Below are 72,089 nucleotides of genomic sequence, written 5' to 3' on the forward strand. Positions count from 1 at the left end.
TATTTAATTGAATGTCAAAATTTAACAACGGCTTTATTGCGTGCAAAACCGTTGTTATATTCATCTGTTGACAACGGTATGTAACCGTTATCTATTTATATTGGTGAAATTTTGTCAACGGTTCTGCTTAAATAAACCGTTGTAAAAGTTTTGAACTCGACAACGGTTATCGTTCGTTATCTTATATTTTTGGCGATTTGAATGGGAGGGAAAATATGTCAACGGTTATTTATCTAAATAAAACCGTTGTCAAATAATTTTTTGCAACGGGTTGTTTTTAACTGTTATCGTTTTTAATTTTTTTTTTAAAATGATTTTAGCTTTGTTCTAGCAAAATGTAATTTGAAATGCTATTTTTTAGCAGCGTTTGTAAGCGACTCTTTGAAATGCTATTTTTTCAAATTTCTTGGTGAAAAATAGCATTTCAATGGTTGTGCAAAGTGCAAAAATTCAATCCTGTATCAAAATATTACACCCCGCAATCAATTAAACCCAGTTTAAAAACAGTACAAACAGGATGACCAACAGCCAAAACACAACTGCTATTGAGAAAACAAAAGAAACCAATACACAATGGATCTATATATACACACTCGTACATAAAGCATGAGAAAACTATTGAGACCTCGCTAATGAAACAACATAACTGGGCCACATATTTCTCATATGGTTGATGTCCTCTGGCGAATATTCCGGGGCTTTGTTGAGTATTAGTGGAAACTACAATTCAAAATATACATAATCAAAATAGATATAATACATGGAAGTATACAGAATTGAACTCAATTTACGTCTGAAATAGTTTTTAAATCACACTAACCCATATCGGAATTGTATATAGTTTTCTGTTGATAACCTCCCACATGGACTAGCAAACGTAAAAGGCGCATTGTTTGTCGTCTGGTGCTTTAGGAGACTATTATATAAATCACACACAAATCAGCTGAATTAGATAATCAACCTCTCGCATAAACATTAATTAAATGATACGAGTAATTATTAAGAATACACTTACTAATGGCGTGACAAAATTGGGAACAGCGTCGCTTTCATATTTCCCAAGTGTAGATACCTCATTTCTGCACCTCCCGCAAACCACCCGGTGATGATTGGGCCGCATGTTTGCTACGCGGAACGATTTGTGACAGTTCGTAAGTTTATCGTCAAGTGATTGCTCAAACATTAATGTCTACCTCTTAGTTGTCATCTACATCCCGATACGGTCGTTTTGACAGTAATTAGAGAACATTTGGAGTCCGGGTCAAAAAACCGTCTCCATTTTCTGATAACCGTTAAATCCCGAGTCGGAATGTTCTGGAATGTTCCAGATATTCCTTTTCCATATTTCATAAATTTTATCTTTTAGTAAGTAATATCCCGTAATATTCATATAAGATATTAAGGATATTCGAATTATTTCCGTCCTACCATAACTCAAACGCGGAAATCTTTCTTCAGCAGGAGGAAACCTCCTGGGAATAGACGCAAGCAGCGCCTGCGCCTCTTCCAAGAGACGCAGCGTGGTCGCCGCGCCTCTTCCAGTGCCCTTTCTCGCATGATTCACGTATCTTTTTCATATCTTTCCGAGATTCACTTCCAAAGAGTCTCCGAAACCCTAATTCCTTCCGTGATTAGTATAAATAGGAGCCTTCGCTCCTCATATTTCTCACGCGAGTGTCCGCCCTTCTCTTCTCCCTTTGCATTCTAGACTTTGTTCTTACTTATTGGCGCCTACGTGCTTGAACTTTCGACCACGTAAGCTCGGATCTTTCCGGGTACCAGCCTTTCCGTTGCATGACCGACCAATTTGACCAACTACACAATAATCAATCTAAATAATCAACTTAATTAATCAATCGTTTTCCTCTTACGAGGGCACTCTCTTTGCATTCGCGTCGAGCATCACTAATCGATATCTTAGTCCTTCTCGTTCCGTCAACATGTAAGTCTGAGGGTGTATAATCCTTATTTATTTATTGTATTTATTTATCGTATCATTATTGTAAGGTTTACGTCGAAAATACCTCATTAAAACCGATTTCTAAAACCGTCTTTAAAACCTCTTTTTACGGATTTTCAGAAGACTGACAGTCGAGAAAAGACGCAGCAACTGCTGCACCTCTTCGAAGGAGCGCAGTTCCTGCTGCGCCTCTTCGCGAGGCTGCCGCAGTTCCTACTTCTTTTCTTCTTCCTTCGTCCTCTGTAATTCGTCTTTGCTTATTTGTTTTCACTTGTTTCCTTTAATTCTTTGGTACAATAGTTTAATAATCATATGTATATAATTTATCATCATTAACATGTTTAGTTCATCATAAATCCGACTTAAATCCCTAATAATCCATATTTGCGGGTTTTCGTCATTGAATTCAATTCCGGGTTGTGGAAGTTCAATTTGTTCATATTGAGTTTCTGAAATTCGTCTTTGATATAGTTTTCATCTGCTTATTCACATGTCCATTGTATATTCGTCATATATCATCATATCTAACCTAGTTAATTGATTTCAATAGAGGACTCATTAATATTATTCATTTTTGTCGTGTAATAATCCGTTTGCATCCGTCTCGTCCATGTTTTACTGTTTTTATGACCCATTCATATGTTAAATAATATATTAATCACTTTCATCCGAGTAATTATTTTAATCGATCTTTAAATTTACCAATTGACATTAACGGCTTGCAATTATGGCTTCACACGGCCCAGAATCGAAGCCAAGGAACAGACGCGTCTGCCGCGCTATTCAAGGGACGCGGCTCTTTGCGCTTTGTTCTGGCCGACTTAAATCCCCGAACTCCGTTTCTGCTTTGGCTTAGTTTAATTAGCTTACGTAATTAATTGACTAATATCCGTAATATCGCTAATTCCTGTTCGTTTATGTAATTTTCTTTTATTCTTTTATTCCTTTTTCTCAAATTATCCGTTTTAAAGGTATTTTCGACATAAATTGCCTATTCCAATGTAATTATTGTAATTTTCATTATTGTAATTTATATTCATTGTATTTCATATTCCTTGTATGTTTTCACATGAAATTGAACATTAAATCCCCACTTTGAACCAATTGTGTGCTAACTAATTGTTAACCGACTTAGTTAATTCTCCACATGTTAGGATTAATCTATGGATGTTGCATTGCATGCATATAGCCGACAATATATCGAGTATAAATAACTTCCCTAATCATTAGTAGAGGCCGCTATCGAGGCGGGCGGGATTAGGTGTTCGATCAAAAGAGCTTCCTAATACGTACCCTCACCCCTTACTCCAGATCTCCGTGAGCACCCGTGTTCATTGGCATCCACGAGAGTCATTCTAGACATAGAATGCTAAGGGTAACGATTGCTTAGTGTTCATGTCACTACTTTGTGTCTTGACATGACATAAGGTATTCGAACGGTTCCAATTTCCCATAAAAATTGGTGGCGACTCCATACAAAATGCAAACGCTTGTTTCGACCTTCACCAAGCGCCCCCGTGGGCGGCCCGCTGTCCACAGTTTGGCGACTCCGCTGGGGATAATACACTTACGTGTAGCAAGGGTGAAACTTGAACAAGGTTAGGGAATAATTTGTGCAAGACAATTGTCGGTTTTCATAACTCGGTCTTCCTAGATCGTTTTATTCGGCCTTCCTAGGCTCAACCCAACCCATTCGACCAATCGTCCCGTCTAAATGGTCCTAATTCTTATTTGGGCCTAAGGATGGATAGCGATTGACGTCATCCATACCATGATGCTTACTCTTGTTTGTATCAAGGGCCTTCACTACTTGAGGAAATGGACTAGGAATCGGCCTTACTCTTGTTTGGTACGAGCCTCTCCACAGACTTCGGGTTTGATGGTTCGGTATGGCAACCCACCCTTTAAACCAAAACCCTTTTAAATGCACTCAGCATCCCGTTATAATGCTTGTATAATGTTTGTACCTTTCGTGATCACCATTTCTAAACGAAACCATGACGATTTTGCAAAAATCAAAACCCTTTTTTTAAATCAAAATTTCGAAAAGGCCTAGATTAACGGAAAGCCCAGTCAAAACTTTGTCCGTTTGTCGAGTCAAACTTCGAGCCTAAAACCCATTTCAAAACCTGTAAAAAAAAAAACAACAAAAAAAACAAGAAAAAAAAAGAAAACGAAAAAACAAAAAAAAGCAAAAAAAAAAAAAAGAAAAAGTCCAAAAAAAGAAAAAAGAAAAAACCAAAAATGTTTTAAACCAAAATATTTTTCAAATCATGTAAATGTAAATATGTAAATTTAATCGGGCTAAGTTAGAGTCAAAGTTCAAACCGACTATGTCCTAGTCGAAACTCCGTCAAGTCATGAACCCGTCTTTCCTTTACATTTTGGGTCTTTTCAAATTCAAGTCAAGTCCAAAGGCGTCACGCCGTCATTTTGGACCCCCTACCCCAATTCAGTTAGGATCTAAACACTCGAGTCACACGTTCCGAGGCTCAAACACACGAGTCTTAATGGGCCTCACATTTGAGTCTAAACTACAAACAGTCTTCTTAACACCAATAAGCAAACCTCGAGTCTAGAATCAACATGTGTCATCAATCCCGTCAATCAGGTCAATCATATGAATGTCACTCTGTCAAAGTCAACACTCGAGTCTAAAGGTCAAGGTCAAACACCGTGAATTCTGTAACACCTCGGTTTATGAAGGAGCCTTTGGCAAGACATTCCCTAATAACCCGATCTGTTACCATCTCGGTTCCCCGAGGTAGTGAATAACAAATTAAACTCCAAGGCAACTTATATAAATACTTTAACTTATTTATTACAAACTTCTTTTACAACAATTATAAGGAACTACATAAATGGAAGTGGAAGTCTTCTAAATAATGATCTAACTACTATGTCTTCTGATCCAGTGTCTCACGCCCATCAAGCTCCCGTCCTATCTCTTAAACCTGTCAAGTCTGCTTGCCAATATTTGGGTCATCACAGGTGTTCACGAATACACAGGGTCAACCACGAGGTTGAGTAGGGAATACAACGAAACAACAAAATATGATATGCATGTTCCTCCGTCACCTCCATCTCCATCTCAACTCATATCTCATAACCCGGACAACCCAGCCATACCGATCCCCGGTAGACTATATATATATCGACCATGATCATCGATCTGCCACTCCTTGTTGAGGACACCAGGGCAAGTCCTGCAGAACCAGCCTGGGCCTTATCACAACATCACATCGTATCTCATCATCGTTACCACCACGCCATCCTCCAACTCCAATGCATATGCCATGCTCAACAGTAATCAATGCAACATAATATGTAAACTAATGAATGAAATCATGCCAGCTATCAAAATAATAAAATAACATAATCAACACGAACAGTTCAGTCAACCATTCTCCAGTATATGAAACATAACATAAATCACAACCACGAACAAGTCCACGATCACAGCTTGGTCACATGAAACACAACAAATCAACACAATCTCACAACACCGGTAAGTCAAGTGTATTTCCCTACCTCAGAGCTGCAGTCAAATAGTCGGAAGCTCAGTGATAATCCACAATAATTCGCCCTCTGAAAGATAATGAAATGATAACCAGTTACTTAACTATTCCCGTTCCCAAAATGGAAGTTACTAAAAATGGAGTTTCTTAAAATGGAAACTTTCCCGATATAGTAACTTTTCTCTTTTAACAAACCCGACTCAAAAACCCGTCTCTAATTATTTTAAACAACTCGGGAATTAAATTAAATAAATTATTTAAAAGACTCGGGAATAAAATTAAATACGAATATGATACATAAAAGACTAAACGAATTAAACGATTTAAGAAAACCCGAATCAACCATAAAACAACTCGAAAAACCCGACTCCACCACCCGTGACATCTCACTCGCCCAAACCCCTCACGCGCGCCCGAACCACCGCAACAACCGTCGGGCTTGCGCCCCCACTTCGACCCACCACCAACAACCAAGCCCCACCGGGTCGATCGCGCCGGCGAGTCAAACCAGGGCGACATTGGGCCTGGTTCACCACCGTGCCTCACCACACAATGACCCCCTACACCACCCCTCGGCCACCACCACCGTCAACAAAACACTAATCTATCACCACCATTCTGCTCGCCGCCAACCCACGCACACAGACACCATAGCGCCACCGTCTCGACCTCCCCCTAGTCCACGGTGGCACCACCCCAAAACTACCCACCTGAACCCGTCTGAAAACCGTAACCAAAACCCGTTTTGGCTACCCCTGTCGCTGTCGCCTTTCACAGCCACCATCACCACCCAAAACCTCCCTAACCACCACCACTACACTCGTCCCTTACCACCCTACTCCCTTACTCTACCAACCACCACCAGAAATGCCTCGACAAGACACGAACAACCACCTAAGACTCGACAGAAAGATGAAAACAGAGGAAAAGGGTTGACTCTTACCTTTTTCCGCCACCAGGGCCACCCACGGCCGTCGACAATAGTCCCTAGCTCTTCCTTGCTTTGCTGTCAACACTCACGGCCACTCCCTCTCCCTCTCTAGGCGTGAAATCTGGTGTTTTGGTGTTGGTGAAGGAGGGAGGCGTTTGAGATGAGGGGTGTGTATGGTTAGGGTAAAATTAGGTTAAAAATTTAGGTTAAAGATCAAGTTAGATGGTAAATGGGTCATGGGTATAGGTAACGTGATATGGGTCATGGGTATGGGTAACGTGATTGGTAACTGGGTAAGCTATCGTTCAGTTAAACCCGTCTCAACAAGTTTACGAGTAACTTGGTCTTACGATATCAACACGACTACACAATTACTCGACTCGATAGGCAATATAAAATACGGGGTATTACAGTCTTCCCCCCTTAAAATGAACTTCGTCCCGAAGTTCGCTCAACTACCAAACAAATTTTCTAGTACAAGAATTCGTGAACTCAAGCGGGTGAAACGGAATGTTACATTCTACCCACCTAAAAAAAAGTTACGTCCCGGAACTTACTTCATGCAAACCTATCACCACTCATGAACTCATGCAAACTATCAGAGCACCATAACAGCAGCAGTTTAATTACACAACATAGAGAACTCATGATAAGAGATTGCGCAGTAACATTTAAGTCGAAAACAAGGTTTTATTATGAAATTAACTGATTGTTATCAAGTAACACTTATTACTTAGCCCATGCTTGACTTAAAATACAACATCAAACTAAAGAACAACAAGAAAGGAGCCAAAGGTTTACACGGCTCCACAATAGACCGATCATGGTGTCACTAACCGTAACCTAACGGTTCTTAGGTCGCGCCTCCACTGATTCTGGTGACTTCTATGTCATTCCCTTCCTGGTTCACCTCTTCCCCGAAGTCTGGCTTGGGTGGTTCAGTCGTACTTTCGGCATCAGATACATTAGCGTAAAATTCATATCTCAGGTCACCGGCTATAAAGTCAAAGGTATGCTCGGGCGGGTATCCGCCCCGCCGCAGTGGGGTCACGGCATAGCCTCATGCAAGTGGGTGGTCAACTCTCTCATATAGAAGCGTTTTGCTGTCCTTTAGTATGCCAGTCGGGATAGAATCGATAAGGGTATACTCTCTTAATCGAGTATTAGTTAAGTACTCAGGGGTGCCCATTATGGCCATACTTGTCCATGACAAAGACAAAGTTTCTCATAATGCTCATTAAAGTCGGCGCCAAGTGACATGTAATGTCTTCTTGCGGGTGTACATTGTAGGGATCCATCCTACAAAATGGAAAGTTAACAAATTAAGACACAAGGGTGTTAAGACAAAGGATTCATCCTCGAGGTTTAAGTGTGCGAAAGCTATATAACAAGTTTTCAGGGTAACTGTTGTAATACCAGGGTTTTGGTCAACCCAAGATCATCACAGTTCGCATTATCTACCAGGGAACAACCACTTTAGGAATATCAACCGCAAGAATACACGTAAACCAGCATACAATCTAACATTGACTCCACCAAATTCATCTCCCAAGTCAAAACCATTACCAATTTCGAACAATTGACCCGCCCTACCACTAATAAATCACCAGGAGTATTAAAACATGCGGTACATAAGCACTACTTAACACCTTGAAACCATAGAAAACATAACACGTAATCAAAACCTTTTGACTCATCAGACATACAACACGAATTAGCCAATTTGTTTGATATAAATTCTGAAACATACGCGCTAATAAAAGTAACAACATATGATCCCTGACAACAACAACATTAATTCCATATCACACATGTGTTTGACATTTTAGCAACCATATCGTTCAATTGTGTCCAGCAACTTAGTACAACTCATTTTCAGCAAAACAAACGATATCGCATAAAGAGTTTAAACATACATTTGCCATCATATACTTTGTAGAATTCTAGCTATGGTAAAAGATTAGCAACTTGGACAACTTCTCTGATTTGCACGACTTAAATAATTAGGCAACTCGTAGGCTCAATTAAATGCAACTATAACGACTATCATTAAAACCAATGCATATCATGTGAATCATCAAAGGGTTATCCTATTATAATTGTCAACATAGTTATCATAACAATCTTTATTTTAATATAATTGATAGTAACGACTCGAGAATATAAATATGCCAATTGTCGTGTTATATCAAACAGTTTCCTTTATATCACACCCATACAATTGCAAGAATCACTTTAGCATATTCGACATTGTAATAACGAACATATTCAATAAGAAATAACAACACTGTTTATTATCATGTTATAGGTTTAGGTTCAACTGAAATACTTTATTGCAATGAAAGTACTAAGTATAACTAGAGGCACACAAATTCGCATAGAAGACATTGGAACTCAGATGACACCCTACACGTGTGAACATTTAGACACAATTATTATAATTATTCATGCGTGTATATTAGAACGATCAATTAACTTTTAACACCATCAACTTACCAAGATATGACAATATAGTTTTATATTTATATATATACCCGACCACTATGCAAATAAGATGCACACCCAGAGACATTACACCATGACAAATGTATACAAAGTATGCAAACAACTGGACTCGTATAAACATTTCACCCTCGATTAAGAATCAAATTAAGCTATCCAATTTTATTCATGCTATCGTGCCAACAATGTTATCAACTAAGTTTTAAATTTTATCACTTGTTAAGGTATATAACTACTGAACATGCGTGCTACTATCATCATATAAAACATTATAATTTCACATTACTAAGGCTCATGAATTAATCAATCAACTGTATGAAAACTTAATATAGAACGCACATTTTACAGGCCATGGTTCACGTTGTAACTTTCAAAAATCACGAATAAACAGCCGTTCAACGAAAACTTGAGTTACATTACTTTTCATAACATACAGAGAGTTAATAGTTCGTGATAAAAGAAGGAGGTCGAAAGTTCAAGAATTCAATTTTTAAAGAATTTTACAACTCAGTTGGCCCAACAAGTATGTGACAGCAATTGGTCCGAAACTTGGGTCAGTTTGCAAAGCTTACCATTTAATATAGAGACATCAAGAATTTTCGTGGCTTATCAATTTGAAAACGTATGCGAAACCTCTAGTCGATGGAGTTGGAATTATGCAAAAATCATTTACACAAATTAAATGAGGATTTTTACAATATCGTTGGTCAAAACATCACTGCACAGGAACTTCCCGACCACAGCCCATTAAAACATTTATTACTCCTAATCCGTATATCCTATAAGCATGAAACCAACGCCAAATGAACACTAACTCACGAGGCTATCTCTCATAAAATTTTCATCCATAGAAAATTAACAGAAAAGCAATGACAGCAAGATCAATTACAGAGTAAAATCAAACAAAGCGGATTTCAACACTAAATCATTCATTTTCCATGTTCCAAGCTCTTACAACCATACTATCGATACTAACTCATCCTAACTTAAATCTCACACTTTTGTATTTACGTAAACATCTATCCCATAGAAGTCCCTTCGCATGCCGACCTACCCCTTACATCTAATCACGATTGCTACGACTAGAAACAAGCAATTCAATGGTGTCTCTCATTACTATCACGATACTATACTAGCATGGCTTCGGGGTCACATAACCGCATATCACTAAACGTAATAGTACTATCAGCACATCATTCAACATCTATCCAGATAATTATCATCACTTCGCAATTATTTTCACGCTCACGATTACCACAATCCAACACTTCATTGATTATTAAACCGAACACGAAAATTTATTCTCATCTCCATGACATCATATGGTCACGTCATCATTTATACAAAACACTTACTGTAACGTTGTCCGGCAGAATGGTTAGAATATATGGGTCTTAAGGTATACATCAACTCGCTTATATCCAAGGTTTTCCTTCTAACTACCCCATTCACTCGTTTTCTCTTGGGTTGCCTGGTTCAAAACTGGGAGGGCAAAAGAGCACGAATTAAGGGCGCCTTCTTAACCGCAATGTGAGCTCCTAGCAGTTTATTCCCAGGGTTCATTTTATTTAGACGCATCCTACGTTCTTTTGGTTCATTGGTTTAGGCCTGAGGATCGTTCTCTCTGATACCACTTTGTAACACCCCGGTTTATGAAGGAGCCTTTGGCAAGACATTCCCTAATAAACCGATCTGTTACCATCTCGGTTCCCCGAGGTAGTTAATAACAAATTAAACTCCAAGGCAACTTATATAAATACTTTAACTTATTTATTACAAACTTCTTTTACAACAATTATAAGGAACTACATAAATGGAAGTGGAAGTCTTCTAAATAATGATCTAACTACTATGTCTTCTGATCCAGTGTCTCACGCCCATCAAGCTCCCGTCCTATCTCTTAAACCTGTCAAGTCTGCTCGCCAATATTTGGGTCATCACAGGTGTTCACGAATACACAGGGTCAACCACGAGGTTGAGTAGGGAATACAACGAAACAACAAAATATGATATGCATGTTCCTCCGTCACCTCCATCTCCATCTCAACTCATATCTCATAACCCGGACAACCAGCCCATACCGATCCCCTGTAGACTATATATATCGACCGCGATCGATCTGCGCATTTCCTTGTTGAGGACACCAGGGCAAGTCCGAGAACCAGACTGGGCCTTATCACAACATCACATCGTATCTCATCATCGTCACCACCACGCCATCCTCCAACTCCAATGCATATGCCATGCTCAACAGTAATCAATGCAACATAATATGTAAACTAATGAATGAAATCATGCCAGCTATCAAAATAATAAAATAACATAATCAACACGAACAGTTCAGTCAACCATTCTCCAGTATATGAAATATAACATAAATCACAACCACGAACAAGTCCACGATCACAGCTTGGTCACATGAAACACAACAAATCAACACAATCTCACAACACCGGTAAGTCAAGTGTATTTCCCTACCTCGTAAGCTGCGAGTCAAATAGCGGAAGCTCGGTGATAATCCACAATAATTCGCCCTCTGAAAGATAATGAAATGATAACCAGTTACTTAACTATTCCCGTTCCCAAAATGGAAGTTACTAAAAATAGAGTTTCTTAAAATGGAAACTTTCCCGATATAGTAACTTTTCTCTTTTAACAAACCCGACTCAAAAACCCGTCTCTAATTATTTTAAACAACTCGGGAATTAAATTAAATAAATTATTTAAAAGACTCGGGAATAAAATTAAATACGAATATGATACATAAAAGACTAAACGAATTAAACGATTTAAGAAAACCCGAATCAACCATAAAACAACTCGAAAAACCCGACTCCACCACCCGTGACATCTCACTCGCCCAAACCCCTCACGCGCCGCCTGAACCACCGCGACAACCGCCAGGCTTGCTGCCCACTTCGACCCAGCCACCAACAACCAAGCCACACCTGGTCGACTGCCGCCGGCGAGTCGAACTAGGGCTGACATTGGGCCTGGTTCACCACCGTGCCTCACCACAGCAGCCCCTACACCACCCCTCGGCCACCACCACTGTCAACAAAACACTAATCTATCACCACCATTCTGCTCGCCGCCAACCCACGCACACAGACACCATAGCGCCACCGTCTCGACCTCCCCCTAGTCCACGGTGGCACCACCCCAAAACTACCCACCTGAACCCGTCTGAAAACCGTAACCAAAACCCGTTTTGGCTACCCCTGTCGCTGCCGCCTTTCACAGCCACCATCACCACCCAAAACCTCCCTAACCACCACCACTACACTCGTCCCTTACCACCCTACTCCCTTACTCTACCAACCACCACTAGAAATGCCTCGACAAGACACGAACAACCACCAAAGACTCGACAGAAAGATGAAAACAGAGGAAAAGGGTTGACTCTTACCTTTTTCCGCCACCACAACCGCCACCAGGGCCACCCACGGCCGTCGACAATAGTCCCTAGCTCTTCCTTGCTTTGCTGTCAACACTCACGGCCACACCCTCTCCCTCTCTAGGCGTGAAATCTGGTGTTTTGGTGTTGGTGAAGGAGGGAGGCGTGTGAGATGAGGGGTGTGTATGGTTAGGGTAAAATTAGGTTAAAAATTTAGGTTAAAGATCAAGTTAGATGGTAAATGGGTCATGGGTATGGGTAACGTCATATGGGTCATGGGTATGGGTAACGTGATTGGTAACTAGGTAAGCTATCGTTCAGTTAAACCCGTCTCAACAAGTTTACGAGTAACTTGGTCTTACGATATCAACACGACTACACAATTACTCGACTCGATAGGCAATATAAAATACGGGGTATTACAAATTCGAACGCGAGAGGTCGCTCACGACATTTCACGAGTTCACAAGGCAAGTCTAGATGTGTCATCTTATCCCTTCCTTTGTTTGTTGCTCTAGTATGCGTGATCCCATGTCAAATCAAGTTGTAATGCGTATCATTTTCTTCTCGGTAGGAATTCCGCAATTTCCAATGAAAGTGTTCAAGAACGTTTATCTGTCGTCGTCGAGGGACTAAGTACTGCAGTCATTAAGCTCCAGGCCACCGTCGAAGACTTGAGCGCTCGTGTCATCAATATGGAAAAGAAGATAGACATGATGAAACCTTTACCATCTTCTCATACCCCAAGGCCAAGTTTTAGCTTCAACACGACTCACCCATCTAAGAAGGCCAATGAAGGAAAGGGAGTTAACCTCTTGGAAACTCCACTCAGAAGGCCAGGACGAGCCCATAGGGAATTCGTTGACCTCAGAACCACATATGAAGTAGCTCTACGAAGACTGGTTTCCCAGGGAAAACTTCATACAATCGGTCCAACCCCAGACCCTGAAAAGATATTCCCTAGATGGAAGGGCGATTCATATTGTCAGTACCACCAAGGTAGGGGACACGATACGGAGGAATGCTTTTGTCTAAAGCATATTATTCAGGATATGATCGAGGATCGCAAACTTCCTGTGCCACCTTCCGCAAAGAAATCCAAGAAGACCGACCCTCTTGAGTCCAATATCATTAAACATGATGAAGAATCGTTCCTGGATTGTTCTCATCTCCTCAATCATCATGATGATAAAGAAATCAATGTCCTCGAAGGCGAAGATATCCAAGATGGATTGCTCATGCTTTCCATGGCCTTTAACAATAAATTTTCCAAAATAGAAGGAGCCATTGATAATCTAAACTTCCGGCTTTTCAACATGGAGAACCAGTTTGCTGAAATGGGTAAGAAGCTTGAGGCCCAACCTTTACAGATGAAGAATGTCCAGACAAACCCTCAACCTCATGGTCTCGAGGAGAAAGCAAAAAGTGAGCGATCCATTCCTAGTTCTCCTCATCCGGGAGCCAAAATCAACAAAGGCAACCTCATGGAGCCTTCGTCAAAGAAACCTAACAACTCTTCAAGATCACTCACAAAGGCTTTCGACAAGAAGGATACACCCCCTAGGAATTTTACCAACATTGGTATTACATACACGGATGCCCTTCATAGACTCATGGAGCGACGAATGCTGAAGCCTATCGGTCCTACACCAGATCCAGAAAGCAAATCCAAATTCTGGGATGAGAATGCCTATTGCCAATATCACAAGGGCAAAGGACATGATACAGAGAAATGTTTCAAACTGAGACATGTGATCCAAGACATGATCGAAAACGGGAAGTTGTCCCTCTCAACCTTTAACCCACAAGGTAGCTTAGGCAATCCTCATGGATATGCAACTTATCAAAAAAACTCTCCTTGACTGTTATCCTTCCAATGTTCCCAATGATGAGGATGAGGTGCTCAAATGGGTGAATGCTCAAAGCCAGATGCCGAAGCCAGTTGCTGGAAGGGAAAATGTTCAAGCATGGGCCGATGATTACGAGTCTAGATCTAAGATCGAGTCAAAGTCCGGGTCCGAGTCCGAGTCTTAGGCTTTCTATCTCATATTTGTTCTAGTATCTCTCTTCGTGTCCATTTCCATTTCTAGTGACAACCTGGGGGCTGTCCCACGAGTCACCCGTCTTCTCGAGTCTATGTTAAATACATTTATTATCCATTTCAATAAAAGTACACTCTTCAATTCATATATTCTATCCTATCTCTTCCTTTACCCTTTTCCTGTGACAACAAGAATCGATTTGAGATATTTTAAAATGAACAACAATGCATGTCAGTCAATGTGAGTGCACTTATATGATGTTCCGTTCAAAGTTGTAGAGGACCCGAAACTCCGTGTTCTTTCTTTAACTATTCCATGTCTGGCAATAGAAACCACAATATAACCCTAGTCTAGGACGAGCCTATCTCAAGAGATTCTAGGACGAATCCAGGCCATCTCCTTGTTAGCGATCCATGACGGAAGGCAAGCCCATTCCCCACAATAAACAACCTGTGTTACTAAAGACCAACCCGTTTCATACCCAAAGATGCTAGTCTGACCCAAATCCATGGTAGCAAATCCAAAGCAAGTCCAAGATGATACGAGCCACGATCAAAGACAAGGCTCAATCAAGAGAAATGACCAAGATCAATATCCAATGCCGTAGTTATGCCCGTAATCCAAGACAAAAGAGTCAAAAGAACAAGGCTCAATCAAGCAAGTCAATATCCAAAATTAAAGTCATCCTCAAAAACCGGAATCAAGAATCTGAACAAAAAGCCGAGATATACTCTAAACCAAGAATCCGAGTCTGAATCAACAACAAGCCAGAACTCAAAAACGGAATAATGCTGAAGTCTAAAAAGAATCAAGACACCTATCAAGATGGTCGGCTAGCACCCTCATTTAGCCTTCCACACATCACACCCTAAGTCCTTCTCGAGACCGTTACAGGGAGATAGTTAGGAATTTTGAGAATCCTCTCAAGCTTGTCAAATATACCCATCCTTTAGGGCCAAGACATGGAAACTTGAACCCACGTCATTTTAACCTACCTTTATGTGCTCAGGCTACATCAAGCCAGAGACTCTACTTCCAAGCCACATTGCAAGCCATAATCCCATCAAGCCTTAACTCCACAAAATCAAAGCTCCAGAGATTTATTTCATCAAAGCCTCTTATTTCCGAGCTCCACATTCCAAATATCCAATCCAGTTTCACCTTGACCCATACACGGAGTCTTCAAATACTTTGCTACCCAGAATGGGACATACCCATATCATCCTTAGGGTCCACTAAGTGTGCTCACATGACAAGGAAATTTTTACAAACTTAATTATACCTCTTTGGTCTATGATCAGAGGGAGTTATCTCAAATCGATTCTTCGAGTCACCAAAGGAATATTACCCTCGTGACCCCTGCACTTTAAGGCCCTAACAGCATAGCTTAGGCACACACCTGAACTACGATCTGGTTTGATTTCACCTCTTCTGGTGGATACGTAGGCGATCTTTTCTTACACAAGAAGGATACAACCACAACACCCAAATAAAATTAACCAAACCTCAGAACTACGATCTGGTTTGATTTCACTTCACGTGAATACGTAGGCAGTCCTCAAGGACACAACCATCCCAACTTCCAACTTTCAATCTCAATTAACATCCCCTTCCACAACCAACACCTTTATACTGGGGGCTCTTTATTGTCGCCCAACCTCCTTTTTACCAAATTCCAGAGCCATCTTCTCATCCTGGGGGCTTCTCTTCCAAGATGCCACCCTTCCTTTTTTCCTCTCTTATTTTAAGCCAAGCTAGTACTCGGTCCAGACAATGACAAAGATCTTAGATCAATTCTCCAAGTCATCGTGCCTCAAGAGGGGTCTCTTTTACAGCAAACGGTGGTGAAAGAAGTCCTAGTAGACAGCTGATCCATGGCTCATGCCTTGCCTTTATATGCCTTCATCATTCTTGCAATTATTCTACCTTTGGAACTGATACGCATTGTCACCCACACTTGGCTAGGAGTTGCGCATGCTTAGGCAAAGTCTGTCAAAGTCATCCATGTGTCGCGTCGAATCTAAATTAGTGTCGCGTCAGTCAAACCTAAGTCTACATTTCGCGTCACGTCCATATAAGGGTCTACGTCGCGTCAGTCATATGTGTAAAGCCCATTGAATATGCATAACGCATTACAAACGACAAACTTCTTTGAACAAGTTTTAAACAACTTTTATAAAGGAACAACTTTTGAAAGCCTATGTGCTTCCTCATTCGAGGTCCATGTGATAATTGTTTACGTGCATATATTATATTGCATTCTTGCGGCTACTAACCATGCAGGTAAGTATCAGAAGCAGTACTTTATCAAGACCTCGCTTGCCACAACGAGCGAGTATTCCCTTACAGGTGTTTCGACACGCCTTCTATTATGTTTCCCAAGCGAGAGTAAGCGGATAAACTTTCCCTCTCGAGACATGGAGATCAACATCAACCCGAAGACTACACGAACACATTTCTCCCAGCAGTTCCCGCCTGTGTCCTGCTACTCACAATATTTCTTGTTTCCCCACGGAGTTCGGCAAAGGTGTCGTTCTCCAGAAGTTCCCAAACCAGAGCCTCCTTCCTTAGGTTCGTAAACCCAAAGTTAGGATTCTTACCCCTATATTCTTAGATCCCAAAATCGCTTCCTTTAGGTTCATAAGCCTTTAAGCTCCCATGCCAACATCCTTAGGTTCATAAACCCATAAATCCTTTAGGAGTTCTTGTATCCCTCAGAAAGCTTAAGTGCATGCATTCAAAACAAGAATTAGTAACCCAGTAAGTTCCTAAACTTAACCCTAGGATCCCAAATCCTCTTAGGTTCACAAGCCTTTAAGTTCTCGTACAAGCCTTTCTTTTCCTTTTAGGTTCATACACCCATATCTTTAGGTAACCCTTTTCAGGATAAACCCTTCATCCTTCAGATAACCCTTTTTCAGGATAAACCCTTCATATCTTTCAGAAATTTGCCTTAATTTTTCAGATAACCCTTAGATGACTCTTTCAGGGTAATCCTTCCTTCAGCCTTATCCCTTTCAAGATAATCCTTTCTTCAGCCTTATCCCTTCAAGATAATCCTTCACATATTGTTCCTTTCAGTAACCTTCAGAAAACCCCTTTTCAGTTTAAGTCCCCTTTCAGTCCTTCGGAGAATTATCCTTCAGCCTTCCCTTTAGAGAGAGTTGTCCTTCAGCCTTTCCTTCAGTGAGAGATAGCCTTCAGAGTTAGCCTTCAGAAGCATTAAGAAGTTTCTTCAGTATCCCTGTGACCCCTAATGCCTTCAGACACCAAGTTATCTTCAGACCAAAGAGTTTTGCCGAAGCGTCTTCAGTCCCGTTTCACCCAGGGGTATCTCAGGTATGGTCTCTTCTTATGGCTGGCGAGCCTCCTCACGTAGTCTAATGGACTTTAAACGACCCTCCCTGATAGTCGACAGACTCTAAAAAGTTCCCGACGACAGGTCCTTGGTTCAGACCCCTTGAGCCGCCTCGCGTCGCCATAGTCGTCAGGTTGTAATCTTCGATTGACCTGATGGCTATACTTTGACTTTCACCTTGTCCAAGCCTCAGTCAAAGTGGGGGCTCTATAGATACCTCATTTCTGCACCTCCCGCAAACCACCCGGTGATGATTGGGCCGTATGTTTGCTACGCGGAACGATTTGTGACAGTTCGTAAGTTTATCGGCAAGTGATTGCTCAAACATTAATGTCTACCTCTTAGTTGTCATCTACATCCCGATACGGTCGTTTTGACAGTAATTAGAGTACATTTGGAGTCCGGGTCAAAAAACCGTCTCCATTTTCTGATAACAGTTAAATCCCGAGTCGGAATGTTCTGGAATGTTCCAGATATTCCTTTTCCATATTTCATAAATTTTATCTTTTAGTAAGTAATATCCCGTAATATTCATATAAGATATTAAGGATATTCGAATTATTTTCGTCCTACCATAACTCAAACGCGGAAATCTTTCTTCAGCAGGAGGAAACCTCCTGGGAATAGACGCAGCAGGCGCTGCGCCTCTTCCAAGAGATGCAGTGGCTGCTGCGCCTCTTCCCAGGCCCTTTTCTGCATGATTCACGTATCTTTTTCATATCTTTCCGAGATTCACTTCCAAAGAGTCTCCGAAACCCTAATTCCTTCCGTGATTAGTATAAATAGCAGCCTTCGCTCCTCATATTTCTCACGCGAGTGTCCGCCCTTCTCTTCTCCCTTTGCATTCTAGACTTTGTTCTTACTTATTGGCGCCTACGTGCTTGAACTTTCGACCACGTAAGCTCGGATCTTTCCGGGTACCAGCCTCTCCGTTGCATGACCGACCAATTTGACCAACTACACAATAATCAATCTAAATAATCAACTTAATTAATCAATCGTTTTCCTCTTACGAGGGCACTCTCTTTGCATTCGCGTCGAGCATCACTAATCGATATCTTAGTCCTTCTCGTTCCGTCAACATGTAAGTCTGAGGGTGTATAATCCTTATTTATTTATTGTATTTATTTATCGTATCATTATTGTAAGGTTTACGTCGAAAATACCTCATTAAAACCGATTTCTAAAACCGTCTTTAAAACCTCTTTTTACGGATTTTCAGAAGACTGACAGTCGAGAAAAGACGCAGCAACTGCTGCGCCTCTTCGAAGGAGCGCAGTTCCTGCTGCGCCTCTTCGCGAGGCTGCCGCAGTTCCTGCTTCTTTTCTTCTTCCTTCGTCCTCTGTAATTCGTCTTTGCTTATTTGTTTTCACTTGTTTCCTTTAATTCTTTGGTACAATAGTTTAATAATCATATGTATATAATTTATCATCATTAACATATTTAGTTCATCATAAATCCGAATTAAATCCCTAATAATCCATATTTGCGGGTTTTCATCATTGAATTCAATTCCGGGTTGTGGAAGTTCAATTTGTTCATATTGAGTTTCTGAAATTCGTCTTTGATATAGTTTTCATCTCCTTATTCACATGTCCATTGTATATTCGTCATATATCATCATATCTAACCTAGTTAATTGATTTCAATAGAGGACTCATTAATATTATTCATTTTTGTCGTGTAATAATCCGTTTGCATCCGTCTCGTCCATGTTTTACTGTTTTTATGACCCATTCATATGTTAAATAATATATTAATCACTTTCATCCGAGTAATTATTTTAATCGATCTTTAAATTTACCAATTGACATTAACGGCTTGCAATTATGGCTTCACAGCCAGAACTGAGCCAAGGAACAGACGCGGCGTCTGCTGCGCCTATTCCAAGGGACGCAGCTCTGCTGCGCCTGTTCCTGGCTGACTTCTGTCCCTGAACTCCGTTTCTGCTTTGGCTTAGTTTAATTAGCTTACGTAATTAATTGACTAATATCCGTAATATCGCTAATTCCTGTTCGTTTATGTAATTTTCTTTTATTCTTTTATTCCTTTTTCTCAAATTATCCGTTTTAAAGGTATTTTCGACATAAATCGCCTATTCCAATGTAATTATTGTAATTTTCATTATTGTAATTTATATTCATTGTATTTCATATTCCTTGTATGTTTTCACATGAAACTGAACATTAAATCCCCACTTTGAACCAATTGTGTGCTAACTAATTGTTAACCGACTTAGTTAATTCTCCACATGTTAGGATTAATCTATGGATGTTGCATTGCATGCATATAGCCGACAATATATCGAGTATAAATAACTTCCCTAATCATTAGTAGAGGCCGCTATCGAGGCGGGCGGGATTAGGTGTTCGATCAAAAGAGCTTCCTAATACGTACCCTCACCCCTTACTCCAGATCTCCGTGAGCACCCGTGTTCATTGGCATCCACGAGAGTCATTCTAGACATAGAATGCTAAGGGTAACGATTGCTTAGTGTTCATGTCACTACTTTGTGTCTTGACATGACATAAGGTATTCGAACGGTTCCAATTTCCCATAAAAATTGGTGGCGACTCCATACAAAATGCAAACGCTTGTTTCGACCTTCACCAAGCGCCCCCGTGGGCGGCCCGCTGTCCTCTCCAAGTGGACATAATCTTTTTTTTTGCTTTAAAAACACTAAATCATAAATATACACACATGCCATTATTATTTGCATATATATGTCTTAAGTCATACAATAACAAATGACATTATTGAAGGTTGTAAACTTACTCAGTTATCATCCTTACACAACTGTCAGAGGGTTTGCCTTCGCGAGAGTCAATCCAATACACTGTTTTTGTTTCCACTTGGATTGCCAGTAGCACCCAATGCTTCCTATTCAATTTAGGACATTGAACTGTTAGTTCATTTACACGCATTTAAGCATGTTAATAATAAATTTATAGAACCGTGATTCATTACAATAATCACGTACTATACATACATATTCTCATTGTAGGGGGCAAGCCATAGTTTTTTGGACGGCATCAACCGACGAGCGATACTATTGATTTGTTCTTTGTATGAAATTCTGTGCACAGAGAACGCCTTACGACTCAAGAATCCATAGGCGTGAAATGGGAACTTCCACTCAGCGATCTGATTATTCAGGTACCTATTACGCCACATGCAATGAAAAATGTTATTGTAATTGATAATTTTAACAAACATCATTATTCGTAAATGAAAATGACTAAATAGATTTATTAATAAAACTTACTTCATCCAAATCAAAATGTGAACAGCATCTAATTTATCAAGGTCGACAAATTCCATCAGTTGCTTCGGGTCCAGTACGGCTATATCAGCTGCGCCCATAATTTCCTCTTCAATGTTAATCATGACTACATCCCCTCTAGGTGACTTCTTTACAGCCAGGTTGTGCAAAGCCATCAGCGAAGCAGTTTTCATTTTTTTCTTATATTCACACGATTCATAATAAGAATCATAAGCAGGCTTGACTGCAACAACTTCCGTTGACGTAGTAGTAATTTCTTGAGCTGCCATGGCTTTGCTTAACTTCTACAAATGTAAAGATTAAAGTACTTACGATGTGTTAATATTCGTACCCTAATATATTTAAAGAACAAGTAATAATTAACGTCTGCGTATAGGTACCTCGGGGATGACAACATTGATGAGGTTGTTAGGCCATTGCACATAAGAGCTCAGGGCTTCTTTCAAATAAGTGATCTCCTCATTAGGAAATGGTACTTTTACTTCCTCATACTCGTCTTTATATAATTGGGACACTTCCACTTTACTGCAATTGTGACGAAGGGGTATACCATGAACCTTAACTTGTTGAAGCCGGTCGTAAGCGAACACGTATCCCCTGGCATCATCAACTTTCTATTTCCCATGTAAATAGAATAGACAAGCCACCTTGCAATCGCCCTTCACGACAGATTTAATCAATTAGCACACATACATTCACTACCTTTAATAAATTTCATAAGTAAAAAATGTGTACTGAGATGAATAATTATAAATTAGCAGCTATTACCTTTTTCGGTGTAGAGAAGAACGTCTGATCATCAACTACCTCAATCTCTTCTTGTGTCACGGCCTTCCTGGCTTCTCTTCTTCTTCAACTGCCTGATATCGATCCTCGGCTCTCACCCGAGTCTCCTTTGCCATTTCCTTCTCCTTTGCCATGTCCTCCTCGGCTTCCTTCTATACATTAACACTTGTCCATATAACACGTACTGATTTTCCAAATCATATAACACATTATATATATATATATAAGACATAAATATTATTACTTCTTTTTCCTCCTCCTCATCCTCCTCCCCCTCCTCCTCCACCTCCTCCTCCTCCTCCTCCTCCTCCTCCTCCTCCTCCTCCTCCTCATCCTCCTCATCCTCCTCCTCCTCCTCCTCCTCCTCCTCTGCTTCCTTTATGACTTTTTGAACCATATCCAACTCTTTTTCTGATGGCCTTTCCCTAGTTTCCAACACTCTCATCATCAACCTGGCTATTTTATGTAGCTGTGTAGTAGAAATTAATGCCAGCATATATAGTTATAAATTACGTTGGTTCAAATACAGTATTTATAGATTACCTTCTTGGAATCATCACCACTTCGAGTAGTTTTCCCAAAATACTTGGTGATACCAACATGCGCCGATACCCCTCTCACACGACCTGGATGCTTGCTTTGCCGATTGCCCTAGCAAGAATGTCATCACGTCCTTCAGGCTTCCATTTTCCTTCCTGCACCTCCTTCTCACAGTTCCTCTACATACACATAAAACCCTTAAGCAACTCATAATTATATAACTCCGACTACCAGTGGTAGGAGTGACATATTTATTCAAACTTACAATTTTTTCTTTGATGTCCTTATCATATTCAGTTTCCGTCTTTCCATTCTTAGGAGTGTGACCTTCCACCCAAGCGTCGTGACGATTGAATTTTCCAAGCTTTGCCTACAATTCATTCATCACACTGATATCCTCTCAAAATATGTATGATTACTATGAACATATATAACATCCGACTAAAACACCTAATAGTCTAATACTATAAGAATTATGTACTTACAAGTTTCTTCTTAATCAATCTATAACCACCTCGGGAGCCATAAAAGACGGTCTCTTTCTTTGAAATGTTCGCCTTGTTCCTCTCACTCATAGCCTTCATCAAATAAATTGTATCAAGAAACGTAATCATGACCAAACACTAAACTAAGTATACTTCTTTACTTATTATTATTAAGTTACCTTAAACTTGTCAGACTGCCTATAAGCGATATAGCTATCCCAATGGTCTTGACTGACATACGGATACTTCTTTGTTGGTGGGTTCTTGTTCATCTCCCCGGTTTCTTTGTTGAACAAGTGCTTCTTAGCAATCTTTAACTTCCAAGAACTGAAGGCTTTCTCTGTCTTTGTTTTTAGGTACTTATCATACTTTTCGGGGACAACGTAAGCTAACTGCATATATGATGAGCATAGTTGGTACAAGTGTTTCGGCTAATACACATATCAAGTAGTAACTTAATTTCAGCAAAAACATTTATTATTGTATATACATACCTTTATTCTGTTTATTAGCATGGTGTTCCGTATTTTACTCAGTTCACTGATATGCGGCGTACCGAGAGGCACATACTGTCTTACACAAAAACCAATCCAACTCGCAAAATACCCGGCATACTCACCATAAGGCAGCCCCGTATCTTTATCCCATTGTAAAGGATTAGGTATATTTGAATTTATTGCTTCTAGGGAAACCCTGTGGCGCATTCGACCCGCAGTGTGTTGTAAATTATTCTCATCACCTGGGTCGTCGCCTGACGCATTTCCATCGTTTCTTTTCCGCTTTTGGACCATATCTAAAGCAGAATAACAATGCATACTTATAAAAACAAACAAATCTGCCGAGTGGAGGGTTTATTACTTCTTTAAAGAGAAGAATCCAGATTGATCTGGCGGCGGCAATGACGATGATGACGATGATTGCGACGACGATGGGGTAGGCTGGTGGTTGAGGGGAAGCTCAGTGTTTGAGAATATTATGTGGGGGAGGGGAAGCTCAGAGTATATGAGTGAATAATACAGCACTTGCAAGACCTTGTTTATTGGAAAGTAATAAACACGGTATAAGAAAAACCGTTATATTTTGTTTCCAAACAGACTACGCTTTTGTTTGAAACCATAATTGATTCGTACTATCTACAACGGGTTAGAAATAACCGTTGTCTGTAATATTTTCATGTTGTTTGATTTTCCCGCCAAGAAATAAAGCATCATTTTTATATACATAACAACGGCCTGAACCGTTATAACTGTATACGTCCTTAACAACGGTTTGGGTATAACCGTTTTATTTTATATTTCATTGTGTTATACTTTACCGCCAAGAAATAAAGCATCATTTGGTATATGCCAGCTAATTACAATATGTTTCTTAGAAAATCTTGCTTATTTCCATTAATTTAAAGGATTACAAGTTTACACATAAAGACTACAAACTACCACCATACATAATAAACTAGGTAAATAACAATTAGAAGAAGAAATTTGACGATTAACTTAAGCCATGCCTCATTATTTTTGAGTTCTACGATATCCATGGTTAACTTCTTGCATTCTTCTTTTGCCTTCAATATTTCACTGTCATTTCCCCGCTTCGATTCTTCAAATTGATATAGTATACTTCTCACTTGAGTAATCTCGATATCCATGCTCTTTTTCTCATTCACTAACCTGTTTATAACCTTCCTCTGCCACTCAGTCATTGGTTCATCAACTCACTTGAAGTAATTGCATCCACACATTTTAGTCTCGGGATTATAGAATTTGCAAGTAAGAAACTTTCTTCCCGGATTTTGCAAAGTCCAAGAAGTCCGCAATGCTGCCGGAACTGAGCAATTATATGTCCCTGTTGAAATAGAGGAAGAAGAAGAGCTACCACTTGACATAATTTGAGTAATAAGAGAGAGAGAGAGAGAGAGAGAGAGAGAGAGAGAGAGAGAGAGAGAGAGAGAGAGAGAGAGAGAGAGAGAGAGAGAGATGAAGAAATAAAGAAAGAAAGAAGGTTATTTAAAATAATGTTATTAAGCAATTGCATAATTAACACGGTTCTTATAAGAACCGTTGTAATTATTTTATTAATATCTTCCAATTTTCATTTATTTTTAGAGGTGTTTGTGATCTAACACGGTTTTTATACACTACCATAGTCACTATATTATATGTTATTATTTCATTCATTTGTCTGTTCGCAAGTTATTTAAAATCTATGTTAATAATCATTTGGATGTAATAAAGAGTAGAACAATATATTAAAACGAGCATATTATACAATGGCATAAAAAAAACAGTACAACAAGGGGAAAAAAAGGAAACACAATAAAAAAATAAAAAACCACAAAAACAAACAACTAACTAATTAGTACATTAATCAAACACCCTAACAGGAGTTTGATTAGGAGGTGGGTACTGAGGATAAACATGATTATAAATCATGCGTACTACATCGGCATCAAGACGGGGATCAAAATGAGGCACTTCTTCATCTTCCCATGATTTCGGTATATTAATAAAATTGTACGGAATGAACCTTCTCATCAGATGAGCGTCCTCAGCGGTGGCAACCCATAAGCGAGGCCCAGCGTGAACATAACGATCCTTAGGGTCGTCGCTATAATAGTCACTTTTGCCCCTTTGATGGTCACGTGATGCATACCTTGCAGCGAGTTGTTTTGCTTGGCAAAAATCGTCAAGATCATCCCCTCGAAACACGATCAGATAATATCCAAGAAACCCATGACCAGAAATCCAAGCCGGGTATATTGCCCTAACATTTGAAAACCCATTCTCAATGAGGATATCCCTCAATAGGTTAAGAGACTTAGAAGTTGGATTCCCAGCAGCATCGCGTATGACTAATGCAAGTCATACGCGATAGCTGGTGATGCGTGTCTTTTATATAAGGTTTTCACCTCATTTTTACACGCATTTCTGTGCTTTTTATGTAGCATCTGGCTACAAATACCCCCGAATATTCTACTTTGGTCCGTTTATTGTGATTTGCAGGAATTGACCGAGGAGGAGCTAAATCGAGCCTTAATTGTCCCAATTGTATGCATTCATGGGAAATAAGGAGCCGGAGTTTAGGAATCTTACACTTGGAGGACGCATGAGCTGAGTTAAGGAAGAAATTCAAGTCCTGATGCGCCTATATAGCTCGATCGAGTGCTTTGGTACTCGATCGAATGCTTTACACTCTCAAGGCTGGTCGATCGACCAGCTTAAGAAGTCAATCGAGGAGGTTCAGCAAGCAGTGCTCGATCGAGTGACTTGGAGCTCGATCGAGTAATCGTTTTACTCGATCGAGGGGATTTTGTGTGTTTTTGGTTTATTTCCGCCTAATCTTTTATGGGCTTTTGTAATCAGTCCATAGATTAGGTTTAAGACAATTTTGCAGTATAAGACTGAGGAGAACATTACGTTACTCCCATCTCCTTCACTACGTACATTTTCCATTGTTACTTCTGTCACTATTCTTTGGATTTCTATTCTCTACTTTGCTACTCGGATTCGGTATTATCAATCTATTTATTTCTTAATCGTATTTATTGTTTTTAATTCCTTTCCCCTCTTTACTTTGCAATTGTTCAATCAATTAATTGTTCATCATGCTTAGTTTTAATTATTTAGTTATTGTAATTGTTAATTCGGCGATTATGAGTAGCTAATTCCCTACGCTAAGACTATAGGGGACCCATGATTTGAAGGTAGAGTAATCGATTTACTAGGTTAATGCCGCATCACTGCGTCTTTGTTGTTTAAGTGCTACATATAATTGTAATTATCGATTGAGTCGACGCAATTGGACCCTTATTCTTGGTGGACCTTGACCTGGACCGAAAGGTTGGAAGGAGCAGACTAGTAGCGAACAATAGAGTATTGCAGCGAGGGCGAAAGTTAAACTGTTTACACTTTAGGGTGAATTAAGGACCGAAAGGTGACGTTCGCTACCCCTTAGACTGTACCGCATTGACCTGGGACCTAGATTACTCGACCAGATGATTATGGTGAACCGTTTGTCTTAGCTATTCTCCTTTATCTGTTAAACTCCTTCCTTTTATTTCTCTTTCCTTATTCTCTTAGTTAGAAATCACATTTTATAACCCCAAAATTGGTTACTTAGACGAGCCTAGTTTTAGCAGACAAATTCCTACCTCTCTGTGGATTCGACCCGACTTCCCTAGCTATATTAGTTAGAGCCAGTTGGTTATTTTTGACAGGTACGCGACAGACGTGTCAAATTTTGGCGCCGTTGCCGGGGAGGTGGCGCAATTTTGTTGCTTTAATTAAGTTTGTCTTTCGTCTCAAGGAATTTATTCCTTGAGGCTGATCTTATTTTCTGCAAAGTTTTGATCAGTTTTGCAGATTAGCTGTTGCTTCGAAAGTTGGTTGACAATATGCCTACGATTACAGAGCATACAGAGCCATGCGGTAGATGTGGCGAGGAGGGACATGACCTCTACGAATGTGTAGCGAGTATAGAGCGTGCTCTTGCTTACAAGAAGTACAAGCAAGGGGTTCCTTTTTCTCAGCTTTATGAAGAGATAAAGAGCGTCTCTGCCCCTTCTATGCCAGTATCACGACCGACCTCTCCCTCTGCAAGAGAAGAGATCGCCGAGTTGAAATCCATTATGATGAGTATGTCACAGAAATCTGATACGGTTATATCGGAATTAAAGGAGCAAGTCGCGCAGTTGACACACGCGACGGATCAAGCCAAGTCTCTTCCAATTTGCGATCCAGTCAGTGCAATGAACTTTCAAAGTGACCCCCCTCATGAAGAAGACGAGGTTTTGGCAGCTAATGATGACTCAGATGATGATCTAGACGAGTTCCTGCAGGAAATACTTGCTGCGTGTGCAGTAACCACTCGATCGAGCAACTCATCCACTCGATCGAGCGGTTCTAATCATCCAGTCACTCGATCGAGTGACAATGGCGGTCGATCGAGAAGTACTGAACTCCAAGGTGGTCGATCGAGTAACTATGCTGAAGAAAACACTCGATCGAGTGTCAAGACAGGTCGATCGAGTGAAATTGAAGAAGAAACTGGTCGATCGACCAGTAAAAGTACTCGATCCAGTGCATTAAGTGGCGGAATTTCTAATTCAGTATCTAATACCGCCACCGTGTCATCTTCCCCTGCTGTGGAGACGTCACGCATCGATAAGGGTAAAGAAAAGGTTGCGGGACCGCTCATCGCTACCAGAGTGCCCTTCCCAAGTCGTCTGAAGGACGCAAGGATCGAGCAACAGTACGGTAAGTTCGTGGACATAGTGAAGAACCTCCAGGTAACTGTCCCGTTTTCTGAACTTGTCACTCAGGTACCCACTTACGCTAAGTTTATGAAAGATATTGTGACGCGTAAGAGAAATTTGAGTGAATTTGAGACGATTTCATTTATGGAAAAGTCTAGTAACCTGTTGCTAAATAAGGCCCCTCCAAAAATGAAAGACCCGGGCAGCTTTTCTATTACCAGTGTCATAGGTAATATGGTTATTGACAAGGCCCTCTGTGATTTAGGTGCCAGTGTCAGTGTCATGCCCCTTCCTGTCTGCAAGAAATTGAAGATGAGTCACTTCAAGGTGACTAACATTACCCTACAGATGGCTGATAGATCTGTTAGGAGACCCTTAGGTGTCTTGGAGGATGTGCCTGTGAAAATAGGCAAGCTCTACATCCCAGTAGATTTCATCGTTTTGGATATAGCTGAGGACACCCGGACCCAAATTATTTTAGGAAGACCGTTCCTTTGTACAGCTGGGGCCGTTATTGATGTCGACGGGGGCGTCGACTCTTGCGAGGGGATGACGCTATCACATTTAGTTTGCCCAGTACTTTAGCCCACCCAATGATAGAGGACACATGCTATTCGGTCGATATCATTGATGAGTCTATTTATGACTTCTGGTCGGGTTCTTTTATGAAGGACCCACTGGAAGCTCTCATGCTTTTTGATGAGTGTGCAGATAGCCTAGAGGACGATGACGCTGCGTTGGATTTGCTTGTTGATGATTTAGATGAGCATGAGGGAGAGCAGGTGGAACAAATGATCAGCACTCTTTGCTCCATTGAGGAAAAGGTACCAGAACGTAAGCCTCTCCCATCTCATCTTAAATATGCCTTTCTAGACGATACAGAGCAGTATCCGGTCATTGTTAGTGCCAAGCTTAGTGATGATCAGCTGACTTCTTTGTTAGCTGTACTTAAGAAAAACAGGAAAGCAATGGGCTATTCACTGGATGATATTACGGGGATTAGTCCCGATATTTGTATGCACAGGATAGAGCTGGAGGAGGATCACAAACCTTGCAGACAAGGTCAGCGCAGGCTGAACCAGAAGATGCAGGATGTTGTGATGGCTGAGGTAATGGAGTCTTTGGATGCGGGTATTATCTATTCGGTAGGTAATTCTAGATGGGTAAGCCCAAAGGGTAGTCCCGAAGAAAGGAGGGACAACTGTAGTTAAGAATGAGAAAAATGAATTAATACCTACCCGAGTAGTGACTGGTTGGCGGATGTGCATAGACTACAGACAGCTGAATGCCGCCACTAAGAAAGATCACTTTCCCCTTCCTTTTATTGATCAAATGGTAGAAAGGTTAGCCTCTCATAAATTTTTTCGCTATTTAGATGGGTATTCGTGGTTCTTTCAGATCCCTATCCACCTGCACGATCAGCCAAGACTACATTTACCTGTCCTAAGGGCGTTTTTGCGTATCGCAGAATGCCTTTTGGTTTGTGCAATGCCCCTGCCACCTTTCAAAGGTGTATGATGGGGATATTTTCAGAGTATATTGAGTCTATCATGGAAGTTTTTATGGATGACTTTAGTGTATATGGAAGTGATTTTTCGATCGTCTGTCTAACCTTGAAAAAGTGTTGCGGTATTTGTATTGAGGTTAATCTTGTCTTTGAATCGGGAGAAGTGCCACTTTATGGTCAACGAGGGAGTTGTCTTAGGGCACTTGGTTTCTGATAGGGGAATAGAAGTTGACAAAGCAAAGGTGGAAGTGATTCAAACAATTACCACATCCCGTTAATGTTAAGGGGTGAGGAGCTTCCTTGGTCACGCTGGCTTTATCGCGGCGGTTTATCAAGGATTTCTCCAAAATTGCTAAACCACTTACACAACTGTTGCTTAAAGATGCCCCTTTTGTGTTTCTCGACGCTTGTCTTTCGCTTTTAACAGGTTAAAGCAGGCCTTAGTCTCTGCGCCGATCATACAGCCTCCCAACTGGGACTTGCCGTTCGAGATCATGTGCGACGCGAGTGACTATGCACTAGGAGCGGTGCTAGGCCAGAGGAAAGACAAAGCCTTGAATGCTATTTACTATGCGAGCCGAACTCTGGATGAGGCTCAAGTGAAGTACACTACCACTGAGAAGGAGCTGTTAGCTGTAGTTTATGCCTTAGAGAAGTTTCGTACTTATTTAGTTGGGTCAGAAGTCACTGTTTTTACTGACCACGCAACTTTGAGGCACCTCCTTGCTAAGAAGGAGGCGAAACCGCGGCTACTGAGATGGATACTCCTCCTTCAGGAGTTTGATTTGCAGATGAAGGACAAGAAAGGAGCTGAGAACGTTGTAGCTGAACCCTTGTCGCGACTGATGCGACAAGAAGGGGAAGATTCTCTACCTATTGATGATTCTTTTCCTGACGATACTTTAATTGCTGTTATATCGTCTATTGTTGACCAGGAACCTTGGTATGCAGATATAGCTAACTTCGTTGTCAGTGGCAAGCTGCCGCCTGACCTTTCTCATCAGCAAAAGAAGCGTTTTCTGTATAACGCTAAGCAGTATTTCTGGGATGACCCTTACTTGTTTAAGGAATGTGCAGACGGTCTCTACAGACGGTGTATTCCGCAGTGGGAGACCAAAATAGTCCTGGAAGGCTGTCACTCCTCTTCATATGGTGGTCACCACGGTCCATCGCGCACCGTGGCTAAGGTACTTGATCCTGGTTTTTCTTGGCCTTCTTTGTTTTTGGCCGACGCCAAGTCTTTTGTTTCAGCTTGTGATGCATGCCAACGATCAGGGAATATTTCGAAGAGACATGAGATGCCACAAAACGGCATCCTAGAGGTTGAGGTTTTCGATGTCTGGGGCATTGATTTCCAAGGACCGTTCCCATCCAGTAAAGGTAACAGGTACATTTTGGTAGCTGTAGACTATGTGTCAAAATGGGTTGAGGCAATTGCTTCACCACATTGTGATGGTAAGACCGTGATAAAGATGTTCAAAAAGATCATATTCCCCCATTTTGGTGTCCCTAGGGTCGTCATTAGTGATGGGGGGATGCATTTTAAGGAAAAGAAACTCACTTCCATACTGTCTAGAGTTGGTGTCCAACACCGGCGTGGTTTGGGGTATCATCCCCAAACTAGTGGTCAGGTAGAGGTCTCTAATCGTGAGCTGAAAGAGATCTTGTCTAAAGTAGTTTCTAAATCACGGAAAGACTGGAGTCTTAAGCTAGATGACACATTATGGGCTTATAGAACTGCCTTTAAGACACCAATTGGTGCATCACCTTATAGGTTAGTTTATGGGAAATCGTGTCACTTACCTGTTGAGCTGGAATGTAAGGCCTGGTGGGCAATCCGTGAGCTTAATTATGATCCTAAACTATGTGGTCAGAATCGTCTTTTGCAGCTAGATGAATTAGAGGAGTTTAGGCTTAATGCCTATGACAGCTCGCGCATTTACAAGGAAAAGACGAAGAGATGGCATGACAAGAGAATCCTACCTCGGGAGTTTCATGTGGGGCGAAGGTGTTCTTTGTTTAATGCCCGTTTGAGACTATTTCCTGGCAAGCTGAAGTCCAGGTGGAGTGGTCCATATACGGTGACAGCTGTCACTAAGTTTGGATCCGTGGAGCTTGAAGATTCCGAGGGGCATAGATTCAAGGTGAATGGCCAATACGTGAAGCATTACCATGAGGCGAGTGAAGCGGACAACCGCGTTGAAGTCCTGCGCTTCGACGAGCTCGACGCGCCAGTTACTTGATACCAGAAAGGTCGTGCGGGACCTCTTAAACCAGCGCTCTCCGGAAGGCAGCCCGGACAGTTTTAGTTGTACTTTTTGTTGAACTATTTGTTTTTCTTTAGCTTTACGTTAAACATTAGACGCTGCTTTATGAACAATTTTTGTGCCTTCCTTGCTTTTATGCGTCCTTTGCAGGTTAAGGTACTCGATCGAAGGATTTTTGTGTTCGATCGAGCACTTTCTGATGCGGCTGTTACTCGATCGAGGGATGATGTCCTCGATCGACCAGATCCATAACCGTGCTTACTCGATCGAGTGGGTTGTCACTCGATCGAGCCCTTCCAATACACTGGTTCACTCGATCGAGCTGTTCCAGGCGGTCGATCGAGCAGTTATGACGTCCAGCCGCTATTGTGTTACGTCTGCAAAGCTACTCTTTGACTTTCTTTGACCTCCCATGTTCATGGTCGGTTTGGGGAGGTCCCTTCTTATGGCGTTTTGTAAGTTTTCCGACTCCACTTCTCCTTTTCTTTTCAGTTTGCATTCCTTTCCCTATTTTTGGTACAATGAGGGCATTGTACGGTTTGGTTTGGGGAGGTATGCATCCATATCTGTGTCTGCATGTTTCTTGCATTTTTGCTTGCACGTTTATTTATTTCCGCATGCATTGTTGTTTTAATTAATTCAGAAAATTCATATAAAAATCAAAAAGTTCAAAAGTTTTCAAAATTTTCATGTTTAAATTGAGTCGGAACGTTTGAACACTGACACTACTTTGAATCCTTACTTAAGCCTGGCATATTCTTGACATTTAGCTGGCATGTTTATGTGCATAATCTACGAGTTTTTTTGTTTCTCTCTTATCTGAACGAATAGACTTGATTCTTTATGTCGGCAAGCTACATTACATTCTGAGGTTAGAGCTTATTAAACTGGTGACATTCATGACCGGTTTCATTTAGGATGTGAGTAGTACTCTCTTTAAGACATGTAACATCAATTTGCATAAGCATGAGTCTAGTCTTCTTAATACCTGTATGCATTCGGTCTGTGGATGGTGACACGTGTTAGGAGAGGCAGTTCCCCTTATTTCATTCTACCCATGAGCCTCACATAGCCAAATTGCCTTTTTGTCCTATCAACTACTTTCTATAATATTCCCTACCCTAGCTGAGCTAGTAACGAGTAGTTCTTGGAATGTGTTATTGCAATATGGTTATTTCATCTGATTTCAGAAGATGGTGGAAGAATTGAAGGGAAAGAAAGAAAAAAAATGTGTTGAATTGTGAAAAAATGAAACGAAAAAAGAAAAGAAAGAAAGCGAAAAAAAAAGACAGAAAAATGAAAAGAAAAAAAAAAAGAATGAAAAAGAATGAGAATTGCACAATGTTTCACACTCCCATGCCTTATTTATATTTTATGGGGAGTTGACGACTTTTGGTTTTGTGAGTTTAGTGCATAATTTTGCACCGTTTCATCTTGCTGTTATGAGTACGAAGTTGGGGTGCAGTCTATATTTGGATCCGTTGTTGCTAGCCTAGCTATTAACCCCACATATCCAAATTCATTTTTGCCCCTTCTTACCCATTACCTCACTAACCCAAATGTAAGTCCTCGGCACGTGTCTTGGTCATTAGTATGGTTGGAATGCATATGTACGGTTGTAGAGACTTTATTCATGTTAACTGCATGCATGTTCTTATAGGTCGAGTTAGGTGAGTGCCTTGCTTCTTCCTATCTTTCACATATATACTCACCTTGTACCTGATTTTGAGTGACGAGCGACCCGTGAGAGTCCGACATCTTTGAATCTTGCAAGGTCGACGGTTCAGTAAGCTTGAAATATTAATTTAACTCGTTTGCACTTTTCAGTTGCCACTTTGTCATTTTGTTGCATTAAATTGGTTTTAGTGGATGATTTGTAGTTGATGCGTTGGTCCCGTTATATTGTTCACCCTTAGTTGCATTTATATTTGCTTGGGGACAAGCAAAGGTTTGGTTTGGGGAGATTTGATGCGTGTCTTTTATATAAGGTTTTCACCTCATTTTTACACGCATTTCTGTGCTTTTTATGTAGCATCTGGCTACAAATACCCCCGAATATTCTACTTTGGTCCGTTTATTGTGATTTGCAGGAATTGACCGAGGAGGAGCTAAATCGAGCCTTAATTGTCCCAATTGTATGCATTCATGGGAAATAAGGAGCCGGAGTTTAGGAATCTTACACTTGGAGGACGCATGAGCTGAGTTAAGGAAGAAATTCAAGTCCTGATGCGCCTATATAGCTCGATCGAGTGCTTTGGTACTCGATCGAATGCTTTACACACTCAAGGCTGGTCGATCGACCAGCTTAAGAAGTCGATCGAGGAGGTTCAGCAAGCAGTGCTCGATCGAGTGACTTGGAGCTCGATCGAGTAATCGTTTTACTCGATCGAGGGGATTTCGTGTGTTTTTGGTTTATTTCCGCCTAATCTTTTATGGGCTTTTGTAATCAGTCCATAGATTAGGTTTAAGACAATTTTGCAGTATAAGACTGAGGAGAACATTACGTTACTCCCATCTCCTTCACTACGTACATTTTCCATTGTTACTTCTGTCACTATTCTTTGGATTTCTATTCTCTACTTTGCTACTCGGATTCGGTATTATCAATCTATTTATTTCTTAATCGTATTTATTGTTTTTAATTCCTTTCCCCTCTTTACTTTGCAATTGTTCAATCAATTAATTGTTCATCATGCTTAGTTTTAATTATTTAGTTATTGTAATTGTTAATTCGGCGATTATGAGTAGCTAATTCCCTACGCTAAGACTATAGGGGACCCATGATTTGAAGGTAGAGTAATCGATTTACTAGGTTAATGCCAGTACCGTCTTTGTTGTTTAAGTGCTACATATAATTGTAATTGCCTGATTGAGTCGACGCAATTGGACCCTTATTCTTGGTGGACCTTGACCTGGACCGAAAGGTTGGAAGGGGCAGACTAGTAGCGAACAATAGAGTATTGCAGCGAGGGCGAAAGTTAAACTGTTTACACTTTAGGGTGAATTAAGGACCGAAAGGTGACGTTCGCTACCCCTTAGACTGTACCGCATTGACCTGGGACCTAGATTACTCGACCAGATGATTATGGTGAACCGTTTGTCTTAGCTATTCTCCTTTATCTGTTAAACTCCTTCCTTTTATTTCTCTTTCCTTATTCTCTTAGTTAGAAATCACATTTTATAACCCCAAAATTGTTTACTTAGACGAGCCTAGTTTTAGCAGACAAATTCCTACCTCTCTGTGGATTCGACCCGACTTCCCTAGCTATATTAGTTAGAGCCAGTTGGTTATTTTTGACAGGTACGCGACAGACGTGTCAGCTGGACAGACAGAGAGAACAATCAAGACTTTGGAAGATATGTTGAGGGCTTGTGTGATGGAGTTTGGTGGTAGTTGGGAGGATAGGTTGGATTTGATTGAGTTTTCTTACAACAACAGCTACCATACGAGTATTGGGATGGCTCCGTTTGAGGCTTTATATGGGAGAAGGTGTAGGAGTCCGATTTGCTGGGATGATAGTGCTGAGGCAGTGGTTTTAGGACCATAGATGGTATAGAAGATGATAGAACAAGTGAAAGTGATTCGACAAAAGATGAAAGCGGCCCAGGATCGATAAAAGAGCTATGCAGACTTACATCATTGGGACATCGAGTTTCAGGTTGGGGATAAGGTTCCTTTGAAAGTGTCACCTATGCGTGGGGTAATGCGGTTTGGTAAGAAATAGAAGTTAAGCCAAAAGATCATTGGTCCTTATAAGATTTTGGATTGTGTGGGAGAGGTTGCTTATCGGTTAGCTTTGCCACCAACTTTAGATCGTGTACATAATGTGTTCCATGTGTCTCAATTTCGAAAGTATGTGAGTGACCCTTCTCATGTGTTAGAGGTGGAGAACATCGAGTTGGATGAATCCTTGTCTTATCTAGAGGTGCCAAAAGAGATTCTTGATCGCAAGGTTTGCAAAACTAGATTCGGAGAAACAATGTTGCTCAAGGTTTTATGGTCCAATCACAATGTTGAGGAAGCAACTTGGGAGGCGGAAGAGGTTATGAAGGAGCGGTATCCGTCTCTTTTTGATCATGTATGTGTGGTTTCGGGGACGTAACCATGTTTCTTTTAGGGGGATAGGAGATGATCGCATAAGGTTTTGGTATGGTTTTATGTCGGTTTTGGTATAGTTAGTGGTTGTTTTGAGTCGGTATGAGTTGTGTTTGGGTTTTGTTTTGGAGTTTTCGTTGTGTTGTTGTGTTGTAGTCGAGTTAGTAAGTTTGTTTTTGAGTATGGGTTTGAACTTCGGGGATGAAGTTCATTTTTAAGGAGGGAATACTGTAATACTACGGTTTTATGAGCTGTTGGGTACTCTATCGAGTAAGGCTTACTCTGTCGAGTAACTTAGTTTTGCGTTCTGGACAGTGTTCTACCTGATGGGTACTTGATCGAGTTGCCCTCGAGTAGGGGCAACTCGATCGAGTAGGGGTTACTCGATCGAGTACATTGGTTCTTACGAGTTTTTGGCCGGGTTTTGATAGCAACGCGAGAATGATATATAAAGTACTTTCATCAGTTTATTTTACCTTTATTTTATTCTAAACATTTTACAATGAGAAAACAAAAACTACGTTGCAGTCTTCTCTAACATTGCCATCAAATCCAAGGGCTTGAGTCGTCGTATTCCAGAGTTCTTTACACTGTTGAGACCGTCGTATTGTGGGTAAGATCCTAGTAAAGTTTTTATGTTTATTCGTTAGTTTCGGTTAAACCCTAATTGGGTGTTTTGGGGATTTTTGGGAGTATTGTTGGTTATAGATTGTGATTGTATGATTATATGTTGATAGGAGGTGATTTCGTAGAGGAGCGCTTTTGATCTGCTGTTGTGTCGATTTGTGGTGATTGCATTCCAGGTAGGGTTTCCTACTCAGTTATTGTATATAGGTTATGAGATGGTTGTTGGTTGTTGGTTGTTGGCATTTGATTATATTGTAATTGATTTGGTATTATTGATATTGTAATTGGTTGTTGTTGTTTGCTAGTGGTTCGCGAGGTGCGCCCTCGGCTGAGTGGAGTCACTTGCGGGAGTGGCTTCATGCCCTGGATTTGCCCCTTGTGGAAACCGCCACAAGAGCGGATGTGCACATTAAGGAACATGGGTTTTCACTCGGTAAAGATGAGCAGGGCTTGGGTGGGAACGGCTGCAGTCCCCCACTGGCGGAGTGGATTACTGGTGCAGCTGGTAATCTGGCTGGCTAGACCTTTAGGCTAGTCAGATGATTGGTGATGTCACGGTGTTGCAGAATTGTGTCTGTGTATTGTTGTTGTATTATCTTATATTGTGTATGCAGTAACTGACCCCGTTTAATTGTTTTAAAAACTGTTGTGATCCATTTGGAGATGGTGAGCAGTTATTGAGCAGGTATGACTTGGATGCGCGAGGGTTAGCTGGGGATAAGTCACCACGAGTCAGCTAGTAGTCTTCCGCTGTTGTGTCGAGACATTTTCATTTACTTTAGTTGGTTTATGGATTGGAACACTTGTATCGTACTTATCGTTTGGTTTTACATGTAATCACTTAAACTATTTATCTAAAGTACGTTCTTTGATGGTCTATTTGATATACTTGGCCTCTGGCATCTCCGAGATGCTAGCATTCTCATACATTAGCTTGTCTTGGTAAGGCATCTTGGTGTATGGGGGTGTTACATACACAACTATTAGGAGACCAGCAGGGTCATAAAACGAAGATACTCAATCCATATTGGGTCAAAATCATCAAAACAAGGTCAAAAACAGTTCACTCAATCGAGTTAAACTTACTCGGTCGAGTGGGGGTGTCACTCGGTCGAGTGAGGGTGTGACTCGGTCGACTGCGGGTCTTTACAGGAGGTTCCCAGAGTCTGTTTTTGACTTTCTTGATCGAGTGAAATGGGTCACTCGGTCGACTGAAAACGGCACTCGGCCGTGTGTCACAGGGTAGTCTAAAATCCGGCTATTTATGGTCTTTAAGTTTACCTATGGTCGAGTATACTTACAATGGAGTCTCAAGGGTGGTCACTACACCATCCTTACCCATACCATCTACTAGACTTTGGCCTTACGGCCGAGATTACAACACAATAAATGTAACTTGTTCAAGGCTCAACCGGTGCAAGGTCACACGAGTTTGCATAAAATAAATAAGACTAATAACAGGTATTTATCTTTTTTCCAAGCTTCTTCACCCACTGGACTAAGGCTCCTTGGTTGTTTGCCGACGATCCCTCCCTCCGCGCGCTATTGTAGATACCTCATTTCTGCACCTCCCGTAAGCCGCCCAGTGATGATTGGGCCGCATGTTTGGTAGACGGAACGATTTATGACAATTCATACGTTTATCGTCAAGTGATAGCTCAAATACTTGTGTCTACCCCTTGGTCATCATCTACACGCCGTTACGGTCATTTTGACAGTAATTAGAGTACATTTGGAGTCCGGGTCAAAAACCGTCTTCATTTTCTAATAAACCGTTTAAAATGCCGAGTCGGAATGTTCTGGAATATTCCGGATATTTCTATTCCATATTTTAATTCTTTTAATCTTTTGGCAAAATATATCCCGAAATTATATTTTAAACAAAAAGGAAGTTGAGTTCTACCGCAATTCAATAACAGAAACGCGGAAAATATTTCTTCCGCAGGAGGAAACTCCTGGGGAAAGGACGTAGCACTTGCTGCGCCTCTTCCAAGAGCCGCAGTGGCTGCTGCGCCTCTTCCCCAGCTCTTTTCTGTGTATTTTAAGATCTTTTCGATATTTGTTTCCAAAGTTTTACCGAATCCCTAATTCCTCCGTGTGATTAGTATAAATAGGGACCTTCGTTCCTCATATTTCTCACGCGAGTGTCCGCCCTTCTCTTCTCCCTTTGCATTATAAGACCGTGCTCTTTGCTTATTGGCGTCTACGTGCTTGAACTTTCGACCACGTAAGCTCAGATACTTCTGAGTACCAGCCTCGTTTTGCATGACCGATGATACGTGCAATTTTTATAGTCTTTTTAGCCTTCTTTAGCACGTATTTATATGTACTTTCGTACTGTTTATATTGCATTTTGCCCCCGAATTGGCTACTTTGGTTCGTTTGGTCCGTTTTGTAGAAATGAACGCGAAAGTAGTGGAATCGTACCATTTTTCGTCCTTTTTGCATGCATTTTGAGGAGACGGGATTTTCCGGAGTGAGTTCCTGCATTGGGATGCATGAAGGCACGGTTTACGAGGTAGTCGGGCACGAGTTTGAGCTGATTTGAAGGAAGAATACTCGATCGAGTGGTTTTATTACTCGATCGAGTGGTTGCTGTGGTCTTGGTTGATCGATCGAGTGGATTTATACTCGATCAAGAAGAGCTGGAAAGTGGAGTTACTCGATCGAGTAACAATTCTACTCGATCGAGTAGATTATCTGGAGTTTTACTGGATCGAGTGGTTTCAGACTACTCGATCGAGTGGTTTTGACTTTCGTGGGCTTTAATTAGCCCGTGAACTTGTTTTAGTTATTGAACTTAGTTTATTTTCTATTTAAGCTTACGATAACTAGGTTTTTAGGATATTATCTATCATTTATTCTAAGTTTTATCTATCATTTCCAAGACTGCGTACTCTCTCTTCTTCACTGTAACTTTATTTTCGGGGTTATTTCGTTCGGATTTGCTTGTTCTTTACGTCGGATTCTTACGATTGTAATCTCTTTCTCCCTCTTTAATATTATTCTTTCATTTGTTCACTTTAATTACTTGTTTTGCTTCATTTAATTTCTGCCCTAATTACCTTTTATGCATTTTTATTATCGTTTCATCATGTTGAATGTTGGTTATTTACTTGTTGTTGGTATTGATAGTATTAATAGCAATATGAGTAGCTAAACTTGTTTCATGTTGGGATTAGGGGATCTACGGTAGAAATGTGATGATGTAGTAAATAGGTTAGATGAATTAATTGTGAGACTCTATCTCCATAGCAATATAACTGTATCTACCGACTTAGTTGAGTGCACGCTTCTGAGTCACCTTTTTAACCTGGTTAAATTTAATCCTGGATCGGAAGATTGGACTAAATAGACCTGCTATGAAAAGTAGACTACCCTGACGAGGACGGAAGTTAAGTTAGTGGTTATTTAGGATAGAAAGTGGACCTGAAGGACCTTTCCATATCCGTCTCGCAGTAATTTATCTAAGTTGTTTACAGTTGAGTCACTGGACTACCGTAGTGAACCGAAATCCTGACATGTCCCTTCTCTATTTGATAGTTTAATTCAATTTTTCTGCCTTAATTGCTCTTTCTTTATTTCTCTTCCTTTAAACCTTTTTAGTTTAGAAAACCAATTTAAACACCCCCCATTTTGTGACCAAATAGACGGACTCTTACAGATATCTTGCCTCCCTGAGGAGATCGACCTGACTTCCCTAGCTATATAGTTAGTTTAGTTAGTTATTTTTGATAGGTATACGACAGCCCTCACTACTACAAAAATTGAAGTAATGCAACATTTCATCTGCAACACTTTATTTTTTATGTTGCATTTTAGTTAATCATGTAACACTTTATTCAAAAATGTTGCATTTATCGATATAGAGCATCACTTTAAGAGAAGTGTTGCATTGTATTGCTATAAGTGCAACGTTTTGACACAAATGTTGCTTTGTCGCAACACTTTAAGCAGCGTTTATATTCTTCGTAAGAAATTTCGTCATTTAGCGCTTAAACTAAATGTAAAATAAAAGTTAGGCGCCTATTTAGTGCTTATGCTAATTCTAAAAGTGAAGTTAGGCGCCATTCTTAATTTTTGGGAATACTAACCATCAAAAGCTTATTTAGAAATAATTAAAAATTCTTAATCCTTAATCCTTAATCCTTAATCCTTAATCCTTAATCCTTATCCTTAACTACTAAAATGTGTAAACATCTTCTTTTGGTTCTCTTGTGAACAGTGATGCCTTATGAATAGTAAGGAATAGTGTTTTGTTGAATCTAAGCCAACTAAAATGTGTAAACATCTTCTTTTGGTTCTCTTGTGAACAGTGATGCCTTATGAATAGTAAGGAATAGTGTTTTGTTGAATCTAAGTCATTCATTCCCTTTGTTCCTCCCATCTAAGCCACGCATCTCATCTAAGCCACGCATCTCACATACAATCCTACGGTGTTCTTTTGTTTTCCTCTCCCACTTCTCCCCTTCTGATCATAATCTCACTTTCCCTATTTCCCTGTCTCTCAACTACTTCTGGCTTCACGACCGAGACAACCCTGATGTTCTCTCCTATCTCCGCTGCGAAGACTCCTTTGTTGATTCCTTCATGTCCGGTATTATCATCATTTCCATTTCCATTTCCATTTCCATTTCCATTTATATTCACAATTATATCAAATCCAACCAACTGAAATGATAAGGATTGATTTTTGGACACCCATGCTTGATTGATTAGTTGATTGTTCAAAGGAGAAGTTATACAAAGAAATTCGGGGATGAATCAAAGAAGATGGACAATCACATTGGCGGCGCTAAAGCAAAGGTCGTTATTTCATCTACTCATCTCCTCTTTTTTTTTTCATTTACTGATTTTGATCGTTTAATTATGGTTTTGATATGTTTTTCATTTGGGTTCATTTTTAAATAATGATGAGGTATTCTACAGGTTTAGCAATAATAATTGTGGTTTTTGTTCAATTCGGTAAATTGATTTTTTCAATTGGTTTTGTATTACGACTTCTTAGTCTATTGGGTTTTTGTGTGTTTTGGATAGATTCATCTTGGGCATGTTAACTAACTGTCCATTTTGTTTGTTCTCATTTGCAGATGTCGCCCACTTCGTCACTCATGATCGTGGTGGCGGCGTCTTCTTTGGATCGGTCTTCTTCGCTACCACGTAGTGAGGTTCTCTATCTTGGTGAACAAAACTTCGATAGATAAGAAAGTTGTTGTCTTTCTTCTAACAATTTCTAATTTTTTATCATTTGACCATCAATTGAATTACCTTACCTTGGTTCTCATTGCGTGTTTCGCCTACCTATGCCTTTAGTGCCTTTTAGAAATCGAATGTTGTGAGTTCAGGACTTGTGATAATCTTTTCTGAATTACTGCATTTTGAACTTCCTTTTGATGGCTCTTGGAAGATTTATCTCGTGTCTGGTGGTGGATGGTTCCAATCTGTAAGAACTCTGAATTATTCTCTTGAAGCTCTTTAGTAAACAGAAGAAGTAGAGTTCATTAAGAGTGCCTCTGATTGTCATTAAAGGCTTGGTCTCTCTTTCTCATTTGGTTAGATTTTGGGTTGGACACTCCTTCCAAAAGCTTTGTATTACATGAATAATTATTTTGTTTTTTGTTCAATGCCAGAATTTAAGAATAATGGATTATGAGGCATTGGTTGGTATGGAACAGAAGCAATTCAAATAGTGTAGTATGAGTACAAAAGAACTAGGATTTTTGTGTGACAATAATTCAGGAACTTGTTATTGTTATGGTTCTAAATTTCTAATCTTTCCATTTTTTTTCGGTTCGAGGTGATTATGCGAAAGCAGACGAGTATTGTGGGAGAGATATACTTGCGAACCCGGGTGACCCAAATGTATTGCCCCTTTACGCGGATTTAATATTGCAAACTCGTAAAGATTCCTCTAGAGTGAGAGTTACTTTGATCAGTCATCAAAGTCGCTACCGATGACCTGGTGAGATCTTTTACCAGTGTCATTTGTATAGTTTGTAAAGTTATGGTTTTTCCTTAGTTATGAGCTAGACATGGCAAAATTAACCGACCTTAGATGCGAGTTAGATTGGATAAATAAACCGACTTGACCCTTAGCTGAACTTAGGTTTGATATTAACCTTTTCTGAACTAAGTGGAAATTACTCGACTTAATAAGACTCATTTGAAATTTTATGTAAATTTCCCTACTTTAAAAGGAACCTTAAAGAAACATTATAAGTTCTTATGTGCTAGAGTCTTATGATAAAGTTATCACGAGTGTTCGCGATTGGCCCATATCTGGGGTAGTTATTTCTTCATCTAAGTTTTTAGCAAGTTAATGCGCATATGCACGAAGATTTCAGTTAAAGTGGGTTGGGTCTTACATTCACATTGTATTGATACGAGAATATGTAATGCAACTGTAGCACTTATTGGATAAACATAGCCTGAACTTGACTCAAACGAATCACATAACACCTGACTATCCGACCTCAATGACACTCGACACTCGGACAAGGATATATGACACTTATACGCCTCATTTAAAGCCAAAATATGCATATTTTCCATAAAAATATCCGTTTTTGACAAGGATATGTTGGTGCTTCCTTGGTCGTGTTGACTGTTGACAATAATTTGAGGTGTTTGAGGTTGATTCTATAGTCTATATTGGTTTAGATTATTGTGGTTTAAATGTTTTGTGCACTCATTACTGCGAGTCAACACTTCTAAAGTGTATGCTTTTCAATGCCAAATCATAAACATCTGGCAGTCAAAGATGAAAGAGTCTAGAAGCGATTTGTTCCTTCGTAAATTTTGTTCCATTCCCCTAGCTAATCCCATTGTTCCTCCTTTTAGGCGTAAACCAAAACAAGACTAGAGAGTAAGAATGTGGAGGTTTATACACTTGGGATTAAGTTAGTTGCGCTCTTATCATCAAGGAAAATCTTATGGATCGACATTGATATTGTTGCACTTGTAATCTGACTATAATTGACAATCATATAATTTAATCTCACAATGTTGTATCTTCCTGACGAGCATCTTAGTGTTAAGCTTGATAATTATTGGTTACTTGGAATTTTAACCCTTTCATTTATGTACAACCTATATAGGCATTTGATGAAGCTATTTCTGAGCTCGACACCTTGGGCGAGGGGTCTTACAAATACCGCCAACTGACTATATATGTATCCTGCCATAGTTGGGTCTGAGGCAATTAATTAAATTTTCTCTTTGTTATGAAGCTAAGCGTTCATCGGTTTAGTACATAGAGTTCGGGTCGGTGCATAGAATTAGGCATACAAAAAGGTAAGCTGATATAAGTTTCTTAGTTGTTTAATTTGATATACAACTCTATATCTCCTTTGTTGCAATTGATTGACTATAAATTGATTTGTTGAATTTCTGTTGAACTTCATAGAGTTATCGGCAATCTATTCCTTGCGATGTGGCTGGGGAGTCAGGAGATGGGTGAGGTCATATGAGAAGAAGAACGACAAAAAAGAACACACACTGATGACTCTTGTAGACTTGGGGCGAGAGCTTTTTACTAGAACATTACCGCTTAGTCAGGTAAGTGTTCCTTTAAAATGCCCTTGATGTTTATGACGGTTGATATCAGTGGTTAATGTAGATAGAGTAGTGAGTAGAGTAAGGAGTGAAAGGTAAAACAGAGAGTGTTACAATTCAATGGTGTTCAAGTCTGGTATGGAGTATTAATCCGTCCTTTGGTTACTCCGCATTATATTTCCTAGTAAGGCACAATCAAAGCCTTTAAATATTCCGCGATCCTCAAATCTAATTGTGTTCCATTTTTTACGTTACGGAGTTGCATTTGAGGTATTACTATTTTCTTTGTGGGTTGATTTTTTTCGGGTGGCAACATACATATGGTCCAAAGTACAACAATGAAGACTTTTAATATAATAATTGTTACTCATTTGTTCTATTTAAACATTTGCTACATTTTTTCTACTTAAACATTTGCAAAGTTCTACTTTTGATTCTTTTGGGAAATGTAATTGACATTCATTTTGAGACTGAATCTATTGCAATTTTGGAATGATTTGCAATTGAATGCACAATTAGTGAGAATTACAATTAAGTATTGTCTTTGGATAAAGTAGTGTTGCATTTGTTTATTACAAGTGTTGTTATTGGACGTAACTAGTGTTGCGTTTACAAAATAAAAATGTCGCATTTGTTTGTTATAAGTGTTGCTTTTCAACATGAAAAGTATTGCATTAGTTCAGGAAGTGTTGCTATTTTTTCACAAGAAGTGTTGCATTAGCAAATAAAAATGTTGCCTTTGAAATTGAAAAAAGCGTTGCATAAACATAACATATGCAACACTTTATAAAAGTGTTGCTTTAGTTTGAAAAGTGTTGCATTAAGTGTTGCAATGAGCTAATGCAACAAGACTTTATGTAGCACTTCATTAAGTGTTGCATAAACTCTAAAGCAACATTTATACGACATTATGCAACAATAGCGAAGTGTTGCTACAGGATCACAATGTAGTAGTGCCTGTCAAATTTTGGCGCCCTTGCCGGGGAGGTAATTGCCCTATCTGTCTTTGTTTCGTTTATTTTATCCATCTCAGGGAATTTTTATTCCTTGAGGCAGTTCTTATTTATTTTCTTTCAGTGTTGTGTATGCCCAGGTCAGACAGGTTTGAGTTAGTTGCAACTTATTCTGAGCCAGAGAGACTATTTAGGCATAGACTCCGTCTGCAAAGAGAATCACGAAAGGAAGCCTTGAGCACTTTCGAACCAGAGCTTCAGCATTTCCTTTTTACAGAAAATCCATCTTTTGAAGAAGATACTTCCAGTTCTGTAAGCCAACCAGTAAAGATGCCAAACATTGCTAGCCACTCGGAGCCTAAAGCATCATCAATTCCAAAGGGTTTCAATCTCCAAAATGAGGATGGGAATACATTTGACATCCACCCTTCCTATATCAATCTGGTGGAGAGAAATCTCTTTAGAGGTGTGGCAGGTGAAGACCCGAGGAAGCATATGGAGGTCTTTACGGACTAGTGTTCTACTATCCCCGCCACAAAGGGGGTAACTCAAGACAAGATTAAGGAGGTTTTGTTCCCTTTTTCTTTGACCGACTCGGCCCGAGGAGTGGTGATCGATTTAGACCGCACACCCAGGGGTTCTGATTGGGAGTCCCTTGCTCTTGCTTTTTATAAGAGATATTTCCCTCCACGGCGCACCAGTCAGCTGAGGGCAAAGATCACAAGTTTTAAGCAGGCTCCCGATGAGACTTTCTATGAAGCATGGTCCCGTTTCAAGAAGTTGGTGAGGTCTCTTCCTCACCATGGTTTTGATCCATGGTTTCTGTCCAACCAGTTCTACAATGCGCTATACGATGATGACATAGCCATACTTGATGCATCATCTAACGGGAGATTCCAAGAGAACACTGACGATGATAAGGGATGGGCCCTTATTGAAGAGATGGCGAATCACTGTGCTGAGTATGGAAACCTGAGGGATGGTATTAGGACAGTTCATGTAGTCGATAAGCAAGTTGTGGCTCAGCTGGAAGCCATGAATGCTAGATTTGATAAGTTGGAGTTGCATTCTGCTGGGGAGCCTCAGACGGTTCATTTGCTTACTAGAGGGGAGACTATCACATGTGAGAGATGTGGGAGCAATGACGGTCACACTGATGTTGGCTGTCTTACGGAGAAGGAACATGTCCTTGCTTTTCAACAATATAGGCAAGGAGGGGGTTCCTATTATAACAACCAAGGGGCAGTCCATCACAATTTGAGGTGGACAAGTCAAAATGTGCTCAATCCTACCCCTCCACCGCAGCAGCAGCCATATGTCCCTCCTCATAAGGCTCAACAAGGCTTTCAGAAGCCTCCTTCCTTTCCTACACCTAATCAAGGTGCATCCTCTTCCGGTGGAGTAAGTGAGCTAGGTGAGTTGAAGACAATGTTACAGTCTTTGACAAAGCAGTGGCAGCTGAGTGATCAACAAAAAGATGCATCAATCAGGCACTTGAAACTCAAGTTGCCCAGTTAGCCGCGAACCAGTCTACAAGGAAACCGGGTCATTTACCGTCACAAGCTGACAAAAATCCACATGAGATGGTAAATTTAATTAATTTGAGGAGCGGTCGTTCATATGATGGACCGGACGTGTTGAAATCAGACCCGAGGAAGGTTATAACTGCTGATGAACAGTGTTCTGGTGAAGAAAAGGAGCTGACGACAAGGAAAGTACTCGATCGACTGATTACTGGGGGTCGATCGAGTAAAAATGCTGAAGAAAGTACTCGATCGAGTGGAATTTCTACTCGATCGAGTGAACAGGGAAAAGAAGCTGCTCGATGGAGTGATTTTTCTACTCGATCGAGTGATTTTGTTGAAGAAACAGCTCGATCGAGTGGTATTTTTGGTCGATCGAGTAGTGTAGATAAAGAACAGCTCGATCGAGTGCCTGCTAGTGCTCGATCGAGTGAAAAATCGCCTGAAAGACCTCGTTCGAGAGGAAAGAAGCGTCCGAAGGATTTGGAGCTTGATCAGGCTGACACTTTGGAAAAGAGGAACAAGGGACTCGAGATACCCATCACGGTACCCTTCCCGAGGCGTCTGCAGAGTACTAAAGCTAATCAACAATTCGGCAAATTTGTCGAACTCCTGAAGAGCTTGCAGGTCCCTGTGCCATTCGCCGAACTGCTGACACAGGTACCCTCTAACCTTAAATTTATGAAAGAAATTTTATCGCGTAAGAGGCACATTAATGATCATGAGACGGTAGCTTTGACCGAGGTAAGGACGGCCCTAGTTCAGAATAAGTTACCTCCCAAACAGTCAGACCCGGGTAGTTTCTCAATTCCGTGTCATATTGGTACCCATTTGATTGATAACGCGTTATGCGATCTTGGCGCTAGCGTGAGTGTCTTACCGATGTCTCTGGCTAAGAGACTTGGTTTGACAAAGTTTAATTGCATAAACATGACTGTTCAGATGGCCGACCGTAGCATATCACGGCCACTAGGTGTAATAGAAGACATACCTGTTAAGATCGGAAGGTTCTTTATTCCCGTTGACTTCGTTGTACTTAACATCCCCGAAGATGCCCATACCCCTATTATTTTAGGGAGACCATTTTTATTTTCTGCCCGTGCTGTAATAGACGTCGGGGGCAAGACATTGACTTTTCAGGTTGGGGACGAGGAATTGATATTCCATCAGTCTAAGTTCCGGAGGGCTCCCATGCAAGCCCAGCCTTGCAATGCCCTCTCTTCTATTGACCCTCCTATTGACACTCCAAATGAGAATTTGGAACATTGTGCTAATATTGTGACCCCTCCGCCTCAGGTTGAGAGCAAAAAGGAGGAAAGTTCGTCTGTTTTCCTTGCTGCAGGTACAGATGAAAATATTGCAGGAGCTGTCAAAGGGCATTGTGCAATTGATGTCAGTCAAAGTGGGAGTGACGATGTTAAAGCCGGTGAGAAAGGAGTAAGGACGAGAAAAGTTCGCGCATATATGGATGTCAACTATTCTCCTCCTAATGATTCAAGTTTAAGCTCGTGGAAATTGAAGAGGACGATTAATGTTGCTGAGATGACGTCCTTCAGTCAGGAGCCCTCCAAGGGGCTACTGAATTGCCTTGGGAAGTGAGCGGGGAAATGCCCCGTGTAACAAATTGTAAAAACAATTTTTGAATTTTCCGTTGAATTTTATTTATTGCTTTTAATTAGGACAATTAGAATTTAGACCATTTTTAGCGTAGATTAGTGACTATAGACTGTTGTTTTGCGTATTTGGTATTTTGGGATATTTTTGCAAGTGTTTTTATGCAGGTTTGGGGAATTTTACGCAAATTCAAAGGAATATTGGCGAATTCAAGAGCTTATACCAGGAAAAGATCTCGATCGAGTGCTTTTTGTACTTGATCGAGTGAAATGTGTTCGATCGAGTGATTCCATATTACTCGATCGACTAATGCTGAAAAGGGGAGTTCGCGATCGAGTAACTTTTTACTCGATCGAGTAGATGAATCCAAAATTCCTCGATCGAGCAGTTCTAAACCACTCGATCGAGTGAAATTGCAAGAGACACGCAGGGAGTTTTCTTTAACTTCCTTCTTTTTTATTGTTATTTCATTTTACCCCTAATTTTTCGACACCCTTCCTCTTTTGCGATCAAAAACACCCCAAATCCCCCATATTTCTTGCCCATTAGCCAAATCCGTCACCTACATTTTGTTACTTGTTAATTAATCGTCATAAGCCCTCTGTTTTCCCCTTGATTCGCGCCATTTTACACGATCAATTGGAGTTTTTAGGGTTTCGCGGTTTTTCTATTAAAAATCGCCATTGTTGCTTATTGTTTGTCGATTAATTGCAATTTGTGGGTTCTTAATCATCAAGTAAGTGATCCTTACACTTCTTTGCATTTAAATTTCATTTATTTTGCCTTTTATGAAGTGAATTAGGACCTAGGGTTTCGATTTTCTGTTTTGGGTCGAAATTATCAACTATAATTTTGATTCAATGCTTAGTCTTGCTTACTTGATGCTTATTCCCATACCTCATTGATTTTTACTTGCTTAGTTCGAATTTTTGCGAGAAAATCGCGATTAGGGCTTTTTCAGTCGAAATTTTCGACTGTAAACTGGGTTTTCTTGCTGCCATATGCTTAATTTACTTCAATTGTTGCTTAATTTGCTGCCATTGATGCCTGCTACCCCACCCCTGTCGTTGTTTACCCGCTGCCATTCGAAATTTTTGAGGTCATTTGGGTATTTTTGGGCTATAGTCGAACTTTTTTCGACTGGTGAGGGGAATCGTCACACTGTTTTCATGATGTTTAGCTGTTGTTTTCTTATCGAATTCCCCTGCCCTATTTATTCAGGATGGATTCTAGCTCTCTGCCCTCTACTAGCTCGACTTCTAGTCCATCCTTGCCTGAGACGGTGGTCCCTGCTGTCACCACCGCCTCCACTTCTGTTAGTACCTGTGCCCTGTGTTCTTAGTCTCTATTTCTTTGGTACAGTTTTTACGCTCATAGCACTGCTGCTGCTAGCCTTGTTTCAGCTGCCGCCTTAGTCACAGCCACCACCACTGCTAGCACTGCTACTAGTCTTTCTTCCTCAGTGGTGGTCACAACAGCCACAGCCTCTACTTCAGCCACGACAGACTCACCTGCAGCTGCCGCTGCTTTCAGAGCGACCCTAGTTCCTCGCACCGTCACTGGACGGGCTTCTACTTCGGGTTCTAGAGGCCGGGGCCGAGGTCGTGGACGTGCTCGTTCTACGCCAGCTCCCAATACTTCTACTTCTGCTACTCCTGGTGGCAAGGTTACCATCCGAGGGGACGACTCCCTTGACTCCCACCCTGAGTACCCGCATGTAATTTTTGTTAACGGTGTACATCGTAAGAGGTTTTATAACCTCGTTGGCTGTGAGTTTTTCCCTACCCGGTTCTTAGACCAACCGGCACTTGAGAGACTCGGTTTCTACGAGTCAGTTTGTGAGCTTTTACGGGGCACGGGGATGGCCGGACTCATCACTATGAGTGGCCACACCTTTCTGGAGCTGAGTCTTGAGTTCCTCAGCTCCTTCACCTTCTCCTCCAGGGCACACGACGCTGCCCCCACTAGTCTCACCGTGTCATTCCGGTTGTTCAACCAGACTTTTTCGATGACTTTGGAGGAGTTTGGTACCAGACTTGGCCTTTTCTTTATGGGCGACACTGCTGCCCCTAGGAAGGTCATTCGTCAGCTTTGGCGGACCTTGGCTCAGACCACCTTTCCTGAGCGAAAGCTCGCGCAGGTCCACCTTTCCCTTGCCCGTTACTTTCTTAGACTGATGGGGAGCACCATTTTTTGCCGTAGGGAGCCAAACAACATCAATAAAAACGAGCTCTCTATCTTAGGCGGTTACCTGAACATTGACTGCGAGGGTCTTTTTACCCTCAACATTGCCTATCTGACCGCCCATTACTTCCAGGCCCAGGAGGAGAAGGTCACGGAATCTATTGTCTGCAGTGGCATAGCCACCATTCTTGCCCGTTCCCTTTTCCCTGTCTGGCCTCGTGACCTACCGTACCTAGAGGGAGAGAGGTATCTAAGCCTAGATGCCATGCATTCTCAGCATTGGCTGACAACAGACTACCGGACTTGGAAGATAGACGGTTCCATTTCCGTGGACTTACCTTGCACCACTCTCCCCCGTCTAGCCCCTTTTCCTACTGGTCGGGACACAATCTTTTCGGTAACTTGTCGTTAGGAGCACCTAGACCAAAACACAATTTATAACTTCACAAACAACTCTACAATTAGTAAAGAGGCAAGTAAAGGTCGGATCCCAAGGGACGGGAATTGAGATGAGATTTCTATTGCAACTAGTGGTGTCTTAGGGGTGTCACAATTGGGGTTTGATGTAGAAGGTCACTAAACTAAATAGCAATGAAAGTAAACAAGCAAGATGAATTAAAAGGGTTGTAAACAATTGATAAAAAGCACTAGGGTGTCATGGGGTCATAGGGGAATCATGGGAATTGATCATACAAACATGTTCTCAAATTATAAGCAAGCAATTATTGTTGTGATGGATTGAGTTGGGTTATATCTTACAATCCTAGGAAAGTTTGGGTCCCGGAGCCGAATCGATTAGATTGTACAACACCTACAAGTCGACTTAGTCTTCCTACTCAACAAAGATGCATGGTCTAATGAGACTCGAGTTGGTTTATGTCTTACAAGTCTCATTGAAAAGATAGGTGATGGGTAAAAAATGCAAGGATTCATAGGCTCACATTTCATCAAACATAACATGTGCATGAGTTGAGATCATAACAAGCAAGCAAATAAACCATGAAAGCATATTAATTTAAGCATGAATCATTCCCCATGTTGGTTTCCCCTAATTACCCATTAATCCTAGCTAGGTGACTACTCACTCATTATCATGTTGAACATGCTAGCAAGGTTGTCAATCATACCAACAAAGTGAAACATGATGAATAAATGAAAGTAATTAACAGTAATTAAAAATGGATTAAGAGAATTATACCTACTAATGATTCCAATAACAAAGCAAAGAATAAAAGAAGTACTTGATGCTTGATTGAGAGGTTGTCAATCTCCCAATAATAACCCAAATAATCTTCAATTACCCAAAATAAAAGATGAACAAAAGAGAGATTAAGGAAATAAAACTTGTATTAAAACTTGATTAATTGTTGATTACAAAATTAAAGAGAGATTTGATTGATATTAACTACACTAAAGATTGCTAAGAAGAACATGCTCTTCTAATTAGACTAATGGGGTATTTATAGTGGGGATTAGGTGTAGGAATTAGGGTTAACTAAGGGCTTAAATGACGATTAAGTCCCTACTTAAGGAAACGCCGATATTTTTAGAAGGATGGGCATCTTTCTTGAAGCTTGAAGAAACAAAATTTGACTGCCTTGGAATCCATGCGTCTTAGGCACGGGACGGGCGGATTCGGTGGTCTGGGCCCGGGCGTCTTTGAGAGAAGACGGGCGTCTTCTGGATGCTGCTGCTCGGGCGTCTTGTAAGGAAGACGCACGGATTGTGGCTTGGTGGACGGGCGTCTTCTTGGGAAGACGCACAGATTGTCATGCAGCGTGCTTTCTTCTTCTTTTCTTCCCTTTTCTTCATAAAATCCTTGGGGATTTCCTCGGGGATACAAGGATCTTTTCTCATCATTGCCCATCTACTATAGTATGTACAAAGGCCTTCTAATCTTGTCTCTCCTTGATGCTTGGTCATTGAATTCAATCAATTTAGTCTCATTTTGCCATGAAAATGCAAGGTTTGCACTCCTTTCCTACCAAGGACACAAAACCTCAAAGAATATGCAAAACAAAGAACTAAAGACAATAAATGACCCAAATATGCACTAAAAAGCATGGGAACAAGGCTAATTCGGGGACTAAATATGCTCTAATTATGGTCACATCACCTACTGTCGCACGGGGCGCCCGACTTCCACCTCTACCTGACTACCACCTCCAGGTCCGCCCACCTACTACTTTACCCGCCGCTAAGAAGCGGCGTAGACTTGAGACTGGAGAGGGGTCCACACCTTCTGGGAGCGGCCAGCCTTCCATGGCCACTCCTACACCCATCCCGATTCCTACCCCTACTTCCGCACCAGCCGACCAGACACAGACACAGCCGGTCCTACCATCTAATTTTGTAACTCCACCACCCTTTGAGGCGTCCTCGGTCATGGACCAAGGCCGTCGTGACGGTTTGTTAGTTGAGATTGCAGAGAGACAGGCTCGTATGGAGCGGGACATTGCTTTGACTTTGTTCCCTCTATACGAGTATCACATGCGACGACACCGTCCGATCCCAGAGGGTTGGCCACACCCTTCCTTTTACCGGTACTCAACTGAGGGGTACCCGGAGTATGCTGAGGAGGAGGAGGAGGAGGATCGAGGACGAGGACCCGGCGGCGGCGGCGGAGAGAGCTCGAGCTGAGTAGAGGAGGAGGAGGAGAGAGCAGGAGGTAGACCCGGACTTCACGGCGACGGTGGAGGGCGTCCGTGACAGCGACGAGGAGGCTGACGAGTAGTTGCTGGTCTACTCACTTCCCCAGTTTTCTGGCTGGTTTGGGGAAGTTCGTGTTTTGTATGTCCATCTCACTCTTTTATTTTTGTCTCCTTTTTATTTTATTAATTTTTATTCTTTATTGGTTGTATATTCCCATTCCCCTGTATATATCTGCTGGTGTATGCTGGAGGACAACGAGGGCGTTGTCCATTTTGGTTTGGGGAGGGTATTGCATCCTTTTGAGTCTGCATTTGCATTTGTTTTGCATTCACGTTTATTTATTTCAGCTTGCATTGTTTATTTATTTCATAAAAAATCAAAAAAATCAAAATAATCAAAATAATAGAAAATTTCAAAAAAATCAAAAAATATTCACGTTTCATTTTGCATATAGGTTGAGTCGGAACGGTAGATTTCTGTGATGAAATTGCACTTTAACTTGTCATTTTTACTTGAGCCTTGCACTATATTGACAGTTATTAGCTGAGTCTTACGCATATCTACGAGTTTTTGTTCAAATATAGCTGACTGTTTAGACTTGACCTGATAAATTGGCAACCTACTTTACAATTTCTGAGGTTTAGAGCCCATAACTGGTGACATTCATGACCAGTTCATTAGGAATTGAGAGTAGTACTCCTTGCATAGCATGTTCATCATTTATGCACTTTTATGACATTCGATTTCTTGTCAAATGCACACATTCGGGTTTGTGGTCGGTGTCACATGCAGGGAGGTGCTTGCAAATTTTCCTTATATTTTTCACCCATTTAGCTCCACTTAAGCCAAAACTTGCCTTTTTGACCAATTAGCTACATCCCAAACTGAGCCTGCCTAGTCAAGCTAGTTTAGTATGTCCTTTTGTGGTATGATTTTCCGTCTGCAGTTTGGCCCGTGTGTATATGATTGGAGTTGGTGGAAATAGAGGAAGGAGAAAAAAAAAGAATTGAAAAAAAAAAGTGAAAAACGTGAAAAGAGGAAAAAGAAAAAAAAATTGAAAAATTGAAAAAAAAAAAAAAAAAAAAAAGAAATCACGTGCAGTGATAGAAACCAGGAAGAAGAAAAGTTCAAAAATTTAAGCTGGTTGATTTTGAGTCCGTCTGTATTCATTTCTATCTTGTGACGGTCTCACTCCTCCGTTTTATTCCATATTTTTGAGGAGATTGTGTATGAGATTAGTGAGCTGTGTGCCAAATGAAGGGCACTTGTCTTTTATTTTTCGGTCAGTTGAGATTCGGATGGTTTTATATGGTCCTGTTAGGAACTAGCTTGACGCTTTTACCTCCACATTACCATAACTTGTTTTGTCTTTTCTCACCTGAACCTCACTATTCCCATATTATTTGTAAGCCCTCGGCTGTGACGGACATTATTGGTTGGAGTGTGTGCATTAGTACTTGAATTGTCTTTCATTTTTTTTGAATGCATGCTACGTAGGTCGCAGTTACGTGAGTGACTGTCTCTCTTTCTCTCTTTTACATATAACATTCACCCTTTGCTTCATGAGAGAAGAGTGACCACGTGAGAGTCCGATTTTGTTGGTCTTGTAAGGTCGATAGGTTGGCTATATTTCTGAACAGCTTATAACTCGTTTGCGTTTTGACTGCTTAGCTATGACTGTTAATTTTTGTTGCATTAAATTGGTTCAAGTAGACAACTTAAGCTAGCTCCGAGTTTTCATTTCCGTTCCATTAGTTTCATTTTAGTTTACTCGAGGACGAGTAAAGGTTCGGTTTGGGGAGATTTGATACGTGCAATTTGTATATTCTTTTTAGCCTATTTTAGCACGTATTTATATGTACTTTTGTACTGTTTATATTGCATTTTGCCCCCGAATTGGCTACTATGGTTCGTTTTGTCCGTTTTGTAAAAATGAACGCGAAAGTAGTGGAATCGTACCATTTTTCGTCCTTTTGCATGCATTTTGAGGAGACGGGATTTTCCGGAGTGAGTTCCTGCATTGGGATGCGTGAAGCCATGGTTTACGAGGCAGTCGGGCACGAGTTTGAGCTGATTTGCAGGAAGAATACTCGATCGAGTGGTTTCTGTGGTCTTGGTTGATCGATCGAGTGGATTTATACTCGATCAAGAAGAGCTGGAAAGTGGAGTTACTCGATCGAGTAACAATTCTACTCGATCGAGTAGATTATCTGCAGTTTTACTCGATCGAGTGGTTTCAGACTACTCGATCGAGTGGTTTTGGCTTTCGTGGGCTTTAACTAGCCCGTGAACATGTTTTAGTTATTGAACTTAGTTTATTTTCTATTTAAGCTTACGATAACTAGGTTTTTAGGATATTATCTATCATTTATTTTAAGTTTTATCTATCATTTCCAAGACTGCGTACTCTCTCTTCTTCACTGTAACTTTATTTTCGGGGTTATTTCGTTCGGATTTGCTTGTTCTTTACGCCGGATTCTTACGATTGTAATCTCTTTCTCCCTCTTTAATATTAATCTTTCATTTGTTCACTTTAATTACTTGTTTTGCTTCATTTAATTTCTACCCTAATTACCTTTTATGCATTTTTATTATCGTTTCATCATGTTGAATGTTGTTTATTTACTTGTTGTTAGTATTGATAGTATTAATAACAATATGAGTAGCTAAACTTGTTTCATGTTGGGATTAGGGGATCTACGGTAGAAATGTGATGATGTAGTAAATAGGTTAGATGAATTAATTGTGAGACTCTGTCTCCATAGCAATATAACTGTATCTACCGACTTAGTTGAGTGCACGCTTCTGAGTCACCTTTTTAACCTGGTTAAATTTAATCCTGGATCGGAAGATTGGACTAAATAGACCTGCTATGAACAGTATACTACCCTGACGAGGGCGGAAGTTAAGTTAGTGGTAATTTAGGATAGAAAGTGGACCGGAAGGACCTTTCCATATCCGTCTCGCAGTAATTTATCTAAGTTGTTTACAGTTGAGTCACTGGACTACCATAGTGAACCGAAATCCTGACATGTCCCTTCTCTATTTGATAGTTTAATTCCATTTTCCTGCCTTAATTGCTCTTTCTTTATTTCTCTTCCTTTAAACCTTATTAGTTTAGAAAACCAATTTAAACACCCCCCATTTTGTGACCAAATAGACGGACTCTTACAGATATCTTGCCTCCCTGAGGAGATCGACCTGACTTCCCTAGCTATATAGTTAGTTTAGTTAGTTATTTTTGATAGGTATACGACAGCCCTGTCAACCGACCAATTTGACCAACTCCACTCAATCAATCTAATCAATTTAATTTAATTCCTCTTACGAGGGCACTTTCATCATACATTCGAGTCGAGCAATCACTAATCGTTAACTTAGTCAATCTCGTTTCATCAAACATGTAAGTCTGAGGGTATAAATCCCCTGTTTTATTATTGTATTTTATTAGTATAAATTATTGTAAGGTTTACGTTAAAAGCATGTTTAAAACCGATTTACAAAACCCTTTTATCAAACCTATTTTTACAGATTAACAGAAGACAAACATCGAGAAGAAACGCAACAACTGCTGCGCCTCTTCGAAGAGTCGCAGCATCTGCTTTTCTTCTTCTTCCTCGCCTTTCTGTTAATTCGTCTTCTTTCGCTTTTCTTTTTTATTTTCTTCTTTTTCGTTCGTATATAATAATTATAATCATAATATGCAAAATTATCACCTTTAAATCCCGACTTAAATCCCTTATAATCAATATTTGCGGGTTTTCGTCATTAAAATCAAACCCGGATTTTGGATATTCGATTCATTCATATCAAATCTCTGGGATTCGACTTTGTATATTTTCATCAGTATATCGCGTCTTACATTCGTTGTCCGACTTAGTAATTTGACCTAAATTAGTTGTAATTAATCTCTTATTAGTCTTTAATTCACTCATAATTAGTCTTAATCCGTTCTACTTCGTTTCATTCGTTCTTTATTGCTTTTATGACCACTTTACATGTAAATAATCTGTTAAATCACTTCCGCTTGAGTAGAATATCAGTAATTGATCATTAAATTCACCAATGAACATTAACGATATGCAGTTCCGGCTTCACAGCCAGAACTCACCTCAGAAACAGACGCAGTGACCAATGCGCCTCTTCCAAGGGAAACAGCTCTGTTGCGCCTGTTCCTGGGTGAGTTCTGTCTCTGAACTTCCGTTCTTTCTTTGACCTAGTTCGTTAGCTTACGTATTAATCGACTATTATCCGTAATATCACCGCTAATCTGTCCGTTTTCTAACCTTAATTATTTTCCTTTTCTTTTCTGAAATTATCCGTTTTAAATATATTTTCGACGTAAATCAATCGAATCATTGTAATCATTGTAATTTTAATTATCGTATTTTATCTACTATACTCTTTATTATTGTTTGCTTGTTCCCACAGGTAATCAACCCTAAATCTCTACATCGACCCATTGTATGTTAAATTACATGTTCACTGACATATTTTAATTCACATGCTAGGATTAAAACGTTGTTTGTTGCATTCTATGCATATAACCGACAACATATCAAGTATAGATGATTTCCCAAATCATTAGTAGAGGCCGCTATCGAGGCGGGCGGGATTAGGTGTTCGATCAAAAGAGCTTCCTAATACGTACCCTCACCCCTTACTCCAGATCTCTGTGAACACCCGTGTTTATTGGCATCCACGAGAGTCATTCTAGACATAGAATGCTAAGGGTAACGAGTTCTTAGTGTCTATGTCATTACTTTGTGTCTTGACATGACGCGAAGTATTCGAACGGTTTCCAATTTTCCACAATAAATTGGTGGCGACTCCACAAATGCAAACGCTTGTTTACCCAAGCGCCCCCTTGGGCCCCCCCATGTCCACAGTTTGGCGACTCCGCTGGGGAGTAATACACTTACGTGTTGCCAAGGGTGAAACTTGAACAAGGTTAGGGAATAGTTTATATGAGACAGTTGTCGGTTTTCATTACTCGATCTTCCTAGATCGTTTTATTTGGCCTTTCTAGGCCCAACTCAACCCATTCGACCAATCGTCCCGTCTGAACAGTCCAAATTCTTATCTGGGCCTAAGGATGGATAGCGATTGACGTCAACCATACCATGATGCTTACTCATGTTTGTATCAAGGGCTTTCACTACTCGAGGGAATGGACTAGGAACCGGCCTTACTCTTGTTTGGCGTGGACCTCTCCACAGAACCAGGTTTGATGGCTCAGTATGGCAACCCACCTTTTAAAGGAAAACCCTTTTAAATGCACTCGGCATACCGTTATAATGCCTGTTTTAATGCTTGTATCATATGTGATCACCATTTTCTAAAAGAAACCATGACGAATTTTGTAAAATAAAAAACCCCTTTTCAAAACATAAATATTTTCGAGAAATGGCCCAAATTAGCGCAAAACGAGTCGAAACTCTGTCCAAATATCGAGTCAAAAGTCGGGCCTCAAAAGCCCATTTCAAAACCTCACTTCGAGTCAACACTCCTACAACTACACTACAGTTGATTAGGACAAACATTTCAGAACTTTGTCATTTTCAAACCTCACTTACACAAGTGGCACACTCCCACTTCACAATTTGAGTATTTTCTTTGAGTAAGTGTGCTAGAATGGTCGATCATGTTTTAATTCGTCATCGATCTCTTATCCAGTTTCCAAGATGTCCGGAACTAGTCGCGCAAGTGTTAATGGACAACCCCCGAATGGTAATGATCTAATCCTAGCTGCGCTCGCTCGTCTCCAAACAAGTCAAGAACAAGCTTATGAACGCCTTAATACCATTGAAAACCTGATTGTTGCGGTAGAAACTAGACTACCTCCTGCAGAAGATGACATTCCTAGTCAATGTGTGAATGACAACCTTCCACCCTATGTTGGACAACAAGAAACCAACCCTTCAGTAGGTCTTACTGAAGGTGAGAAGCGACTCCAATACTTGGAGGAGCAATTAATGTACGTCAAAGGAGATGACATCTATAGGGAGAACAATCGCAAGTATGAGGCCGTGAGCGCCAAATTGCCAACCAACTTCAACATGATTGATATCCCGAAATTCAAGGGTCATGAAAACCCTTTGAACCACATTCGTGCTTTCAAAGACTACATGTCTATCAAAGGTATCAAACCCGAGATGTTCTTAAGGATCTTTCCTTCATCTCTCGACACCATTCCTAAGCAATGGTTCTATTCTTTGGAGCACAAGAAGATTGCCACCTGGGATGACGCCGCAATCGAGTTTGCTAAGCAATATGCGGATAATGCCGAAATCCAAGTCAATATGCGCACTATAGAGGTTCTTACTAAAAATGAGAAAGAAGGCTTCACCGACTTCCTAAGTAGGTGGAGGAAGACTAGTACACAACTTGTCGAGCGTCCGGATGAAGCCACCCTTGTGGAAAAATTCGTGGATAACTTAAGGCCCATTTATGCAAATCACTTGAGGTACCAAAACATTAAGACCTTCAAAGACTTAACTGTGCTAGGGACAAGAATTGAGGATGACATCCGTAAAGGACTCTTGTCCAAAATGGTAGGTCGTGGATATCAAGGCTCAACAAGTCGTTCTTATGGCTCTACTAGCATGACTGATGAGTTTAACCTTCTCGAATCATCAAAGAAGAATAACCCCCAAAGGAAGTTCACAAACATTGGTGACACGTACTCCAATGCTTTGAAAAGACTGATGAAACAAGGTAAGCTCCAACCCATAGGGCCTACACCTGATCCAGAAAAGAAGTCCAAGTTCTGGGACGAAAATTCATACTGCGAATATCATAGAGGTAAGGGACACGATACAGAAAAGTGTTACAAGCTAAAGCATGTCCTTCAAGATATGATCGAAGACGGTCGCCTACCCATACCTTCTGGAAACAATACTCAGAATTCTCTTGGAGTTCTGATGATTACAAATGAAGAATCTACCTTAGATTGTTCACACCTCATTTCTCCAATCAAAGATGCGATCCATGCATTAGAAGATGAGGGGAGTTATTCCACCATTTCTCCTACCGTCGCTGATTCTATTACATGGGCAAGGAGTGTGAATAGATAAGTCTCAGAACTAGAAAATGTAGTGGCATCCCTCTGCAATCCAAGCACTACACCTAAGGAAAGCACTCCACTAAATCTTTCCCGAAATTCTACAATGCAAGAAGTGGTAACCGTGGTTGATGGCCTAATCGATCAAATAATCCACTTAGAAGCTGAAATCATCAAGTTGAGAGAGCTTGCTTCTGTCAACGGAATATGGGCCGATGACGATGAGGACGAATACATCATCGAACACTACCTAGTCAAGATTAGTGAGGACATAGTCAAAAATAGTGAAGACCAAGATATAGACCACCTTACTCGTTCAGGGTGTCCATATCAAAACATTTCTCAAAATGGTCTCATAGCCAATGGTCCAGTTACCAACACCAACGTCGTCACACCAAATGATGGCGAAGATACATCTACCGACCACTTACTGAAGCAACTATAGAAGACAAAGGCTGATCTTTCAGTCTAGCAACTAGTTGCAAGCTCATTCCCTCATCGCCAAGCTCTACTGCAAGCTTTGGCTAAATTAAACGTGGCACATAACTCTACACCTGATGACGTAGTCAACTTGGTCTTCCAAGATTCAACTAAGCTAAGTAACCCGGTTACTTTCGCAGATGAGGATTTACCACCTTTCGGCGCTAGTCACAACCTGGCTCTATACATTACTGTCATTTGTTTAAAGAAGAATGTACCAATGACTTTAGTAGATGATGGCTCTGCGGTCAACGTCATACCATTAAAAATAGCATATAAGTTGGGCATGAAAGAGTCGGATTGGACCCCTACTAACCAAGGTGTTCGCGCATACGACGGTACACGACGCAAGGTAGTAGGACTAGTCAATCTCACTGTAGCCACGGGACCGATTGAGCGAAAGGTTAACTTTCAAATAGTGGATATCGAAGCATCATTCAACATACTTCTGGGAAGGCCTTTGATTCACGCTTCCAAAGCGGTAACATCCACCCTTCACCAGAAAATCAAGATTCCACTAGATGGCAAAGTAGTGACGATCACTTCGTCACCTATTAAGGCAGTGATAGAAAAGATGACAAGCAACCAAGTGGTTACAGATCAAGTATACGAGCTTGGGGGCTTCCATAGCATAAACCTTGTATAAAGTGAACTGGCACCCTTGTACTTCAATCCATATTCCAATCTAGTGGTCAACCACATACTCAAGTCTTAGGGATACTTCCCGGGAATGCCATTGAATCCTGTCCGATGAAATACCTTTGCACCTTACAAAGAAGGAAACTCTCAGAGGATACCGTTAGGATTGGGATACAAACCCATGAAAGAAGAAGCTCTAGAGATGCTCACACAGTTCTAAAACCGTAAGAACGTGGGAATCCAAATGTGACCCTACCTCCCTACCCTAAATGGATACTTCGTTAGAGAAGGGAGTCAAGAATACTTTCATGGGTTCCCCGAACCTTGGCACTACAAAGGAAGGCAACTAGCTGGAATCGAGATCTTTCACGATTGCTACTTCATTCCTTCAGAAACGGTTCCTACCGTCAAGACTCGTCAAGCACCTTGCTTAGACGAACAGGTCGTTAGCCTTCTGTTTGGAGAAGATCAATTTGTTAGAGCTGCGCCGGACGAGATCATTACCATGATACTTCAAGACGACCATTTCTACCCTGCCGCGCTAATCACCGAAACCAGTTCAAATCAGCAAAAAGGATGGAGAAAATTGATCAAATGGACAAACAACCAAGGAAGACTCTTCAAGCTCACCACTGGAGAAGGAGAGATGTTCAAAGGAGAACCAGAAGACCACGAATTCGAGTCAGAGTCAGAGTCGGAGTCGGAGTCGGAGTCGGAATCATAGTCGGAGTCTAGAGAAGTCCCTAGAGAGTCTTCTCCTGTCGTCACTCCCAATCCCCTTGTTTCTCCTAGCATAGTATCGAGTAGTAACAGTAGTTTGGGAAATGTCCCAACTGCTGTCCCTTTGCCGCCACTGACTACTAAACAGATGGCTTCTTTGTTTTAACTCTTTTCAAAATTTAATATGAATAAATCAAATTCTGCTTACTCTTTGTGTTATTTTGAATGCAATTCTATTTACGATGATAATGAGGATGACCCAGACCCAGACTCCATCGAACTACCTCCCTACATAGCTAAAGAAATATTACAAGAGGGGGAAGGGGTACCAGTTATAGAGAACACTGAACCCATCAACGTAGGAACCGAACTAGAACCCCAAGAACTTAGGATAGGGACAACCTTGAGCCCAACCGAAAGGGCTAGTTTCATAGACCTCCTGCACGAGTTCAAAGACGTTTTTGCTTGGTCCTACAAAGACATGCCAGGGATCGACAGGGACATTGCAGAACAAAGAATTCCAATCAAACCAGGTTTCAAACCTATAAAACTGAAGCTTCGTGGAATGAGGACAGAATGGGCTCTTAAGATCAAAGAAGAAGTCGATAAACAATTCAAAGCCGGGTACTGGGTAGCCAACATAGTACCCGTACCCAAAAAGGATGGGAGAATCCGTCTTTGTGTTGATTTCAGAGGCTTGAACAAAGCGAGTCCCAAGGACGACTTTCCTCTACCACATATCGACATATTGGTGGACAATACGGCAGATCGCGCGTTTTTGTCCTTCATGGATGGGTACGCGGGATATAATCAGATCAAGATGGCCATAGAAGACATGTATAAGACCGCCTTTGTTACTCAATAGGACACCTATTATTATACTGTTATGCCATTCAGATTAATCAATGCTGGAGCTACGTATCAACGCACTGCAACCACGCTCCTACACGACATGATGCATAAAGATGTAGAGGTGTACGTAGACGATATGATTGTCAAGTCCTAGGATAGAGGGGGACACATTAATAACCTTCGCAAATTCTTCCTAAGACTACGAAAGTACAACATGAGGCTCAATCCTCAGAAATGCGCATTTGGGGTAACATCAGGCAAGCTTCTGGGATATGTTGTCAGTCAATGAGGAATAGAAATCGACCCTTCCAAAATTAAAGCTCTAATCGAAATGCCACAACCTCAGACAGAGAAGGAGGTTAGAGGATTTTTAGGCAAGGTGCAATATATAAGTCGATTCATATCGAAACTTACCATGATCCGTGAACCCATCTTCAAAAAGCTAAAGAAAACAGATCACACCATATGGGATGACGACTGTCAAAAGGCGTTCGACAAAATCAAGGAGATACTAGCCAAACCACAAAGTGCTCATGCCTCCTCAATGAGATGAACCTCTTGGTTTATATCTCACAGTGACCGAAACAGCCATGGAGGCTATGCTAGCACAAACCGTCGGAAAAGAAGAGAGAGCTATTTACTACCTTAGTAAGAAGTTCTTGGAGTATGAATGTAAATACACACCACTCGAAAAGACATGCCTCGCTCTTGTGTGGGCAACAAAGAAGCTACGCCATTACATGCTTAGCTACTCCGTCAAGGTGTACTCCAAAATGGATCCTGTCAAATACCTCTTCAAAAAACCCGTTCTCAACGGACGCTTGGCAAGATGGACCTTAATGCTCTCAGAGTTCGACCTCAAATACGTACCTTTGAAGGTTATAAAAGGGTGTGCCGTGCCGAGTTCTTCGCAGAAAATGCCATCAACGACACCCAAGCAATAGACACATGGTCATTTCTAGATGAGGATATACTCCAAACAAATGTAGACTCTTGGGACCTTTATTTTGATGGAGCATCGAATCTAAGAGTATTTGGAATAGGAGTATTGCTCATCTCTCCTGAAGGTGAGCATACACCACTCTCTGTCGAACTCGACTTCCAGGTGACAAATAACGTAGCAGAATACGAAGCTTGCCTCATTGGGCTACGAGCGGCAGTAGGTTTAGGCATCAAGAATCTTCGAGTTCACGGAGATTCATCCTTGATCATCAACCAAATTACGGGATCTTGGAAAATTCAAAGTGAAAGTCTAGCACCCTATCAGGCCAGGATAGACCAAGTTGCCCAATTCTTCGATCAAGTGACTTATCAACACCTACCTCGAGAAGAAAATCAGTTTGCAGACGCTCTTGCAAAACTTGCATCTCTGATTAACATGCCAGACAATATGGTAGAAATGCCTTTATGCATCGAACGACTGTCAGAACTAGCCTATGTGCACCAAATCAAAGATGAAGGAGAAAACCCAGAGGAACCTTGGTTTCAAGCAATTCTAAACTTCAAGCTCACTGGCACCTATCCGCCGGATATGGATAAGAGAGGACAACATGCTATACGCCTACTCGCCTCTCAATACATCCTTATGCAAGGAGAATTGTATAAAAGAACACCTCTTGGTGTAGTCTTGCGTTGCCTTGATCATTCACAGGCACAGAAAGTGATGGAAGAAGTCCATGATGGAGAATGTGGCCCTCACATGAGTGGACCAATGATGGCAAATAAAATCACGCGCCTAGGATATTACTAGACCACAATGGAATCCAATTGCATCAAATATGTCAGACATTGTCACAACTACCAAATCTTCGGGAATGTGCAACACGTCCCTCCTTTGCTACTCTACACCATGACATCTCCTTGGCCATTTTCTGCTTGGGGAATCGACATCATCGGGAAGGTCACCCCAGCTGGAACAGGAGGTCACTGTTTTATTTTGGTGGCTATCGAATATTTCACCAAATGGGTAGAAGCAGCATCTTACACTAGTCTCACAGCCAAGAACGTGTCCATGTTCATACAAACCAATATCATCTGTCGATATGGTTGCCCACATGAGATCATCAGTGACAATGGGTCACATTTACAGGCTGAGACTGAACAATTGCTAGCCAAGTACAAAATCAAACACCACCATTCCTCGCCATACAAACCACAAACTAATGGCGGAGTAGAGGCAGCCAATAAGAATGTTGTCACAATCCTCAAGAAAATGATCGATAATTATCGAGATTGGCCAAGTAAGATACCATTCACCTTATGGGATATCACACATCCGTTAGGATGCCCACTGGGGCTACTCCTTTCTATTTGACTTACGACATGGAATCTGTGCAACCAGTTGAGCTAGAAATCCCATCTTTACGCATTCTACTCGAAAATCAAATTCCAGAAGCCGATTGGAAGAAAGATAGATATGAAGAACTCATCCTCTTGGATGAACGAAGATTGCACGCATTACATAATGTGCAAACGTATCAGGCAGTCTGTCTTTCAGATACTTGGGAGTCCCTATTAAAACTACTAGACTGAATGCTCAAGATTGTAGACCCTTAATTGATAAAGTGATATAAAAAATAAGGGGGATTAGGACTAGAAAGCTATCATATGCTGGAAGGCTTGTCTTAATCAGGTCAGTTCTAAAAACTTTTCACAACTATTGGGCCTCTATGTTTATTCTACCTACTGGTGTTATTGCAAGGATTGAGAGCATCTGCAGGAACTTTTTATGGGATGGGGGAGTGGATTACATAAGAGCTCCACCAGTCTCATGGGCTAAAGTCTGTAGACCTCACAAGGAAGGAGGTTTGGGTCTCAAAAATGATTATATTTGGAATCAAGCAGCAGTGGGCAAATTGGTGCGGTGGATTGCTTCAAAGGCTGTTCATCTATGGGTGAGATGGGTCAATCAAATATATATAAAACAGGTTCCCTGGCAAGATTACACTCCCCTCTCTGATTCCAGTTGGTGCTAGCGTAAAATATGCAAGGTGAAAAATGCAATTGCAGAAAATAGTGATTACCAACAGTGGTCCACAAGTCAAAAATACTCCATTGCTAAGGAGTATGACAGATTTCGTGATAAAGGGGAGATGGTTCAATGGCACAAATTTATTTGGACCAAATAGACAATCCCAAAACATGCATTTATAACCTGGTTATACTACCGTAAAAGCATGAATACTAATGTTAAGTTAAACAGACTTGGCATTAGCTCTGATGGTACCTGTTGCATATGCGGATCTTCTGCTGAGACCCTTGAGCATCTCTTCTTTGATTGTCAGTACAGCAGGATCATTATTGAAGGTGCAAGAAAATGGACAAATGAACACTTGCCTTACCAAGATATTCGTAACTGGAGGGAGAGGCAGATAGGCACAACCCTGAGAAAGAATCTGATGAATTCAATCTTAAATGCGTGTATTTATATGATCTGGACACAACGCAATCTTGCGAGGTATGAGCAGATCATTCAACGACCAGAACAGGTAGCTCGGAGAATGATAGGGGAATTGAGGATCAAATTCAGTACTTGCTTCCATAAACCAGCTGCATCGCGGGATAGGGGTTTGATGGAACTGATGAACTTGAAGAATTGGAAATGATCGATTTCACGAGAAGGAAGGGGGAAGTGCAAAGGGGAAAGTGGAAAATTGGGTTTTGATGTCTTAAGCTGTGTTTTGTTGTTTTCCCATGTTGGGCCTTGCTTGGCTATGTTTATGTAAGGCTAGGATGACCAAATCCATGTAACTCGTTCTCAAATGGTTCCGATTCTTTATAATACTACTTACATTTTAGCGAAAAAAAAACGTATCAGGCACGTATCAGACGAGCCTTCAACAAAAGGGTTAAGCACAGAAGCATCAAAGAAGCAGATTTAGTCCTCAAATCAGTTAGAGCTCTTCTACCTGTCGATCAACGAGGAAAGTTCAAAACCAACTGGGCCGGACCGTTCTTGGTCAAGTCCATACTCCCGGGGGGTGCGGTTAGAATCACAGACCTAGATGGGAACGAATTTGCTAACCCAACTATCCTCGACCAACTAAAACGATATTATGCCTAGAATAGGACAAAAACGCGCCACGCGTAACACCCACGCGCCGCTCATGCGACACGAAATAAAAACGGCCCCTGGCCCGCTGAAATAAAGCTCATGTCACCTTGCTCTTGCATTTTGACAATTCGTCATCCTCATATCATCAAATTGATCGAATTGTGTTTTAGGAGTAAGTAAGGCTCATGCTCAATTTCTAGTTCAGTACAAGCTCTTACTTAGAACAATTATTCTTTTACATTTACTCGAACTACGCGCAAGGGTTTGATTTCATTTTTAAAATGAATACGTAGGCAATCCTTCACAGGATACAACCCATTATTTTAAATGTAAATAGAAGGACATTTGCATTTGCATTTGAAATTCGACAAGAATAAGAAAAGGGAAATCACTATAGTTTCATAACTAAGTAATCTTTTATTCATTATTCCTCCATAAATAATAGTAATACGCCACATAATATAAAAGTGCTAAAAAAAATAATAAATAGGCTAGGATTCTAAAACCCCACCATCTAGTACAAATAATAATAATAATAATAATAATAAATTATACTATGACTTAGGCTATTCTTCCATCTTTCCCTTGCCTTTGTCGTTTATATCATACTTTTATCTCGACCACGAGCCGGGCGCTCCTGTGCTATCTCGGACCTAATCACCAAAGGCCTTTCTCGCGGTCTAACTTTACCATTTCGATCAACCACCACCTCTGCGGTAGGAGAAGTCTTCGGCTTCTTCGACGGATGAACAACTCGGAATCCGGCTTCTTCCTCCCCCTCAGTCAAATATTTCTGGTTCTCCTTTGCTACCTCACGGATCTTGTAGTCAACAGGCTCACGCTTCCTCAATTTCTCGCGCTCCTCGGGAGTGGTAGCCTTCCTCCACTGCAAATAGGAATCTGATACCCACAATGAAACAACAGAAGAATGTAGGAACCACATGTTTCTTTGAGTCCACTTGAGGGCCCACTCTCTACGACTCTCGGCAGTATGTGCCACTGCAGACTGAGGAACGGTATCAAGCTTAGGAATCTTCTGTTTAAGGCCCACCTGCCTCATCAATCTCTCCGGGAAGATGCATACCATGAATTCCAAGCCAGGAATACGTACCGATCGAGTAGGATCTAAGGATGACACTCCAGTAACTGACTTGAGATGCCACCATGGCAACCCATCTGATCAGGGGACCACCTTCATTCTTCAGCTTGTTCTCCCAATAGTTGCAAACCCGAGTGAAGTCAACCATATAGAGTCTGGTCCTCATCGCAATCGACCGAGCATGGTATCCGGGTACATTAGCTAGGGGCTCGATCAACTGCAGATGCTCCATGAGCCAAACCTGCCAAAGACAGGAATTAATGTCCAACCGAAAAAAAAAAACAAAAACAAAAAAAACGAAAAAGAAAAAGAAAAAGAAAGGTTGCGTTCTTACCTGCAAAATGATAGGACTTCCCAAATAAGGAAGCTCATGGTTGGCTTTCCTATTATCCAACCCTAAAATGATCTCTCCGAGGCACAGACAAGCTGGGCACCTCCGCAGCTCCATTTGCTCAATCAAGCTCAAGTAACGAGGATCCCCTCTCATTTCCTTATCAACATGCCCTTGGAGGACATAACCATGCAGTAGGCAAAACCCGAATGCCCTACGCTTCGCCACATAAGAGATAGAAGGTCTTCCCTGTTTATAAATCGATCAAAAAAATCGAGCATACGGACTCCTTTTGAGGTTACCAGACGGTCAACCTCAACTTTAGTCCGTCCAAGCAAATCTCTAAACTTGTTTTTGTACCCTTGAGAGCTAGAGGGTATAAGAAGCATATTTTCTGGGTCCCATCCTCCAATTGCAGCAATTTCCTCAGGAAAAGGATAGATGTCATCTCCAGGGAAGGCAAACACGTAAAATTAGGGTCCCAATATTCGAGACAAGCGTCCAAGAATGGTTTTACAACCTTCACCAGTTTCAGACTCAAGATTGACCCCAAATTGAAAGCACCCATATCATGCTTCTCGACGTTTGTAAATTCGTTTGTCCATTCCTTGAGACGATTTTCCAAGGCATCCATGATTTGTAAATTTTTCTATGTAATAGGAGAGTTTTATATAATAGACGGAAGAAGGACGGAAGAATTATGTGAATGAAAAGCTCCATCGACGTCTATATTTATACTAAAAGCTGTTTCCTAAAATCCGTCAGAACTGGCGAACTGGGGAAATGGCGCAGCACCTACTGCGCCTCTTTGAAGGGTCGCAGCACATGCTGCGCCTCTTCCTCAGAGGATTTCTGTGATTTTTCCGCATTGGATCTTTCCTAATTCCTCTTGATATAATTTCCTATTCCTAATAGGCTATTATTTTGGTAATTCCGTCAAATTACCATATTTTATGTTTCCTAATTTTCCGGGCACGCTTTTTGAGACGAAATCGACATTTTCGTCAAAAAAGCACACTTACTCATTTCATTTTATTTTCTTTTTGGGGGAATCATTTCACTCCCGTTTCACATTTCATTTCAAACTTATACATTTCTTTTTTTTGTTTTTTTTAGGGGGTAGCCCTCCCTACCGTCCGGTCATTTTTCTAATTTTTTCGCTCATTTCTGGGCAAGTTTTTGCATTTTTAGGTCTTTTCTTTGTTTTGCGCTAGTTTAAGCCATATGTACAATATGTGTTCTATGTGCAGTTTCTATGTAAATTTCGGTAGCGTGACGGTGTAAACCGTCATCTACCAAACCTGTTCAAAGCTAACCTGTAGGAACGAACATACAACCCAGCAGCAAAGGCACTCAGGCCGTCATATATACAACCAAAATGTTATATGTACATCAAACTGGGGGCTCTTGCCCAAAACAAGTCCAAAATGAAGTCCTAAATGTACAAAATGTGTGCAGTACAGCCGGCGACAACAACAGAAGCAACAAAAAAACAAAGACAACTACTCCTGGTCATCGCTCCACTCGGTGACCCTCGCCTCGAGAGCGGCAATCTCGGCGTCTCTGACCTCCAACTCCCTCAGCAGGCGAGCCCTCTCCTCCTGGGACTGCGCTAGCTCACGCTCCAGGTCGCGCTCCCTCTGCAAATGACAAAGAGATGCCTCATTTCAATCATTTCAAATGCAAGAATATTACAAAATTCAAAATGAAGTAAACGAAAGGTTCATACCTGTCGGTTTTGGCCACCAGCAAGTGCCTCAATGGCAGTAGCCTGTGGCCGGTTGGCCACCCTCCACAATGTCACGTGCCGAGACGGCGCCACCTGTATTTCAATAAACAAAGGTTTTGAATAAAATGGACAAATATATTCTTATACAACAGCAAAAGCTAACTGAATCGGGAGCTTACCCTCCTGACCAAGTGCTGCCACTCCTCTAGGCCAGCATCTGTCACCGCCTCACCAAAGTCGCGGAGCTCGGAGATCGTCGTCATCCCCGCTGCGTCAGTATACTCGAGGGTCTCGGGGTACGCTGGGGGCTCGATGGCCGCCTCCTTAACCTCCTGAAAATTCAAATGAATTCTTTATTTGATGATCATTCATCATTTTATCATGTCAACTCAAAAAGGGAAAATGAAGCACTTACCACGACCGGCCAGTACGCCAGCCTCTGGCGAATGAACACGGAGTACTCCTCACCAGGAAGAAGAAGAGCGTCGCCACCGACGTCTGCCAGGTCAGCCTCCCTCTCGGCGTCAGAAGGCTCCCTAAACATCGTCCGAGGAGGAACGATGGGAACCGTGAAAGCATCACGAGAGCACTGACGAGTCAAGCGCTCGCTCAGATACCACCCATCGACGTCCTCAACAGCAACCGACTCGAGCTCCTAGGTCGAAGGACCTCAGCCACGAAAGGAGGGGCGTCAAGGTAGTCCACCCAAGGCCTGGGCACCCACTAAGATAAGCAAACAAGAGGTCATTCTTATGATCGCTTCTGAAGAAGTAATGAATAAATAAATGAAGGAAAAGTACTTACGTCACTCATCTTCAGGGCATTCACGCCCCATCGATAGACATCGTAAGAAGAGCGCTGGCTCTTCCTACGACACATCACCCAATCCCTCACTATGGGGTAAGCTCTCGGTCCAGGCTCCGTCCTCTTGGGCGCGAAGCCCGGGAAGTAGGAGTACACCCACGCCTGCAAAACAAGATAATCGATGACGATCTTTCACGATTCGATAAGAAGAATAAATGACCTTTCATGATACGAAATGAAGGTTCATACCTCCAACAGGAGTCCAGGACCGACAGTAGCTGGAGAAGTCCCCTTCTCCAGCAGCTCAGGACGAACCATGGCCTTCATGTAGCGAGTGAGGACCGCAAAGCTAAGAGTGACCCAGTCCCAACGACCTAGGTCACTCAGGCCAGAAAGGAAGGGAAGAAGCTTCGTCGACAGCCTCTCCCCCTTGTCTCCAAGGTAGAGTGAAGACAAGAACCACCAGAGCCATAGACGAGCCCTCTGCTCTGCAGTACAAGGAAGAGGAGTCACCTCCCTCCCGTCCATCGTCACCAACGCCGGGGTTTTGCCCGCAAAGTAATCCCTGATGTAGGAGCTCGGTACTAACCTGGGAACCGTAGCAGCACTTGCCGCTAGGTTCCAGCCGATCAGCCTCCTGGCCTCGGCCGAGTCCGCCCTCATGGCCGTCGACGGCCACACCACAGCCTCCACTCCACACGGCAGACCAGAAATCATGTCGTAGTCCTCCAACGTGACCCCGACCTCGCCAAAAGGCATGTGAAAGGTAGAGGTCGTGTCTAAGTACCGATCAAGGAAGGCTCGAATCAGGCAAAGGTTAGCTCGAAGCTTCCTTCCCCTGATCTCCCTCCACGCTCCGACCAAAGCTCCGAAAGCTCCAAGCTCGATGATGGCCTGCTCCTTCTCCGACAGTCTCCCGTAAGCCTCCATCATCGTCGTGTAGCCAGAAAAGGACCTCATGTTACCAGCCTCCTATATCAATTCGACGCAAAGTTATCTTTAGCTTGAAGTGAAAGAGAAATGAAACGGCAAATAAATAAGTAAAGAAAGATGATGAGAGAGTGACGAGTTTGAGAATTACCATGCTCTTCACCGTCCTATAAGACAGGTGACTCTCCGCTGCCCAAATGAGATATCGGCTATCCCATTTCTCAGCCCACTGATGTGACCATAATTAGCGCACATTTAGTCCCCGAATTAGCCTCGTTCCCATGCTTTTTAGTGCATATTTGGGTCATTTACTATCTTTAGTTCTTTGTTTTGCATATTCTTTGAGATTTTGATCCCT

General features: G+C 41.2%; 1 long non-coding RNA gene and 1 other non-coding gene across 2 annotated transcripts; one reads left to right on the forward strand and one right to left on the reverse strand.

The window, feature by feature from the left end:
• Positions 1–40,936: 40,936 nt before the first annotated feature.
• LOC141640402 (uncharacterized) lies at positions 40,937–44,055 on the forward strand. The gene is made up of 3 exons (XR_012542987.1): positions 40,937–41,147; positions 41,290–43,843; positions 43,956–44,055. It is a non-coding gene; the product is annotated as an uncharacterized LOC141640402 (long non-coding RNA).
• A 1,705-nt stretch (positions 44,056–45,760) lies between these two features.
• LOC141640471 (small nucleolar RNA R71) lies at positions 45,761–45,866 on the reverse strand. The gene has a single exon (XR_012543003.1). It is a non-coding gene; the product is annotated as a small nucleolar RNA R71 (small nucleolar RNA).
• Between the last annotated feature and the right edge of the window lie 26,223 nt (positions 45,867–72,089).

The sequence above is a fragment of the Silene latifolia genome, unplaced genomic scaffold (assembly GCF_048544455.1).
Source record: "Silene latifolia isolate original U9 population unplaced genomic scaffold, ASM4854445v1 scaffold_79, whole genome shotgun sequence".
Classification (NCBI taxonomy): Eukaryota; Viridiplantae; Streptophyta; class Magnoliopsida; order Caryophyllales; family Caryophyllaceae; genus Silene; species Silene latifolia.